This window comes from Cricetulus griseus, chromosome 8, assembly GCF_003668045.3.
Source record: "Cricetulus griseus strain 17A/GY chromosome 8, alternate assembly CriGri-PICRH-1.0, whole genome shotgun sequence".
Lineage (NCBI taxonomy): Eukaryota > Metazoa > Chordata > Mammalia > Rodentia > Cricetidae > Cricetulus > Cricetulus griseus.
In genome coordinates this window covers 81,761,436-81,833,524 of record NC_048601.1, presented here as the reverse complement: position 1 = coordinate 81,833,524, position 72,089 = coordinate 81,761,436, and the positions used below count along the sequence as shown (strand labels likewise).

Sequence of the window (72,089 nt, the reverse complement as noted above, 5' to 3'; positions counted from 1 at the left end):
AGACTGTTGAAAATAATAGGCACTAAGGATAATGGAGTTTTTGCTGGAATCCCATGCTAGGAAAAAGAAAAGGCGTCAGCTAGAGAGGAAACCTGTCTTTCTGAAATACAGAATTTGAAACAATTTTAGTAACTTGTCAGACTACCTTACAGGATGTGAGACACTAGACCCCAGATACTGATGAGTCACTGATGGTCATGACTGTATCTTGACCAGAACCGATTCGATGCGCATGACTACCTCTACTGAACCGTTGTCTTACTTCAGGACCCTGTGGGTGGACTCAAGGGCATTGCAGGATTTGTGCCCCCACTTTTTAGCAGTGGACACTCAGTTCTTTTTAATTTATTTTTTGGTTGTGTGATAAAACTTATTTTTTTGGCATGCCCAGTTAAAATGCACGTGCAGAATCAAATTTGAATATTATGATCATATATTAAGACCTGATGAATAAATAAGATACTATTTTATAAAATAGAGCACTCTAAACATTTTATCAAAAGATATCTTTTGTGATATTAAATAAAACTTCATCAATATATAAATAGATTTTGACAGGATTTTCCTCTAAAGCAGGTTCTAAATATCTACCTCTATAAATTTTTATCTCATTTATGTATAATTGGTAACATAAAACTCAAGGTTCCCTCAAAATATTTTTGATAACAATGAGATATGCAATATTTTTATTAAAGTTGAACATATATATATATATATATATAGAGAGAGAGAGAGAGAGGTGGGGGAAGAGAAAGAGGTTTACTGAAAATCTTTATGCTGTTTCCTTTTCTTAACAAACAATAATATTCAAAATCTTGGTTTACTTTATGTGTAATTATATATATATAAACTATATGTCTCCATGAGGGTATATTTTAATTTTGCATAATGTACATTTGTACAATTTGGCAAAATAGACTTATAAATAAGGGCTCATGTAAACTAAACTTACTGACTTGGTTTGGTTTCATTTTATCTCAAAGTAAACTAATTTTTTTTTTGGAAACCTCCATTCTGTGGAGTGACTGGCTAGTGATCTTGAGTTGTGTAAGAAAGCAGCCTGTGAAGTCTATGGAGAGCAAGCCAATAAGCAGCATTCCTCTAAGACCTCTACTTTAGGACTTGCTTCCAGGTTAATGCTGTGAGTTCCTTCCCTGGCTTCCCTTAGTGATGGACTGTGGTGGGGACATGTAAAGGAAATAAATCCTTTCCACCACAAGTTACTTTTTCTCACAACTACAGAAAGCAAGCTAGGATATCCCTAAACTGTACAAAAGAACACCAGGGAAGTTTAACACAGTGCAGTGTGTAGGACCATAATAGTGATAGTTATATCATTGATGTACACACACTAAACTCAGCAAAATGTCTGCATTTAATGTATGTGATTTTTAGATTTTTTTTATTTTTTAAATTTTTTATTAGAAACAAGCTTATTTTACATGTCAATCCCAGTTCCATCTCCTTTCCCTCCTCCCCTCATCCCCCCTCTCTCACCCCCTTATCCCAACCCCTTTCTGCTCCCCAGGGAGGGCAAGGCCTTCCATGGGGGAATCTTCAAAGTCTGTCAAAAATGACAAAAGACAAAAGTATATTTAATCAGTATGAACATATTAGTTAAATAAAAATGACTAACGGTCCTAAATCTTCCTTTGGAACAAATAACATGTGTTTTTTAGCTAAAAGAAAATTAAATCTGCTTTTAAGGACAATCCTACAATTCTGATTATTATTTTTCCTTGATCCTTATCACAACTGTGGCTCTATAACCACATATATTTTTCTTATTAGAAAAATTCCTTCCTTGAGATAAAAAAGGATAACTTATATCTATGTTTCTTGATTTTACATATAAATATTATAAATATATAATTATGTAGGTATACAAATATATTCGCATATATATGAACATTTTAAGTATATTTTGACCACTGCTGCTTCTTTAAAACAAACAAATCAAATCAAGGTTCATATTTTAGCAAGTCCTAAGTAAGAGAAAACCCTAAGTTTTTTTTCTTTTTCCATTTTTTATTTTCTGATTTCATTTTACATTCCAACCACAGTTCTCCCCCCATCCCTCCTCCCACCACACTTGCCTCCTCCAACCCTCCCTCACCTCCCCCCTAGCCTACCCCCAGTCTACTCCTCCTCAAAGGTAAGGGCTCCCATGAGGAGTCAACATAGTCTGGCACAATAGGTTGGGGCAGGGCCAGGTTCGGGTTCAGGCTTTGGGTGTCAGTTAGGAGGCCTGGGAAGTCCATGGGACCTCTGGCTGTGGAACCATTATTTATCCCTAGTGCCAAAATGGACTCTGGGAGCCCATTCCCAATGGAGGGATACTATTTCAGCCTAGATACACAGGGGAAGGCCTAGGTCCTGCCCCAAATGATGCATCAGATTTTGATGGTCCCTTATGGGAGGTATAACCCACCCTGGGGAGTGGATGGGGAGTGGAATGGGGGGGGTGGGGGACATGGGAGGACAGAAGGGAGAGGGAAGTGGGATTGGTATGTAAAATAAGATTGTTTTTAATTTAAATAAAAATTTATTTTTTAAAAAAATTCTTCCTCAAAGAATAAATACCAAATAATTTCATCAACTGAAAAACAAAGAAAGAAAGAAAGAAAGAAAGAAAGAAAGAAAGAAAGAAAGAAAGAAAGAAAGAAAAGAAATCATATCAAAGACTATCGTGATTGAAAGATCAGGACAATAGCCAGGTACTTCTAATTCACTCCTAGGAGACAAGAAGCTTTCTCACATCCTCTGAGACCACATTAATGTGGACTTCAAAGGCACTGGATGTACTCATCTTCACTGCCACTGACAATTGAGTGCCTTCAGTAACTAAACATTTCTCAACTTTTATCTTTCTTAAATAGTTTTTGGGGTTATATTATAAATTCTACCTAGTATATTTCCAAATGATAAAAAAAATTACTAGCCTTGGTTTTAATGATGTTACAGATGAAACTAAGTCCTTTCATTGACCATACTTTTTAATTATGGCTGTTTACTTTCAAACTATTATTTGATAGGTTGAAGATATTTTTTCATTGTCTTCATGAATACATGCAAATGTTCTCATTATTCGGTATAATTTGGATAAAACAAAAAGTCCAATTTTTAAATTGAACTAACTCCACTTACTTTGGGTAGAGATACCCAAGGATATACTAGTTAATTCTTCTTATCCGAATTACATGAAAGTCATCAATGTCTACTTACAACCTCCATCATGTCTTATACTTTAAGCACTGATATTTGTTGATTTAATCAGTATTTTTAAATATTCTGTAGTACAATTATCTAGGATTAAAATCAATTAAAATATTTTAGTAATAAAAAAGAGAGATGATACTATAGTAACTCTGTTGATAGTTCTATTTCTAACCATCTAAAAATAAGCAAAATATTTCATCAAATACAAATAACTATAAATACAAGGTGAACTATTCATTCTCAAAAACATATATTTTAGACAGTTGTTTTATCTGTAGTCTTCACTCCCTTAGGTCAAACTATGTTCTTGATTACTTATTTTTTTCATAATCTATGTCACTTGTAAATGTTATATCAGATACATAGGGTGTAAAAACTAATTCAGATTTGGATCGTAATGTCTGTTAGTTTGAAATGATGTAGGAGTTTCTGTCTTAAAGGTCTTCACTGTTCCTCCTAAAGACTGCTATCCTGCTCTCTACTCAACCTCATCTACATCAGATCCTAGGAATACATTGCTGTGTCCACTAGAGAGGCAGGTACAAGTTAATAGCAGATCTGAGGCTTGCAGCTATGAAAACCTAACAATTTACATAGGTTTAGAAAGTATTTTTATCTTCATTTAGTTTTAGCTTTCCTTTTCCCAATCTGTAGCTAAACTAACATCTTATGATAATAAATAAATCTATTAACTTCTCAGAGTAGCTCACACAAATCCAAGAGCTACAAATGTTATCAGAGAGCATCTTAAGCCTACATAATTGTTCCTCCTAGATCATTGTTACAGCCTCTCTGGTGGACCCACCAATGTATTTTAAACATGCCTTCGTTTATGGCTTCCCTTATTTTATAAAACTATGAAAACCCTGTGAAACTGCTTGCACGTTATAACATGGAGTTTGGGGTAACATAAATCTGTGTTCCTGGGTCATGGTCACTCAGAATGGCTCCAGAAGAAACTATGTTTTATTCCATCTAAGATGAGAGCTGTGAGTTGTACATGGACATCCTCCCTCTGCTATCTAGGTGCCCCCATAGACTCTCATTTATGAATCTATTAGAATAAACTCTCTAAAATGGACCCTTTATAGTCCATTAATTTTATACTTCTAATTTGTGAGTAAAGAACCCAATAGCTACTGGTTTGGAGAGCCTTTGGCAGCCATCAAGTTTTCTAGAACTCTATTCTATAACGATAACTCTGCCAGCTGCCTGGGTTCTGTTGCCGCTTTAGGGCCCCCAAATAACACACAGGGTCTTGTGTTAGTTACAATGCTGCTGGCCAATGACTAGTATTTCTTATTTGCTATCTCAATCTTAATTATCAATCATAACTACTAACCTATATATTTTTATAAGGACTTATCTTACCGAGGATGCCAGCCTTATGCCTCCTGTCTTCCCAGAATCACATGGTGACTCCTCCTTTCCTACATTTCCCAGAATCCTCCTTCTCTGCTAGTCCCACCTATCTTGCTTCCCTATTGGGCAACAGTGTTTTATTCATTAACCAATAAGAGAGACATACCCACAGAAGGACTTCCCCATCACTATGCCACCAAGCCAAACTCACCAAGAGTTGGCAAAAGTTTCATTGGTCTCAAAGACACTCAGAATTAGAGTGTTGGTTCTTTAGTGTGAGAAATGCAGGCAGGATGCTGTGGTTCAAATCATTTAATAAAAGCAGACTACTAATGAGGTACTTTACGTCTCTCTAAAGAAATGTGCCCCTATTTACAGTAGAGGCTAATTAATACAGAGACTCTCAACTGGTTCAGAGCATATAAAATGCTCAGCCCTAAATGGGACATTTATATCACACAGTCTCCGGTCAGGGTTGGGGATCTTTGTGGAAGAGGAGGTAAACAGACTGTAAAAGCTAGAGGCAAGGCATGAGTTTTCTGACAAGAACATTGTTTCCTGAACACAATAGGGCAGTTTAAAACATGAATTCACAGTAGTTCTGGAAGAATTCATAAGACCTGCACAAGCTCAAGGCAGACAAAATCCTAGCATTGAGAAGGAAAGTGGACAAAGTAAAACCCTGAGGTAATGTGGTAATTGAAAGCTGGTGGGAAGGGAAGGGTCAGTTTTCCCTAAGCATGTCGCTTCTGGTAGGCTGACCACACTACAGTGTAAGGCCACACATCTGTAAGTGTATGGTCAGTACAGATTGGATTTGATAGATAGGGAATAAAAGGTGACACAAAGTTGGGTGGACAATAAAGGCAGAGCTGGATCTGGGAGAAGTTAACGACAGGGATGAATATGACCAAAACATATCCAACAAACTTCTTAAAGAACTAATACAAAGATTAATATTAAAATGCTTCATAAATAATTAAATGCTTCATAAGTTTTAAAAAATATTCTAATTCTCCCCTAAACAGACCACATGTTTTCTGTGTTTTTGTCTTTCAAGTTCAGAATGTTAAAGGGTTTGCTGAAATTTAGAAGTGAGAAATCTTTCCCACATGAATCCCTAAAGTTTCCATCATGTTTCTCACAGTGTTATGCAAAAGGGGCATGCTCAGGAAACCACTAAAATGGCAGCTCCACAATTAGAGAGGAGGTCTTTATTGCAGATAAGAAGGAGAGAACAACCAGATACATCTGGAAGTGTCCACAGCATAGAGAAAAAAAAAAAGACACATAGGACATGGCCAGGGCTATCTGTGAGAGAAGAGAAAATAACAGGGAACAGTGGATGGAGATAGTGGGGATGAAGGTAGAGCAAGGGAGCCCAGAGCAGGATTTGGAATGGCCTTGGGGCTATTGTGAGGAGGGTGAGAAGGACAGTGGCTAGTGTGGGTTTGATCCATACAAGAATGTGTGAATGGGATCTGAAGGGGCCTGCAGTCTAGCATGGACTTTGATATTCTGATAGGCACCACAGGTGCATGCCCATCGGGAAACAAAGTGCTTTCATCAGAGGAAAGGGAAATGACTCCTGGCAGATGTGAAAGTTCTTGAGGAATGCCAGCTTGTGTCTAGCCACCGGAAATGCAGTTACAGTCAGTCTCCCTAGACTCAGTTTTGGACCAAGTCGGTGGGTCTGCCCTTTTGGAAGGAAATGGGGTAGCATTTGGACCTGACACACAGATAGTTGAATGGTCTAGCATCTAGAATCTTTCAACTGTGAACAGCTTGGATGCTTGTTTTCAGCAATGAACAATGGGCTCAGTGGGACAGTTTCAACTCTCAGAGGAAATCAGTGTGCAAGAGAACAAACACATGTAGAGAAGTCAGACTGGAAACCAGGAGTGCTTGAGCTCTCAAACAAATAACGATTCACAGAATGGTCACCTGTCCTGTGAAAGGCCTGAAAGACCAGGCTTTTAGTACTGAAAGATAAAGTACAACCCACCCCTCTCAACAGTTGCTGATCAGATTAGTCAAAAAAGCACTGGAAAAGATTGGACTGAAATCCAAAGCAACTGTGTGGGTTGGAGAGATGGACCAATGCTGGAGAGTACTGGCTTCATCTCTAGAGTACCTGGATTCAATTCCCAGTATCTACCAAAACCATCTGTAACTTCAGTTCCTAGAGATCTGACACATAAATATACATGCAGGCAAAACACCTATACGCATAAAAAACAATCATCATAATAAACACTTTAAAAAATAACTGCCAAGTAATATAGCTGACAGAGCCCACTAACATATCTCAGGATTGAACAACTAGCTTCCATCTGTTTAAACATGATTATAAGAAACTATAGGTGCTTCAGGAAGAGGACTTCAATGAGGCTCCAGGAATGGAACTCAGGGCCTGAATAACAGTGTAAAATCCAGAGCTAGAGTCCTGGCTTCCTCTACTCTAGTTGCTTGCTCCCAACTGAGTGAAATCAATAAAATAAGTCTCACTAATTGCAATTCTTGCTCAAATATCATAAAGAAATCATACTATCAGTATTTGAGGGGAATCTGCCAAGTCTTGCATTATTTTAAATATGCATAGCAGAGGCAGCCAAGGCTTCAGTGTGGTAGGGACTCAGCCACATTGAAAGGACTCAGTTTGCCAGGTCAGTGCCCTCAGGCTTCCTAATGCATAAATCTTGCTAGGCACTCTCTGAAACAATAAGGGCAGTGCCTGAAAAGGCAGTTTCCCGCCCCTGAAATCCCCCCTCCTGTGAGTGAATGCTTGCAGACAGTATATAGAGAAACCCACAGAGGTGTCTACTTGTTAGCATCTAAGCTACATCCATGGACAAAAACACAAGGGTAAGAACTGCCAATGATTTGTTTTTAAAATTAGCATTCTGCCTAGGGTTTTAAAAAAAATGTACTTCTTAATGGGACTACCAGTCTATCTTGAGTATTAACAATTTGCCATCTAAGGCATACATGCAATGACTTTTAAAAGCATGAATTTTCCTTAGAAGTGTGTGCTCTCTATAATCAGGGAGACTATGTCCATCACTGATTTTCTGACAAAGCTCAGGGAGGCAGAAAGAAGGCTTGAAGAGGCCTATAGAAACTTGTAGACATATCTGTGGAATATTTCTGTGATTATTTGGGATTGGTTTGGAGCATGGGGTGCTCTGTAGATGTTGTCCTTCCCCTGAATTGAAATTTTAGGTTTTGCAAATGTTTAGTGTGCACTTTCCTGGTGTTTCATGCTCCGCATGACTCAGCAAGAAATTCTTTCCTCACACAGAGATAATGAAGCCACCCTCACATTTGATCCTAGAAGCTCGTGGTTTTCATTTTAATATTTAAGTCTATAAAAATCATCTTGGAGTTTGGAACACACTACACATGCAACACATTTCACATGCAAACTGGTTTTGAAAACACATATTTATTTGTCACAGAGCTATTCAGCCATGGAACATCGCACTTTTGAGCAGTCTTGGTGTCTCCTGTTTCTGGACCTTGGGTTTAGTTTAGTTCTGATTTTATGCTAATATTGCTTTGGTTACTCTAGATAAGGACTTAACGGGGGATTATATGAACTACTTAGTTGTTTCTTGTAGACATTATTTCCCAGTTTTAAGTTCTCTCTGGACCTTCAGTATTTGATGTCAGGTGGTGCTTTGGCATCACACAGAAAGCTCTGCAGAGGACAGACTCAGCAGCAGTGCTCATTGCCAGTTTTTAACACGATGCTGTTCTCCACTTGTTCCAGTGTTCTCTTTGCTGATGTCTTTATTCATGATGAGTTTTTACATCATTTGTCTTAGCTCTACTTTTAGCTTTTGATGCTTCTTGGGCACTCAAAAACACTGATATTTCCATTGCTTAGTGTTCAGAACAATAATAAGTTTATACAGACTTATTTTGCATGCATATTTGAGAGGGATAGTGTCCATAAGAATGATATATACCAGCATACTATATTTTCTTGTCCCACCATTCTGCTAATTTTCTTGTGTTTGTCATTGCATTGACTAAAACTTCTGTGTGGAACAGAACTGTCCTTCCTATCATGGGGGACAGCCTTACATCACCATGAGCGACACCAACTTATGCTATAAGTGCCTTTCTATTGACACAGACTTCAGTGTGAATGACTCTCTGACTGTTGACAAATGCTTTTATCTGTCTGGAGATATACACCTATATATTCCTCATTCTTTTTCTTTCCTTTCATTGTTGTTTTTATGTGGTAAATTCTATATTGCGAGATTGAAGTCGAGCTGTAGTCCATGAGGTTAACACACCTTTATTCAGATAAACACCAGTCAAATGCAAGCCAGAGTGTGCCCAGAGGCAGCAGGCTAGGGAGGTCAGAGAGAGAGCCTCCCATGTGTCTGCCGCCCCCTTAAGAACTCCCCAGGCATCAACCTGAACCTCCCCTGACCACGCCCTGGCAGGCATAGTCAAGCACACCTGTACCTAGCTCCTAGGAGGCGGAGCTACAGTGTCTCCCTACAATTCTAAGGCAAGCTGAGCTTGAATTCGGAAGCCAGCCCCCTGGGAATCAGAGCATTAACTTTTTGCATATACTGTCATTAAGTCACTATTTTTGCCTTTATGCTAAGGAAAAAAATATGCTAGTTACTTCTCTGTTTCTATGATAAAACAGCATGACAAAAGCAACTTAAGGAAGAATTATTTTGGCTTATATAATGGTTCCAGAGGGCTATAAGTCTACACTAGTGGGAAAGACATGACAGTAAGAGACAGAAACTGAGAGACTGCATCTCAACTGAACATAGGGAGAAAAGAGAACAAACAGGGAGTGGAATGACATTATAAATTTTCAAAGCTCATCCAGTAATGTATTTCCTTCAGCAAGGCTCCATATCCTAAAGGTTTCATAAGTTTCCCAACAGCACCACCAGCTGGGGACCAAGTATGAAAATATATGAACCTATGCAGACACTTTTCATTCAAACCAACACAGGATGTAACTGAAAATTCCATTTCTTTGCAAGTACTCTGTTTGTAAGTATTCCAGGATCTATGGCCTCTTAAATTCCTATCAGAAGTATTTCTTGAATTTTTAAAAAGAGTTTTGTAATGCATATATTATTATCTCAATATTTGAGAAAATTTATGCTAGTAAATTTGTGCCTGGAGTTTTTGTTTTGTTTTTAGGCATATTTTCACTATGAATAAGGCCTTTTAGGGTATTTTTAAAATTCTTTTTCTATCAATTTTAGCAAGTTCTCAAAAATGAGTATGTCTACTTCACATAAAGTTTCAAACATACTATCTTAAAATTATTCCTAATATCTTCTTAACATTCATTCCATCCATAATCTCTGTTATTTTCCCACATTAATAGTTAACATTAATAACCTCTGTCTTTTACTTGTTATAGTTTGACCAATTAATTATGAATTACATATTACATATCATTACACCATATTGAATTTCTATTATCATTTACAATTGTACAGTTTTATAGTATATTGTATAATATATTAATATACAATGTATTAACCTTGACACAATATCAACTGTGAAATTGTTTTATTAGTTCCTAATATTCTTATGACTTTCTTCATTTAATTTAAAATGTTTTAAATTCCTTGCATTTTCACCTCTGAGCTAGACTTAAAGTGTGTTCTTTAGTTTTAAAATACTTTGTCACTCAACATGCTGTACTTATGCTTTTTATTCCTTAAAATGTACTGAGAAATTATTTCTAAGGCAACATGCATCCTAGCTTAGTATTTTCTGCGTGTCCATTCTGAAAGCACACATCCTTCCATTTGGGGTGTTCTATACACATCAATTAGAGGAGTTGTTTGTTGATTTTATACAAACACTCTATCAATGGTGGTCATCTGTATACTTCTAAGTGAGGACTACTAAGCTCTCTGTCACCATGGACTTGTCTCTTTCCTCCTTCAGTTCTGTCCAGTTTTGCTTCATTTATTTTGAAGATCTGCCAGACACGTATAATTCAACATTGTTCCTTATTTGTAGTGAGCTATGTATTTGAAATTCCAGCCACTTGTCACTGAAAAGACTCTCTCTTGATGTCTTAAGTTGAACTAATTTTTAATTGGTGTAACACCCCCCCCCCCGCTTTGCTTCAGATGTTTTTCTGTAACATTTATAAAATTCACTTGTTTAAGACAAGAAATGCTCACATCTTGCCTTTTCCGTTGTGGTTTTCTAGCTCTGAGCAGCACTACCTTTTAACTGGAATGGCCATTCAGTTTGTATCGAAGGTTTGTTTTCTGTGACTTGCATTGGCTCAGTCTCCTGGAGGTATTCATCCTAGTCTTCTAAAGTTTTAATTCTCTCCTTTCTCTTCTCTTGTCCCTTTTTAATGAATTGAGTACCTTTTAAATATTCCGAGCTGGGATTATTCCATTGGCATTCTTATATTGTTGAGCAATAGAGAGCAGAATTTTAACTAACCCCAGTGTACTTTCAAGCATTACTTTCCTCTTCACATATACCAAGTACTCCACAAATACACAACTGAGTTTGTGCTTCCACAGAGTGCAGCCATCACCCTGCACATCACTTACAAGTGCTATGGCTAGCACCACCCAGGCTGTGAAGTCCATTGCAATACTCAAGAGTGCGGAAGCATTATAGTTGCATATGTGCATAAGATAGCATCCGTGTTTTTGCACACTTATGTGTGTCACTTTCATAATGGTCATCACTCCAGCCAGCCAGCCCAACTGCTTCTGGGGCAATTGCTCTTTGTAGCATGATGAGTCTCTTTAGTGTGTCGAACAGGAGGCATTTTTTAAGGCTTTGCTTGCAGATATCTTCATTTTATCTACACTCCGGAAAAATAATTTTTTCACATGTATTTTTTAACTTTTTTATTCTTTTTTAATTTGAAGAAAAATAATTTTTAAAGATGCATATTTTAAATTTATAGGTTAGTCTTCCCCTTTAAGCCATTAAAGGATGACATTTCATTATTCTTTCCTTCCATTTGCTTTAATGAAAAATCAGTTTTGATTCGTGGTGTGTGTGTGTGTGTGTGTGTGTGTGTGTGTGTGTGTGTGTGTGTGTGTGACCTTTCCGTAACTGCATCCAATATTTTGTTTCTCTTATTTTCAGACTGTTCCCCACAATTTGCCTAAGAAATACTTTGGAGGCAGTGCTGAAGTTCTGAGTCTCCTCAATTTGGAAGCATTCCTGCAAGGATTTGGTCTTTTGTCTTCTTCTTTGATCATTTCTGGCAACCACAGATAAGATGTGTGCGTCAACTATGAAATTGTTGTATGTTGCTTTGTATGTTGCTATGTATTTGAATAATGGCTTTTGAGCTATCTTCAGGTTAGTGGCCGTTCTTACTGTGCCACTTCTCCTCTGACTCAGTTGTTTATCTTCACGTGCCCCGAAATCTGCCTATTTTCTCACTTGCACATGCGTGTTCCCCACTTTCTCCCTGACATTCCAGCATAGTATTTTAAATTTCTCTATATTTCTCATATGAGGACTTTGTATGACTTTATTTCTTGTGACTGGATCACGTTTTCTCCTTTCTCCATCTGCCTCATAATTTCTGACTGTGTAAAAGGCAAAGTATGAGGGAAAAGGCCAACAAAAACGTGCTTTCAAATCAGCATGAAAGAACAGCAGACAGCGTGCTGTTAGTGCCGACTTCACAGCAGCACCTGGCCTGGCCTGGCCAGTATCTCCATGGCAGATGAGTCACCCCAATTTGTAATCTACATCTATTCTGAACCAAAATGACTACAGACAGCGTTAGTAACTTTGAGCTCATCATGAGCTTAAAATATTTTGAGGTTATAGTGGGGATTTTCCTTTCAACTGAAGGCAAGGCTTTGGAGAGCTATTTATCCATTACTACATAAACAAACAAACAAACAAACAAACAGAAAAGCCTCTGAACTGGTATGGAACAAATGCTAAATTTAACAATTGTGCATGCTTCTTTGACATCTAAAACTGAAAGGCCTAGGACACCCTGACCACGAGATCCTTTTTTCGTTTCTGCTCCTGATGATAAGGTCCCATGAACGCGTATACCCTTTTATCAAGAAGTCCAGGCACAGTTCCCACTTGTCACTAAGGAGTGACTTGCAGCAGGCTGTAAGAGTGCAAAGTTATTGAAACAGGCTCAGCTCTCCCACTTTCAAGACTGGGTACACCCCTCTTGATAAGAGCTGATCTTGCCTACATTTGAAGCCAGGGACACCATCCTTCATGTGACAAAACCTGCTTCTGCAGCCTGTGAGTGTGCTGTGGGCAGTGAAGTCTTGCACAGTGCCACCAGAGCCTGTAAGAAGCACCATCACTTTTATCCATCCACTGCTGGCTGTATTTAGCAATCCCTAGAGCCTGAGAATGTGATGTCTCTCCTACTAACAGGCTGAAACCAGGTTGTTAGAACTTTGGATGAGGGCTGGGGAGATGTCCCAGTGGTTAAGAACACATATTGCTCTTTCAGAGGACCTGACTTCAGTACCGAGCGCACACATCAAGGCTCACAACCATCTGTTCTCCAGTTCCAGGAAATCTGATGCCTTCCTCTGCCCTCTGCAGGCATCAGATATTCACATAGTGTGCATACATACATGCAGGCAAGGCATTCACACACATAAAATAAAAAGCATCTAAAACATGTAAAGGGTCCTCCTTGTGGAGGACCCTAAGAGAGACATACATGGTTCCCTGGAGAAGGAGAAAGGGACAAGATCTCCTGAGCAAATGAGGAGCATGGGGGGAGGGGAGAGGGAGCTAGGAGAATGAGAAAGGGAGAAAAGGAGGGATGAGGAAGACATGATGGGGCAGGGAGGTTGAGTTGGGGGAAGAACGGAAGAGAGCAAGATAAGAGATAATATAATAGAGGGAGACATAAATTCAAAGAGAAATCAGGCACTAGGGAAATGTCTGGAGAGCTACAAAGATGACACCAACTAACAATCTAAGCAACAGAGGAGAGGCTACCATAAATGCCCTCTCTTGATAATGAGATTGATGACTAATTCATATGCCATCATATAGCCTTCATCTAGCAGCTGGTAGAAGTAGAAGCAGACACCCACAGCTAAACCTTGAACTTTACTGAAATCCAGATGCAGAGGAGGACTGATGAGAAAAGGTGTCCATACCAGGCTGGTGAAGCCCACAGAAACAGCTGACCTGAACAAGGGAGAGCTCTTGGTCCCCAGACTGATAGCTGGGAAATCAGTATGGGACTAATCCAGACCCCCTGAATGTGGGTGTCAGTGAGAAGATTTTGGAAATCTATGGGGCCTCTTCTAGTGGATCAGTACTTATTGCTACCATAGGAATGGACTTTAGGAGCCCATCCCACATGGAGGGATAGTCCATGAGCCTAGATGCAAGGTGGTTGGCCTAGGCCCTATCCCAAAGAATATGACAGACTTTGAAGACCCCCTATGAAAGGCATCACCCTCCCTGGGGAGCAGAAAGGGTATGGATGGGTAGGGCATTAGTTGAGGGGGCAGGGGAGGAGGGGAGGGTGAGGGACCTGGGATTGACATGTAAAATAATTTTCTTTCTAATAAAAAAGGGGAAAAAACTAAAAATGTAAAGTAAATAAATAATACTTTAGGCAGGAAATTCTATTTCTCAGGAAGAAATCAGTCTATTAAGTTCTCTAATCTTAACAATTAGCCTCCCGTTTGGTTTTCTGTATCCCAAAACATGTTATTGCCTTGTATGATGGTTCTCGCTGTCAATCTATAATCACTTAGAAAGAGAGTTCAAATGAGGGACTGTCTACACATTGGCCTATGGACATGTCAGTGATGACTGCCTTAATTAAGTTGATAGGGGGAATTCCCAACCCACTGTGGATGGAAACATCCCCTAGACTGAGGGTCCTGAGCTGTAAGAGTGGAGAAGTCCAGCCAAGCACAATCAAGAAAGCAGTGCATACATTTCCGGTCCCTGCTCCCACTGGCATGTCTTCCCCTCGGTGATGGACCTGGCAGTGTAAGGCATCAACCCTTCTCTCCTTAGTTGCTTCCTGTCAAGGTATTTAATTGCAGCAGTAGAATGACATGAAGACCTCGTCTCTAGCCTTTAGGAGACCATTCATCCAAAGTGTGGTCCTGTGGGCTTGGTGTGGCTCACAGGTAACATCAGTTCCAGTCCCCTCTCCTTTGCTTTCCTTTCTTTTTTTCCCTTCATTCCCTCCATTTTCCCTTCCACCTTTACCTTAAGCTGTCCTTGAACTCTCAGGCCTTCTGCATGCATTGGTTCACCTGGCTAACAGTGTCCTCTTGAAAGTGACATGTCTGGTTCAGCTCTTGCCTTCTCTGATACTACAACTCAGGAGAACAACGGTTGTAATGTGACATGTCACTTCCCTGTCAGCCTTTGCTAACATGAGTGTGTTTCTGTCTCTGTTGTTTGGTATGAGTATAGTTATCTGGGTTTTTGTGTTTTTTTGGTTTCTCTTTGGATTTATCTCATAGTTTCCCAAGCTGTTTTTCTTTTTAAAGGTTTTTGTTTCTCAATGATTCTAGTTCTCTACCTGCAGCAATCATGTACATGTGTGTGATAGGTATATAGAGTATATGTGATTATGCATTTGCTGTGTGTATGTATATGCACATGTGTGTGATATGTGTGTATGTATGTGATGTGTATATGTGGTGGTATATGAGTGTATGTAAGGGGTTTGTAGTGGGTATATGTGTGGGGAGCATATATGTGATATGTGTGTTTGTGGTGTGTGTGTGATATGTGTGGTATGTATGTGTGGTGTATGTATGTGAACAAGTGTGTATGTATGTGATGTATATATGTCTCTTTGTATGTGATATAGGTGTGAAGTATTTGTGTTTCTTTGTATGTGATGTATGTACATGTTGTTTTTATGTGTACATACATAGTATGTGATGTGGGAAGTGTGGAAGAGAAGGGGTTCCATCTGTGTGAATGGAGTGGTATGTGTATGTTATTTCATGCAAATGGAGATCAGAGGATAATCTTGGCGTGATTCCTTAGCTGTCACCTGCTTGAAGCAGGGTCTTTACTTTGTTGTCCCCACTGCACCAGGCTAGATGGTCCACAGGCTTCCTGAATGCTCTCAACTCACCATGGAGCACTGAGGCTACAGACATGTACTGTAGGTCCCAGAGACACAAACTCAGGTCCTCACACTGGCCTACAGCAGTCATTCTCAGCAGAGTTAGTGCTTATAAACATTTATGTTTCCAGTATGAAAATTCTCCCATGTCCCGCCAGGGATCTGTGAAGCAGAAAGACCAGAGGACTCCATGATGTGCTGCCACAGGCACAGCTGTCACTCTGTTTTCCTGTCCCATTTCAATCTCATTATGTTTGTTTTATAGATAATGTCTGGGATTTTGACATGTAATTGGAAGAAGGAACATCTCAATTTCACGTTATAGGAGAATTCACTGATGATATCATTTTGTCACAGATATAAATTTACATTAAGAAACAAAACCACTTATTTCTGAGATGATCAAAACCAATAAATCTTAAAAAGTTTGAAATTAACTCTTTCAGTCTGCTGTTCTACTTACATGACAATGTGCAATCATTTTAGAAACTATCAATGAAGATGTTTCCCTAACAGCTATATTTAATCATAATTGTCTAGCTTCCTGGATTCTCCAAGTATTCAAACATACAAATCCAGATATGTAGGTGCCGCTTATGAATTGGTCAGGATGGTCCCAGGTACCTTCAAACAGCACAGGTTCTTATTTAATTTATTTATTTTACTATATGCGGGTATTTTGTCTACATGTAAGTTTGTGCACCAAAAGCATACAGTACCTACAGAAATCAGAAAAGGGATCAGGTTTTTCCCTAGGACTGAAGTTAAAGATGGTTGTGAGCCTCTGAATGGGTGTTTGGAATTGAACCCTGGTTCTCTGAAAGAGCAGTCAGTGCTCTTAATTACTGAGAACCCTCTCCCAGCCTGCAATGCAGGTACTTCATTGCCCCCTAGTACTTGATAAGAGCCTATTGATAAAAACATGGCACACTTCAGTTGCATGACAAAAAGAAATCAAGCAGGAACTAAACTAAAATCTTCTTCCTTGTTATCTAGCTTTCATGCTTCTCAAAGGTGCTATGCAGGCTACGGAGGAAGAAAAGTAATTAACAGCTTTATGTAGGTGTGATCCATGTGAACTCCAAAACCAACCAAGATGTACCTACTGGTACAACAGTGGCATGGCTGTTATAGGGGTGACCACTTGTTTCCTAATGGAATTTTAGACCCATTCCACAGATCTAAATCATACCTGGTATTTTAAACCTGATCAAAGTCCATGCTAAGAAGGTCGGGTTTCCAGAGAATAACTTAATACTGTTGTTTTGTTAAATGGGCATGGTGTCTGTCTTAGTTAAGGTTACTATTGCTGTGATAAAACACCAAGACCAACTTTGATACAACAGGTACTCTGCAAGTGTACTGCAGCTTAACACAAGTTAGAGTCATCAGAGGAAGGAGTCTCAGTTGAGGAAATATGTCGATGAGATTCTGCTGTACAGCATTTTCTCATTTAGTGATCAATGGAGGAAGGCCCAGCCCATGGTGGACAGTGCCAATCCCTGGGATGATGATGCTGGGTTCCATAAGAAGGTGGGCTGAGCAATCTATGGAAAGCAAGCCACTAAGCAACTCCCCTTCATGGCCTCTGTACCAGCCCTATTTGAGTTCCTATCCTGACTTCCTTCAGTGATGAACAGAAATGCTTAAGTGTAAGCCAAACAAACCCTTTCCTCCCCAACTTGCTTTTTGGTCATGATGTTTTGTTGCAGCAACACAAACCCTAAGACAGTAAGCTACCAAAAGAGAAACATAAGCACCTTTCCTCTCTCTTTCTTCCTTCTTCCCTCTCTCCCTTCTTTCTTCTTCCTCTCTCTCTCTCTCTCTCTCTCTCTCTCTCTCTCTCTCTCTCTCTCTCTCTCTCTCTCATTGAGATCCCTATCTTTATGGTATCCTAAATAAATAATATACTAAATTTTCTTCAGCCCAGGGGATTTTCCCCTTAACTTTGTAATGTTTATTAATCAGTCCCAGAGAGCAGAATGTGAGGTCTAGCCTTTGATACTTTCTGTAGTATAAGCATTTTATGAGTGAGTGCTGATCCATATAACAGCAAGTAAGCTAGGCATTTTCAGGGCAGTTACAGCACAGCAGGGCTTAGCAGATCAATAACGACATACTGAACCTTTAGCCTATTGATCAAAAGGTTACTTGTAAGCTTTCAGGAGGATCAAGCACAGGTATTATACTGGTCAATACCTCACAAGAGGTGAAATGCGGTCCTCATTACCATTCAATCTTATTACCATTTGCTAGCTAGTTGGTATCAGGTATAGATCCAGGAAATTAATCCTTTACCATCAACGTTCACTTACTGTGGCTAGGATCAGGTGGTCTTTTAAACCACAGAAGCAAATAAAGAAAATGAAAGGAAGCAGCATGTCACTGTTCTGTTTTGCAAACGTTTGGACATAACTGAACTATTTCTATTTCTGCAGGTGTTAGCACTATGGACATGAAATTATGCTTTAAATAGAAATGCACTCCTAGAGGTTTTCCTCCTATAAACTAAGTCTATTTGTTCCTGTCTCTTCTAAGCAAGGATTCTAAGAATTGAGAGCTATGTTCATGGGGTAAATTTCTGTAGTTTGGGTCCCTTTTGCTTCTGGGGTTCCCACTTCATTCTCTGCTCTTTTTTTGAGACAGGGTTTTTCTGTGTCACTTTGGGGCCTGTCCTGAACTAGCTCTTGTAGACCAGGCTGGTCTTGAACTCACAGAGATCCACCTGCCTCTGCCTTCCCAGTGCTGGGACTAATGGAGTGCACCACCACCATCTGCACATTCTCTGCTCTTAGGGATGCAGTTTCTATATCATTCAGTTTCAAAGTCCATGTCAGAGTTAGAGGTACTGGTTTCTGGGTCTCAGTTTAAGTCACACTGCATCCTATAGTCTCTAGTGGGTCAAAAATGTCATCATATAAATCAAAAGCAAAATTGGAGGCTGGAAAATGTACTCAGACAGGTATTTGGTAAATCAAAGGAAATTTTTAAGGTTTGGTTTGAACCCTGGTGTCCTGTGTCCATAATTGGGAACAAAAACATGTATCTGTAATGATTTATAACAAGGAGGCAGAAGATCCAGTTTCCCAATTGGTGGGGAGGAGTTGACAGGGTTCCACTGTGTGGCTTTGTAGACCAGGCTGTCCTCCAACTCACAGAGATCCACCTGCCTCTGCCTTCCCAGTGCTGGGACTAATGGAGTGCACCACCACCATCTGCACATTCTCTGCTCTTAGGGATGCAGTTTCTATATCATTCAGTTTCAAAGTCCATGTCAGAGTTAGAGGTACTGGTTTCTGGGTCTCAGTTTAAGTCACACTGCATCCTATAGTCTCTAGTGGGTCAAAAATGTCATCATATAAATCAAAAGCAAAATTGGAGGCTGGAAAATGTACTCAGACAGGTATTTGGTAAATCAAAGGAAATTTTTAAGGTTTGGTTTGAACCCTGGTGTCCTGTGTCCATAACTGGGAACAAAAACATGTATCTGTAATGATTTATAACAAGGAGGCAGAAGATCCAGTTTCCCAATTGGTGGGGAGGAGTTGACAGGGTTCCACTGTGTGGCTTTGTAGACCAGGCTGTCCTCCAACTCACAGAGATCTGCCTGCCTCTGCTTCCTGAGTGCTGGGGTTAAAGGCAGGTGCCACCACCACCCAGCCAGTTTCCCAATTCTTACAAAAATTAATTCTGTGGTTAACAGAATAACAGTCCATACATAAAGAGACCCTGGGTAACACTTGATTTGACATTCTTTTAAAATTCTAGTACGTAAGAGGGAAGTTCCTCCCATGGCTTGGAGCTTCAGGAGACTTGATGAACGAATGTGTGGGTGACACAGTCTGTGATGATGTTAATTTGTCTAGTGTCTGTTAAGGAATGTTGCAGAAGACAGAGCCTAGTTGAAGCCTAAGTAGAGACAGGCTGGCAAAATGAACTCATATTCTTTACAGTAAACCTACCTTAGAAAATCTTTTTTTTTTCCGAGACAGGGTTTCTCTGTGTAGCTTTAGAACCTATCCTGGCACTCGCTCTGGAGACCAGGCTGGCCTTGAACTCACAGAGATCTGCCTGCCTCTGCCTCCCAAGTGCTGGGATTAAAGGCACTCTTTTTTTTTTCAACTAGATTTTCAGTTACCTAAAACTCATCTGTTTCTAGTTTGTAGCAATAATGTAGCATACCTATAATTATAATTTAATGCATCTTATATGACTTCATTGTTTCTTCATCCATTTCTCAATGGCAAAATACTAATTATACATCTTCAGATTTGAGCTGAAAAGTACAGATACTAACTCCTGAATATTCATTCTGCTATTGGTGTCACTGGTAAAAAATTTTAAGATCAAAATTTAAAATGGGTGAATTCATACAGTGTTTGTCTTTCTCACTCAAGATGATTATTTTCTAGATCCACCTATTTACCTGCGAATTTCATGATGTCATTGTTTTTTTTTGCTGATGTGTAGATGTACCACATGTTCTTTATCCATTCTTTGATTGATAGGCATCTAGGTTGTTTCCAGGTTTTGGCTATTACAAATAATGCTGCTATGAACATAGTTGAGCACATGTCCTTGTGGTATGATTGTGCATCCTTTGGGCATTTGCCCAAGAATGGTATTGCTGGGTCTTAAGATAGATTGATTCCCAATATTCTGAGAAACCGCCATACTGATTTCCCAAGTGGTTGTACAAGTTTGCACTCATAAGTGGATATTAGATGAAAGCAAAGGATAACCAGGCTAGAATTCACAACCCCAGAGAAGCTAGATTAAAAAAGGGGACCCTAAGAGGGACACAGATGGAGAGCCCCAGGAAGCGAAAGTCATTAAGATCTCCTGGGTAAACTGGGAGAGAGTGTAGAAGGGAAAGGTTTGGGGATGGGAACATGAGAGATCAAGAAGACAGAGTTGTGGAAGGGGCAGAGGAGGAGAGCAATAAAAGAGATATCTTGATGGAGGGAGCCATTATGGGGTTAGGGAGAAACCTGGTGCTAAAGGAATTCTCAGGAATCCACAAAGGTGACCCCAGCTAAGAATCCTAGCAATAGTGGGGAGGATGTCTGAACTGGCCTTCCCCTTTAATCAGATTAGTGACCCCAACTAACAATCTAAGCAACAGTGGAGAGACTACCTTAAATGCCCTTCTCAGATAATGAGATTGATAACTACCTTATTTGCCATCCTAGAACCTTCATCCAGGAGCTCATGGAAACAAAAGCAGACACCCACAGCTAAACACCCAGCTGAACTCTGGAATCCAGTTGCAGAGAGGGGGGAGTGATGAGCAAAGGGGTCAAGACCAGGCTGGAGAAAACCACAGAAACAGTTGATCTGAACAAGCGGGAGCTCATGGACCCCAGACTGATAGCTGGGAAACTAGCATAGGACTGATCCAGACCCCCTAAATGTGGGTGTCAATGAGGAGGCCTCGGCAATCTATGGGGCCTCTGGTAGAAGATCAGTATTTATCCCTAGCAAAAGAATGGATTTTGGGAGCCCATTCCACATAGAGGGATACTCTCTCAGCCTAAACACATGAGGGAGGGTCTAGGCCCTGCTCCAAATGATAAGACAGACATTCAAGATCCCCCATGGAAGGCCTCACCCTCCCTTCAGGGCAGAAACAGGATGGGATGGGGGGTCGGTGGGGGGCAGGGGACGAAGGGAGGGAGAGGGAACTGTGATTGACATGTAAAAAAAGGATTGTTTCTAATTTAAATAAAAAAGAAATGAAAAAATATTTTTTAAATTAAAATCTTTTAAATGGATTTCTTGAATGCCTTTATATTTTTATTCTTTAGGCTTTTGTTATTACTTATAATTATTGAATTTGACTTCTGTGAATGATCAACCGAGGCATATTTATAAAATCTATCCTTCCCACAGAACAGGAAAAGACACAGCAATGCCAGCTGTTTGTGTTGGTGTGTGTCCCTGTGAGTGTGTATTGAACAGTGTGGCTCTCTGGGTATGGCACAGTGGGAACAAACTCTTGACATGTTTCCTTGATTCCCTGATACTGTAGAAGAGAATATTAAACTCTTTCATGGAGCCTAAGAAATTCCACTCTCCACTGCCAATGGAAAGTTTCTTTGCAAAGGCAGAGGGACTTGAATATACCTGGGAAAAGGAATGTGACTTCATGCTTTCCCCTGGCTTTTCCTGGTGATAATTGCCTCTGTTTTGCCCTCTCCCCTTAGCTTCTCAGAGGTCCTCCACCACATCCATTGATCCATCCTAGGAGGGTCACAGATCGCAGAACAACTCCAGAAACAGGAAAATGAGCTTCCTGAGCACACTGTAAACACAGAAACCTGTTTCCTCTGCACGCACCAGATTGTCTAAACCCAGTTTCAGCAAGTTCGGTGCAGAAGCAGCTAACGGGAAAGCTGGAAGGTCTTTGTCTCCCAATTTCACATGAAGTTTTGTGTAAATCTACTGCCATGCAGGGACTGAAGTTGCTTGTCCTGCTTTCTAGTTTATGGGGAAGGGTCTTTGGGCTTACCAACACCCAGCATTCACGGACTGGACCTGAAGATGAAACCTCCCCAATGACTCTTAACTCCACTTCAGCTCCTCTAAGTGAAGGACTGAGCCTCCAAGAGCTCTCGGCCACTCAGAATCCATCCTCTAAGGCAGCTGCAGCTCCTGAGAGACCTTTGGAAGACATGCTGCTCCAATCAACACTGCAGACCTCTGAGACAAGCACCCCACCTGAGGGGAGAAGAAATCAAACACTCACGCCCCTTGAGAAGACAGGGGCAGTGATGGGACCGTTGCCCCTTACTCTCCAGAGCAAAGGCATCATTCAGCCCAGCCCTGGAGCAGAGAGGGTGGTGCTGGCTAACGCCACATGGAAATTCCTTCAGAGTTTTTCTGGAAAGTCCAGTCAACAAGCAATCTCCCCCAAGTCGGCTGGAGACATGGGAAACAGGTCCCCAAGGGAAACGCATCTCAGCAAAAGTGACAGCAGTGGAAGTCAAAGACCCACCAGCTATCAAAAATCCAGTTTTGAGACAACTAGAGGAAAGTAAGAACCATTCTCTCTTTGCTCTGTTTCTGTCTGTGTTGTCCAGACATTTGAAAAACTGGCAGTCTGAAGTCTGTGCAGCCCACAGAATTATTCATGGTTCATAGTAACATCAGGTTGGGGTAGTGATTCCAAAATTGTAGTCACAGCCTTGGGGAAGAGATGAGAAAAGGACAAATAGCTAAAATCTCTTCACTTTTCCAATTGTTCAGAATCAGAAGCAAAGTGGCACCCCTGGGGGCAGTGAGAACCACACCCACATGCCACTGTGAAAGGCTATGATGGAAATTCCAGTTAAGAGGATTCAGATTACCTGGCTCACAGAATAGTTGCCCAACAAATCACACTTGAGTTGTCAGAATCAAAAAGCAGGCTTTTCAGCTTGATTTAATGTGTCACCAATTTGAATTGTTGAAGCAAAATAAAACTAAGTAAAAAGGGGATTTGTAAGAAAAGTCCCAAATGGGTCCAAAAAACGAAATACAAAGAAAATACATGCCTAAGCAAATAAATGTTTTATTCACATATGATTTGGCCATCTGTGTATTTAGAGGTATAACCAACCTTGTAAATAATTTTACCTGTAGTGAAATAGCTTCTAGTGTCTAAATTGAGATAGACATTATCCCAATAATACAGTAAAATGTAACTTAAAAGTAGTAGTTCACACATACTGTGTGAAAGACATTTTGAGCAAGCTGCTGATTAACATGAATAAAAGGCTGAGCATCCATAAGTCAAATATATAAAATGTCAAGGTCATACAACCTTAAAGATACACAGATAAGTATTATTTTAGCTAAAAATTCAATTAGAATTGGGGATAAACCAAGTTTACTATGAAACAAATGCTACCAGTTATGTTTAACTTGGGATGAGTGGAATTTATCTACAGCAGCTAACACACATCCTACTTACTAAGAAGTTCCCTATTAAATAATAGTGACAAATGCTATCTCCTGAGAATCCTTTCTAAATTGCTTTCATGTATCATTTCTATTTACCATGTTTTATTAGTGTCTGTAATCCAATTTTCTTTAATTGCAATAGAACTCTTGAACAGTCATAGGAAATGTCTGTGAGCTTTTCATATGTCTGCAATTACTAGAGTTTTTGTAATCCAATAGGAAGCCAAATAAAGCATATTAAAAGACAAATTAAAGTACCACTTATATAAGAAGTACATATCATTTTATCATAATTAAAATTACTATTTAACTACTTTATATGTAAATATTAGACAACATTAGAGATGGCATTAGACTTTGAATTAATGCTAGTTATTTTAGCTGTGGCCTTTGCTCTCAATACTTGGGGACATTTATTTATTTGACCATTGTTTATGAGTGTCCATCATGTGCCTGGCATTCTGTCAGGCTTTGGACACACAAATAATTTGAATTTCCTCCTACCTGTATGGAATATCTGCTTCAAAACGTAAGCATCAATATATCTATTGACTTTCCCAACATTCAACACATGTTTTAAGAAAACCACACGTGAAATGTAACTAGTTAAACAGCTCTTTACCCTATGGATTCCCCAAATGAGGATAGTCTTCAATTGTTTGTACAGTAAAGTATTTGACTTAGAAAATCTATTGTTTTCGCTCCTGGAGAAACTGTGTCTCCCTTTAGTAATCTTTTCTACTGAGTATAATATACCCTACTCATTAGGCCATCCAAGTAATAGTGGTATAAGAAAAAAGCCAGGTCACTCTATCCCTCTCATGACACAAAGATCCAAAGAAGACGAGTTGAAAGAAGCTTTTCCTGTTTTTATTTAACAATAGTAACAGCCAACACTTATATGTCATCTGTGTGTGTTTGACCCATTGGACCATTACAATAACAATAACTCCATAACAAAGGGAAAATTTTGTCATGGTGTCTTTCTGGAGAGGTTAAATAATTGACTTAGAGTCATGTATTTAGTGCATCTCAGGGCAAAGAGATAGACAGACTTTTAGAGGTACAGCAGCCAGCTCCTTTGGTAACATCCCTCAGCAGAAGAGAGGGCATCACCTCAAGTGGGAAAACAGAGCAAGCATCTCACTTCCCTGCTTGTGAAATCTAAACAGCTCTTTGCTGCTTCTAGAATGTCTTTCTGATTCTTTGTCTGTTCAGTTACTCTTGCAACCTTGCACATTGCCCCCAGCCTTACTTCTATCACATCCTGCCTGTCCACATTTTAGTTCTTTGGTTCACAATATGTTGTACCTTCATTTCCTCATTCTCTGTTCAGACAACAGCATGGCTTTTCCATTATTGGTTCTTTTGACAGCTAATGGCAGCCTTCTTGAGCTGTTAGGCAGCCCCTGTACTGCCTACTGTGGTTCTCAGTCTTCAGAGAATTCTTTTGACAGGGTCTCTCTGTGTATCCCTGGCTGTCTGGGAACTCATTATGTAGACCAGGCTGGCCTGGAACCCACAGTGATCTGCCTGCCTCTGTCTCTGAATGTTGGGATTAAAAGCATGCCCGGATCAGAGAAGGATTCTTAGGAAGAACTCATGAACTCTTGGCACATAGGGATGGATCTACTTTCAGTGTTATTTAAATCTCTGTAACGTTAGGTGCATGATAAATAATCATACTGTGCTCTGGCCTAGATGAGAGGGTGTATGTAGGAAAGTAGAAAAGAAAATGTGAAATATGAGGGTTCACATGTAAGTAGAGCTATTCCCAAGAAGTACTTCTCAGTGATAATAAACACTGCTTGGTCTGGAATAAACACATCATACCTTTATCACTCTGTCATGTTTGGAATTTAATAACAATTCCTAGTAAAGAGGAATATTTGTATCGGCAATAGGTTCTTTCCTGCAAGATTCATCTGGATTATTTTTCTCTGACTTGGTTCCCTTTTAGCACTCTGATGGCTGTCAGCAGAGAGGTCTGTGGTTTCCTGTCTGGCAGAAGGGGTGTTTCTAAATGACTGAGCACGTTAACATGGGCATAAAAAGATGAAATTAGAATGATGACATTTATATGTAGGACAGACATTTGTTCAACACCGAATGTGTCCTCAACATTGTGGTCATGGCAAAACTCAGTGATCAAAAATTCTCTCATGCTGCACCCTCATAAGACCCAGGGCACAGGGTGACAGGTGTGGAGAGGAAGTGTAGCCAGCAGTGACAGTGTCAAATGACATGAGTGACTGAAAGGAGGGTGAATTGGGGTAAATGGGCTGGCTATCCATTCTGAAAGGGTCAGTAAGCCTTGCCTGAGAATAAGAGAAGAAATGAGGTAAGGTGCAATCCAGCTGCCTGCTTACCTTACCCCACACTCCCACCTGCTACACACAGGCATCCCAATTGATGTAATCTTGGTGAATTAAGCTGTTTCTGTAAATGGAGGCCTCAGTGATCTTTTCCATGTTCCTCTCCCTACAAACATTTTCTAACCTATCAGTAAGTCACTTCTCCCTCTAGTATGTTCTAAGTTACTCTGCATCTCTCCATTTTGTGCAAACCCTGCCCTTGTAAGTCACCCCTCTACACTCCCGCCTCCCATCAGTACTCCACTCCTGCACCCCAAGAACCACATGGTGAGAGTTCATTTAAACAATAAAGTCAGGTTAATACTCTTCACCAAACATAATGATTCCCTTTCTGATGCCTAAAATGAACATTTCAAGTATTGATGTGAAGGGGGGATTGTGTCATACTCTCTAAGATTTGTTTATCGCCTCACACTCTTGTAACCTAAAATGAGAATGAAATGAAACTGGCTTCAATAGGGAGTTAGTTAGGGAAATAGTTAGTGACTGGTCCATTGTGCATTTCGAAATACATTCTGAATTCTCAGAGGAGTGTTTCTCAAAATCAGGGGGATTTGGAGTCTCACCCTCTCCCTTCGTGCACACGACACCCGCTTTGATGCCTCCAGGCACTGATGCCTGTGGACTGCAAAAGTTAGTATCCATCTTTCCAGATTCCACAGGTTTGAGGGATTTTGTTTGTTTTTCTGGAGTATTCCTTCTTCAGTGTTTAGAATGAGGGGCTCCTTTTCCTCTTTTAACTTTAGTTTTGATGTCACCTCTTCAAAGAGACCCTGACATCACCCCTCTAGTGTGCTAGAGACAGCCTGACATCACCCCTCTAGTGTGCTGCCCTTCCTTATCTCACCTGGTTTTCCTTTAGGACACTCCCCAGTGATAGCAGACAGCTGTGCACTCTTTTTCATGAAAGCAGGGGCTTTACCTGTCTTACTGGTCATTCTGTTCACTGCTTGGAACAGAGACAGGAACAAAGAAAGTGCTCAAGGAAGCTGGGGAGTGACAGATTGCTACATGGTTTGGTACTCAGATGGGAAATCAAAACTTGCGAGAAATTGGGAAAACATTCATGAAGAGAAATTTTTCAAGTCATGGATGTGGATGGTACTGCAAAGAGAGCTTAGAATTAAAAATTTAGAAAAGTGTTGGGGATTAGAGAGAGCACAGGCTGGCCTTCAAATTGCTGTACTGCCTAGGCTGGCTTTGCACTCTCGATTCTCAGCTCCCATGGGCAAAGTGCTGAGCTGGCAGGGATGTGTCACCATACCCAAGGTGCATTTGATGGCCTAATCATGGCAGACACCTGAAGCAGAGGCTTTAATTGAAAGGCCATGGGAATTAGAAGAGAAATGACTGGTCTATATATGGCAAGAGACAAAAAAGGATTCGGGAATACTGTTGAAAAGGAGTAAAGCTAAGAAGTAAAAATACCATGATTTTAGTGACATGATATATAGTTTAAGTAAGCTCCTTGCTCCAGCCTGAGTGACATGGCCTGTGAGGGACAGTGAGAAAACAGATGATACTACTGGAGAGGTGGATTAGAAATTAAAGATTGTTCAGACAGGTCTCTATGGCTCCTGACATCCTACATCTACACAGTATTTGAAAAGTTATCGTTAAAGGATTTCTGACTGAAAGATTTTACTCAGGTTACAATTGTATGCACTATTCTTCTCACACACTTGTTAATAGCAAGCGCTGATGTTCAAATTCAACAAAGACTAGAAGACTGTAGTAACTACACCCCATTTATGTTTATTTATAGGATTCTCTCTTTAAAAAAAAACTCTACATACCATTTTAATATGAAAAGTCTATCACACTTGAAAATTTATGTAACAGAAATTCCATATGGCTCAGAAACATTAAAAGGTTAACATTCTTCTGTAAATATCTGATTAGGCACTACAGCTCCTGAGGTTCACCTGTTCCTCTTTGTGGAAGAGAGGTGCTACTAACTGTTTTAAGTCTTAATAACCACCAAAAGGATGCCCTATGAACATGCAATGCTTAGTAGAGAGTTAAAGAAATCATGATGATGTTGTTTCCTCCTGGAAATTAGTTCAGGCTCCTGTTTATTTGAACGCAAATAAAACTGTTTTAGTATGCAATGTTTGTATCTCATGAGTCTTTTTAGGAAATTTCTGTTTCTTTAGAAAACTGAACTAATTTGTATAAGGTACTTTATTAAAGAGTTGCCTTGCAGTCAGGGAAAAGAAAAGAAAAGTTATAGTTAAGCTTGAGGATATCTTGACACCCAAAGGAGATTATTGCACATTGCAAAATTCCAGAAACATCATTCCAAGGTAGAAAGTTTTCATCTTGTCGACAAACAGATACTTCCATTATGTCAGTGTCAGTGCAAACGAATTCTGAAGTGTTTTCTGCATTTTAATTTCTCCCATTAAACACGGACTTCCATTAATTTTCTATTTCATGTCATGGATACTATAAACATATACATCTCAAGTGCCAGAATTTGACAAGTGCTTGTTCAGATGAAGTAATTAAGTGAACAACTTCTGTATTCCCACACCTTTTGCTTTGCTTTTCTAGTTATTAAACTAGAAACATGTTGAAAGAGTCTGTTGGCAGGAAGGACCACTGAGTTAAGTAGAAAAGCAGACATCATCTAACCTGCTTTGTTTGCTGCCTGGGAAAGTCTGACCCCTGCTGGACAAGAAGCCATCTGCAATACTCTGCTGAGGTCACAGTCTGAGGGGAACCAGAATTAAAGAAAATCAAAGTTTGGTAAACTCTTGAAAAAGATCACATCACAGTTTGACCACAAGAATGTGTGTGTGTGTGTGTGTGTGTGTGTGTGTGTGTGTGTGTGTGTGTGTGTGTGTGTGTGTGTGTGTGTCACTTGTCTGTAATTTTCTGTACCACATGTTTTTCCCATTTTTTAATTTAAATTAGAAACAAGATTGTTTTACACGCCAATCCCAGTTCCCTCTCCTTCCCCTCCTTCCCTGCTCCTTACTAACGCCCTACCTATCCCATACCCTTTCTGCTCCCCAGGGAGTGTGAGGCCTTCCATAGGGGGGACTTCAGAGTCTGTCATAGTCTTTGGAATCAGGCCTAGCCCTCCCCTGTGTGTATAGGCTCAGGGAGTACCTCGCTATATGGAAGTGTGGCACATTTTAATAGTACTTTATTGATTTCAAAATTAGAAAGTAAGTTTCACCCAAAGAGCAAACTCCATGTATATCGTGGGATGGGGACAATCTAGCTCGCTTCTCACATCATCTCAGAAATGCTGTACATAGCAAATACACTAAGAAAAGATACATGGCAACTGTGTCACATGAAGAATATCCCACACAGAAACTGTGACACTGGCCTATGCACCATCATCATCTGCCACTGAAAAGATGATTGCAGTCACCATTCTACCATTCAGTCCCGCTCCAGAGAGGTGCTGACCATGCTATAAATGTGGGCGTGAAAGAGGTGTTCCTTTTGCTTGTTTGTTTTTCAAGACAGGGTTTCTCTGTGTAGCCCTGGCTGTCCTGTAACTAACTCACTCTGTAAACCAGGGTGGACTTGAACTCACAAAGATCCACCTGCCTCTGCCTCATGTGTGCTGGGATTAAAGGCTGGGATTAAAGCCTGAATTAACTGCAAAATTAAAAATTCACTATAAGTTTAATAACCATGAAATTTTCTAAAACATTAAACTGAACTTATGGGAACTATATGGAAGACAAAGAAGCATGAAGAGAAATTATTATTTGTGCCTTGCAGTAAAGCATTTGTTTACAGAAGAAGATAGGCATTGAGGTGTGATGGTGGTTTGGACTATAAACACAGATGAATATAACAAGTTTAAACTCCTAAGTGTGATTAGCCTATCATGATCATTTTAAGTATAAAGCCACACTTTCCATTTTGCCATTTCTTTTGTTCATACTATGCAAATTTCCTTGAACTTTCTCATTAGTGAGTAGCAAACAACCTGACATTTCACTATTTCAAGTTTAGATTTGATAAGGGCTTCTTTCCCTCAAGCTTATCAAACAAAATCCTCATAAAATTTTGTATAACATGTTAAGAATACTTGTGTTCCCACCATGTGGTGGTGGCACACATCGTTTTTTTCTTTTCCATTTTTTATTTGAATTAGAAACAAGATTGTTTTACATGTCAATCCCAGTTTCTTCTCCCTCTTCTCCTCCCCTGCCACCCACCCAACTAAAAACCTACCTATTCCTTTCTGCTCCCCAGAGAGGGTGAGGCCTTCCTTGGGGGGACTTCAGAGTCTGTCATATCCTTTGGGATAGGGCCTGGGCCCATCCTTGTTTGTCTTGGCTCAGGGAGTATCCCTCTATGTGAAATGGGCTCCCAAAGTCCATACCTATGCTAGGGATAAGTACTGATCTACTACAAGAGTCCTCATAGATTGCCGAGTTCTCCTCACTGACAGCCACATTCATGAGGTCTGGATCAGTCTCATGCTGGTTTCCCAGCTATCAGTCTGGTGACCATGTGCTCCCCTTTGCAGGTCAGCTGTTTCTGTGGGTTTCACCAGCCTGCTCTTTACCACTTTGCTCATCATTCCTCCTTCTCTGCAACTGGATTCCAGAGTTCATTTCAGTGTTTAGCTGTGGGTGTCTGTTTCTACTTCCACCAGCTGCTAGATGAAGGCTATAGGATGGCATATAAGTCAGACATCAATCTCATTATCAGGGGAGGGCATTTAAGGTAGCCTCTCCTCTGTTGCTTAGATTGTTAGTTGGTGTCATCTTTGTAGATATCCAGACATTTCCCTAGTGCCTGATTTCTCTGTAAACCTATAATGTCTCCCTCTATTATGGTATCTCTTAAATTGCTCTCCTCTATTCTTCCCCCTATTCAAGGTTCCTGCTCCCTCATGTCCCTCCTCACCCCTCATCTTCTCCCCTTCTCATTCTCCTAGCTCCCTCTCCCCTCCCCCTATGCTCCCAATTTGTCCCTTTTCCCTTCTCCAGGGGACCATGTATGTCTCTCTTAGAGTCTTCCTTGTTTCCTAGCTTCTCTAGCAGTGTGGATTGTAGGCTGATAATCCTTTGCTCTTTGTCTAAAATCCATATATGAGTGAGTACATACCATGTTTGTCTTTTTGTGACTGGGTTACCTCACTCAGAATGGTTTCTTCTAGTTCCATCCATTTGGGTGGCACACATCTTTAATTCCTGCACTTGGGAGGCAGGGTCAGGTGGATCTCTATGAGTCGAAGCCAGCCTGGTCTACAGACCAAGTTCCAGGGCAACCAAGGCTGTTACACAGAAAAACCTTGTCTCATCCCCCACCCGCCAAAAATGAATACTTGTAATCATGATTTCTCAGGACTATAAAGACATTTTGAATGTTATAGCTATCCTGAGAGCTGTCCTCTGTCATTTGAATCAAGCATCAATGATGATGACAGCCTTCTGTATTTGTTTACTGGTATTATTGGTTTGGAACACAGAAGCAATTATACTTAAAAGAGATTTATCAATTCATTAGAAAAGAGCCATACCCATTTGCATATAATACATGTAGTGTTCATATATGTATACCCTCAAAATCATTTCCTTACAATCATTAGCAAGATTCACTGCATATGTTAGCTCATTTAGTTTCATAATCTGAGAAACAGGTCACTGTTGAGCTTTCTGTGTAGAAAACAAAGCTACATCAAACAGATACAATAATGTACAACAGGCTTCAGAATTAAGCTTTGTGAAATTTCTTTTTTATTTGTTAAGACTTATTTCATGGAATAAAATGTGATATATTTGTGGAATAAAATGTGATATATTTCAGAATGAGCTTCATAGGCTCTGGGAAAATGTGCTGTAGGTGCCACTAACATCCATTTGGTCTATTGTACAGTTCTACTTTGAATTTTCTTTCTTTTAAATTTATTTTGTTTTCAATTAACACATTTGTAATTATAAGTCTTTACGCCAAGTCGCCCAAGCCCCTCCAACATGTGGGCAGCCAAAATAACACTCAGGGACTTATATTAGGTACAACGCTGCTGACCAATGACTAGGATTTCTCAATTGCTAGCTCTGTCTTAAGTATCAACCATAATCATTAATCTATATATTTTATAAACTTACCTTATTGAGGAGGCCGGGTAGCAAGCATCCTGTCTTCCGGGCTCACACGGCAACTTCTATCTCTACTACATTTCCCAGAATCCTCCTCGACACCTAGTCCCACCTATCTTGCCTTCTTATTGGCCAACAGTACTTTATTTATCAACCAATAAGACAAGCATATACACAGAAGGACCTCCCCCATCATACATGATTATTTCCCCTCCTTTTCTTTCCTCCAGTGTCTCTCACACTAAAACCTACAATTTGTGCTGGGCAGTGGTGGTGCACACCTTTAATCCCAGCACTTGGGAGGCAAAGGCAAGAGGATCTCTGTGAGTTCAAGACCAGCCTGGTCTACCAAGCAAGTTCCAGGACAACCTCCAAAGCCACAGAGAAACCCTGTCTCAAAAAAACAAAAAAATAAAAAAAAAAAACAGCAAAAAACCCTCTCAAATTACTCGTCTCTTTTCCTTTAAATATTATTGTTACAAATATATTTAGAAAAGCACACACATACACACACACACACACACACACACACACACACACACACACACACACACAAAACCAACCAAGTCTATTTAATGCTGCTTATAATGTGTAATTTTTTATGGCTGACAACTTGGTATTTGAAAAACCAGTAAAAGGTTTATCCACGGGGAACCCTATTCTTCCTCTCTCAGTAGTTGTTAATTCCCTTTAGCTCTTCATCCCCTTGGGATTTTCCCCATTCATGTTGGCATGTCAACTGGTCTGTCTTTGGCCTTCTTTAGACAGCCATGTTGCTGAGATTTCATGGATGTGGCTTTCCTGTCACAGCTAAAAGGCACATAGACTTCTAAATTCACCTCAAAATTGAATGTCAGGAAAGAAAGGTTATTAAATCAATGAATTTCCTCCACCATGAGTTCTAGCTTTGAGGAGAACACTGGTTTGGTTTAGTGTAGGGGTTCTCTGGTTCACAGGGCTACAAGTGGTCATCTTCAGTACTTTCCTGCTATGCTGTCAATTCAAGTCACCTGACTGAACATGGAAGCCTAAGCTCCAACAAACTGCATGACCACAAGGTTGTTCACCTGAATTCTGAGGGCTTGCATACCTGAACAGTTACTCTGAAGACTGTTGTCCTTATTTCTAATATAGAGGTGTTTCATTTCTATTCAGTCATAGTCAGGGGCACCCTCATTGACCTTCCACTCTGGCTCATAAGATGATAGGATATGATCGGGACGTGATTTTGTCACTTACTAGATGTTTTTCTCAATTTCGTCTTTTTACTAGTTATTTGAAAGACTGAGTTTTCAAAATGTAAAACAGAAAGTATGGTAAACTGTTGAGACTGATTTTAGTATGCACAAGAGAGTTAATTTTTAAATTACAATAGAATGCTCATCATTCCATTTTACTGGATTCAGCAGGCAAAGCTTTTGCTCATGACCAAAGAGGTCTGCTTTTCCTTAAAAGAAACCTTTTACTTACTCACTTAGAAAATTCAAGGATTCAACACTAGGCCTTCTTAGAACCCATTGCTGGCCAGCATCAGTCACTGTCCTTAGAGAGAATTCCAAATGCTGTACTTGAGTGAAGGTTGAAAGCTTCAAAGTCAACACTCTCCTGTGGTCAACTGTGGTCAATGTGGGAAGGTATAAAGGACTTCCAGTTTGTCTAATGTCACCAATTTGCCATATTTACTTTTATATCTTAAGCCTCTAATTTGGTTTAAAATTGCATTTTCATTTTCAACATCCTTTAATTCAATTATTTGTACAGTAGCATAAACCTGATTGACTCACAGGAAGAGTTCTCTTACTATGAAGGACAAACTGTAGGTCGAAGGTTTTGTGGCTGGGTTGGTGTCCTTCCACTTGAAGCCTTGTCTGATTACAGAAGATGGCCAGTTCAGGCTCCTTGCGCCCCGTTACTAGGAGTCTTTACTAGGGTTACTCTCATAGATTCCATGGAGTTTCCATTGCACTAGGTTTCTACCTCACCGCTGAAATGCCCCCCAATTTCAATTGTTTCTCCCAGTATTTTCTCCCTCCCTCCCCAGCTGATACCCCCTATTCCAGACCCCATGAGCCCCCAGTCCACCGACAAAATCTCTTTATTTCTCGGGGAGGTTCATACATCCCTTCCTTAAGCCCTCCTTGTTACTTAGCCTCTCTGGCTCTGTGCACCATAACATGATATTTTCACTTTACAGCTAATATCTAAGCATAAGTGAGTGCCTACCATGTTTTTCTTTCTGGGTTTGGTTACCTGACTTGTTGTGGAATATTACTTCAACTGGGCAAAGATGTGTTACATTTGTTTATGCTTCAAAATACTACTTCAACTGTATAAAGGTGTGTTATATTTGTTTTGCTGCCTTTGTTAACAATGTTAAGATGTACTTTTGTTTCTGCTGCATTTACTAATTATGCAAAGATGTGTTGCATTTGTTTCACTTTGCCTGCCTAAAGCACTTGATTGGTCTAATAAAGAGCTAAACAGCCAATAACTATGCAGAGAAAGGATACATGGGGCTGACAGGCAGATAGAAATAGGAAGAGAAATCTAGGTTCAATAAAGAAGGAGAGAACAAGGGAGAAAGAGGGACACACACAGTCAGCCAGGGAGCCACCAGACAGCTAGATGGAATAGGACATACAGAAGAAAAGAAAGGTAAGAATCCCCCAGGCAAAATATAGATAAAGTTATAAAAGCTAGCAAGAAACAAGTATAAGATAAGACTGAGCACTCATAACAAGTAGTAAGTCTCCATGTCAAGATTTGAGAACTTATTGGTGGCCCAAAAGAAAGTCTTGTACACTCACTCAGGACAATTTCCTTTTCAAGTTCCATCCATTTGCCTGCATATTTCATGATGTCATTGTTTTTAACAACTGAGTAATGTTCAGTTGAGTAAATGTACATATTCTTTATCCATTCTTCAGTTGAGGGACATCTAGGTTGTTTCTAGTTTCTGGATATTATGAATAAAGCTATATAAACATAGATGAGCAAGTGTCCTTGTGACAGAATGGAGCATCCTTTGAGTATAATCCCAGGGTTACAGCTGGGTCTTGACACAGATCTAGTTCTCAATTTTCTAAGAAACCACCATATTGGTTTCCAAAGCGGCTGTGCAAGTTTAAGCTCCCATCAGCAGTGGAGAATTGTTCCCCTAGCTCCACATCCTTGACAGCACTTGTATTTTTTGTAATCATTTTGATTTTCATTTCTGTGATGGCTAAGGATGTTGAACAGTTCTTTTTTTCCTAAGAAATTGTTTTTTAGTAGTTCAAATTAGAAGCAAGCCTGCTTCACATGTCAATCTCTTCTCCCTCTCCCTCCCCTCCTCCCTTACCTCATCTCCCCTCTGCACCCCAGGGAGGGTAAGGCCCTCCATGGAGGAATCCCTAAAGTCTGTCATATCATCATCAGCAGGGCTTAGGCCCTCCCCCATGTATCCAGGCTGAGAGAGCATTCCTCCAAGTGGAATGGGCTCTCAAAGTCCTTTCTTAGGCCAGGGATAATTACTGATCTACTCCCAGAGGCACCATGGAGTACCGAGAGGCCTCCTCATTGACATCCACAGTTGAACAGTTCTTTAAGTGCTTCTCTGCCATTTGAATTTCCCCTGTTGAGAATTCTGTTTAGATATGTATCCCATTTTTTATTTGGATTATTAAGTTTGTTGATGTCTAGTTTCTTGAGTTCTTCATGTGTTTTAAATATTAGCCCTCTGTCAGATATGGAGTTGGTGAAGGTGTTTTCACATTCTGTGGGCTGCCTTTCTGTCATATTGATGATGTTCTTTGCCTTATAGAAGATTTTCAGTTTCATGAAGTCCCATTTATTAATTCTTGATCTTAGTGCCTATGCTAATGGTGTTCTGTTCAGGAAATTACCTCCTGTACCAATGCATTCAAGGCTATCCGACACTTTCTCTGCCATCAAATTCATTGTATCTATATTTATGTTGAGGTCTTTGATGGACTTGGATTTGAGTTTTGTTGCAGGGTAATAGATAGGGATGTATTTGCATTCATCTACATGCCTATAACCAGTTAGACAAGCAGCAGTTGTTGAAGATCCTTTCTTTTTTCCATTGTATATTTCTAGCTTCTTTATCAAAAATAAAGTGTTCAGAGGTCTGTAGATTTACATCTGTGTCTTTGATTTGATTCCATTAGTCAACGTGTGAGTTCTTATGCCAATACTATGCAGTTCAATTTTCTTAGCTTATATCTTATTACATATCACCAAAGAAATGGGCATAGGTTTGAGTCTTTGAACTCAATACAAACACTTAAATTAAATATAAGAACAGTGCTGGATTTTCTCCAAAAAAAAAAAATGTAGGCTATGATGATTTTCAACATATATTGTCTCTTTAAATCCCCTTAGATAATAACAATCAAGCCATGTTCATTTTCTAATCTGTAACACTATAAAAATTAGTAAATAAGCATCTTTCAGAGTATCTTATTGATATATCAGAGTGAGTAAGTAAAGGTCTGTGAAAATGATTTTGATAAAAATATTTCTCTCTAACAATGAGTTTTTCCTACCAATAATGATTGTTCCCTCAGGAATTGGTGTGCTTATGTACATACCAAGTTATCTCCAACTGTAATACTGGACACTCACAGCTCTTATATGCCAAATGGAAGAAGATCCTGTGGCTGGTCCAGCGGACTCTGTTCCCAAAGGTATGCAATGTTTTCTGAAAATAGACATTTTCTGTATAGACTGGAAATACATAAAATAGCCATCCCAAGCACTGTATGGCTAATCAGACCCCTTATATTAGATTGTATACATGACTTTTAATAAATTAAGATATGGTTACTAATAATACTTGGGTTGCATATTTGCTTTCAGAATCTTGTGAGCCAATGCATTCATGCATTCAGCCTACTGCCGAGCACCCTGTGAGTGCTTAGGGAGTGTTAATCTTCTTGTTCCATAGTTACTATTATATTAGTGACCTAATGAAAAAAGCCTGGGTTTATATGCTTATAAAAAGGCATAGATAACTTCAAAGATTTATTAACAATTTTTTTTGTTTTATGTAAAAGCCCATATATAACTTGGCTTGTATTCTAAATATAGAAAGCCATTACCTGTGATTGTTCATGGGAAAGCAGCTCTTCTTAAAATGTCTTAGTGACCATACTGTCCAATACACATATGTATATATTATATTATGTATACATTATGTTACTGACACTGATTTTCATTAAATATATGATTATATTATGTATATATTAGTGACCATGTTGCTCATTACACATAAAAGTGTATTATATATACATTATATGTATGTACATACACACATATAACATTCTCATAAAATAATGTAAGGCTGAGTTCTTGACAAAGTCTCTGAGTCCACATAGTAACTGTAAGTTAACTAGAGATGTTCATAAAGAGCCTGCAAAAAAAAAAAAAAAAACTAGCTTTGCTATTCAAGCTCTGAGACTAATGCTACACAAATTATCATACAAATAACCTAGGAAATGAATCTGATGCATCAGCAATCTGGAACAATGCACAATAAGGACACATAAAATCCAGGTGTTTCTGTGTCCCTTGAGGACTTGGATTCATGGTCCAGAGAACTGAGTACATTTTAGGGATCTGAGAGAGCTAATCTCTGACCCTGCTTTCAGCTGTTATTCCCTTTGTAACAATTTTCTTGTCAAGGAAGGCACAAGGAACACATTGTTAATTCTTCAGTAATGAAAATATTACCACAGTAAACCGTTATAATATCGTTCTTCTGGGTCCAAGGTGAGTTTCTCCCCTGATCTTTACTCTTTCCTCAAACCCAGCTACTTTATCCTTATTCCTATCGCTTGTCTTTGTTTCCATTTGAATGGGTCTTTACATTCATTCACAATTTCAGTATTTATACAATAGATGCCTGTATTTCCTTTATTGTATCAACATTTCATGCAGCAGACACTCGGTTTGCCAAAGCAGAAACACTGACCCTCTAGCATGGTTCAACAAAGTTTTAAGTTCTAGATTCAATCCCACAAACTAAATAAATTCTGTCTTCGTTCCTTACTTAGCTTTAGCAGTTGGGCTAGAGATGATATTCCCTCCAACAGAATAATTTAATGAATATGACATTGAAGTAGACAAAGATGAATGACTTAGCATGCTTTTGGGACTGGAAAAAATCTTATAGCTCATTCTGCTATTGCAGAATAACCTCTGATATAATGACCTATATGTCAGGTTACAACAGAAGCAGAAACCTGACTAATTCAGTTCCTCCGCACACAACCCTTGAGCAGGTCACTAGGTCTGACTGTGACAAATTCCCATAGCATAAGCCTATCTCATACAATCCAGGTTAAAATTCCAATTCCATTAGTTTTAGATATGGTCATTTGAACAAGTTAACTTGTCTCTCTATTATTTGTGCTCCTCAGCTTTAAAGCATAATATTAGAATTAAAATAACTTCTAACACTGATCTAGCCAGAAAACATTATGCAAAGAAAAACTATCTTATCATTAGAAAATACAATGATGGATATTAATTTAAAAATACCAGTAGTAAAATGACTCAAGCTTTTTGTTGCATATTCAAAGAAATCCTGTTGGCTAGTTTGAATATAATACTGATGATATGTTTATGATTTTGTAATAGTACCAAGAGTAAGCAGTTATCACATTTCAGGATTTATTCTAGGTATTTTATATTTATAACTCCTGATTCTATCTTAACATGAAACAAATAATTTTGCATCAATTGTCTTCCTCTACAGATCTCAGAAGACATCCAATGCTGTCTATAAGATGCAGCATAAGATTGTCACCTCATTAGAATGGAGATGCTGTCCTGGATACATAGGGCCAAACTGTCAGCTCAAAGGTATATGCCAATAATAACATCATAATAACGAATTCTGAGAAATACACAATTGAATGGACCAATTGTGCACCTAGGAAACTTGCTAAGAAGCCAGATGTTAGGCCTGCTGCTACTTTAAAATTTCCTAAGTCACCACAGTCTCATAATCTGTCCCTTCACTGTCCCTCTCATCCTTGTGTTGGTTTTAGGAAATGAGGAAGAATTCACTGTATTACTCATTATTAACTAAAACTACAATGACATGCCTTCCTGAGATATTATTGTAAATTCTCATTTTATACTATAAATAAATATGATGAGAAATAACCCACATAAAATAATTATACGACACACTGGTTTTGTCCCAGTTCAAATACTTGATATAATGTGGGGCAGTGAATGACAGTCCATGTTAAAGAATATACCGTGTAACCTATAAAAAATTAGTTTTTTTTTCATCTTAAAGGAACCATTATTTTTTAAGCTGAGATTTTAAAGATTTTCTGGTGGAAGGCTGACCAAACACATGGTTACCTCCTGTGGCCTAATAGCCATGCAACTATTCCTTTGCTTTCAGCTTTAAACAGATTTTCTTTGAAAAATAAGATGTGACATCTGCATTCATATTTTAGGTGAATGAATATTACAAGAAAGGCCATTAGCAGTGGTGGAGAATTCAATCAACAGTGTAGGAGATGGTGATTAAAAATTAATGTAACTGTGGCGAAACCATTATGAGTCACATTAAGAAACAGAAAATCATATACAGGAGCTCTAAGAATCATGCAGTTTAGTCGGGGATATTATTCATGGCTAGCCAGCCCATGCAGTGAGGATCTGTGGGTAAATCTTCCACACTGCTGTTTTCTCTGGGCCTGGTTTAGGTTTCTCAGATAACATAAAATCCATCACATTTTCAGATGGTACCAGGAATGTTTTACCTTGTAATTTGGTAAAATAAAACTTTTACAGAAAACATTACCCACACTGAAAATATTTGGAAATGAGGTGGTACAAAATATTTGAAAAATAACAAATATGTTACTGCTTTCAAATAATTCATTTTCATAAGGTGTGCAAATGTATTCATGCTGCTATAGGGCATTTATTCCTTACCCACATTTTTATGTTATCTAAGACTCTTGACAATATTTGGAATTATGCTTAAAGTCTTTACTTTTCTTCCTTTTGAAAGGTATTTAGAGAATATTAATCTGATGCTTATTTTTTTAAAGAATAAAGTGTTGGTTTGCAAAGTGTCTTCTCAGAATGCAGGCTGTCATTACACACCCCATTGCACAGAATGGCTGACGGCAGGTGGCAGGGAACAAAGCAATATGTCAAAGCATGTCCTAGGCCCAACTGCTGAGAGCTCTGCCTGCCCCACGTCCAGCTCCCGTACTTGCTAATAGAGTCTTAATCATTGTGGCAGACTCATGCATGTAGATGGGAGAGAAGCTACCAAACTCCAGGATGAGTTCCAGAAGAAACAAAGCAAATTCATAATTTCAATATCTATTTATACTGGCATTGGCTTCTTTTGGATTACCAAGTGTTTAAATGTAAGTGGTTTATATTCTGTAGTTAATGGCACCTCAAATTCTTCCTAAAAGTCACCTATGGGTATCTTTAATATTAGATTTGCAGTTTTCTATTTCAATACATGTTAGCAAAAAAAAGTCTCAAAAAAGCTTCAATATGACCTCCTGTCATAGTCACCTAATCAAAGCTACACAAAAGGCCTGTGTGTGTTGATTATTCTGTTATGGGGAGGCATCTTTCCAATAGAAACCTATGGGGAATAAGGTGAGGGTGGCAGGTTTGCCCTATTATTTCAAATTGTCCTACAGTGAATTCTAATACAGCTTTGATTCAAAAAATGTCATATTGCTCAGACAGAATCCTGGCTATTCGTCTCTTACTTTCATTGCAGTCCACTGAGCACTTGCATTTTTTATGAGTACAATTGATACTGGTAGCATCAAGAGCCACTGCCTCATGCTTCCCCTGAGCCATTGTTAACTAGCTCTCTCCTGGTTTATTTTTTCCTTCACATTTTCCCATTCTGACACCTACCTAATAACATCCCAAGCTGTCCCCTCACCCATTACACTTAATAAATATGGCACCAGCCTTTCATTTTTATATGGTGGATCAAGTCCCCAAAAGAATAGAAAGTTTGACACCATTGCCTGTGTTGTACCATGTGGCCGCCTGCCTCAAACAAGGCAAGAATGATCAATCTGGCTGATCCATTCTTTAAACCTCTGCTGATGCCTCTACAGTTTGGTTATGTAGACACTTGATTATGTAGGTACAATCGCAATTACCTCAGGGCTTATCCCTCGAAGTGACACTGGATTATTTATTCAAAACATGTGTAAAGTACCACATACAGTTCATAAATCTCTGCTTCCCAAATTAGGTTCATCTCCAGAAACAAAATTAATTTCATAATGTAAATGTGATAATTTCCTTTTAATTTGATTGCAGTAGAGAAATGGTTTAAACATAAGATTAATATCAGTAAGTCTGTTGGCAGCTGGACTGTCCTCCTTATGCTTCCCCCAGAGTACCCACCTCTTCCCAGCCCTTCCTCTTCTTCCTTCTGAAAATCATTCTCTGGGTGTCAGCAAGAGATGCTGAGCACCAAACCCATTGGGCATTTCTTCCCAGCTGTTATTCCAACATGCTCATCTGTTCTGGATTTTAGTGGTAGCTTCAAAAGGAGTCTTTTTTTAAAAAAATTACATGACTGGAACTTTAGGGGTGGGGAACAAATATTAGGCCCAGCATCAAACAATAGTTTCCATATGATTATGCTTTCTGAACTTGCTCACAAATATTTTCTTGTTTCTCTGTAGGAAGAAACTTACTTTATTTTACAGTATAATATTAGAGACTTTTTAAATGTCTGTAGTGTAGTAACATGCCACTTATACCTATGAGATAAAATTTGCAATTCCGTGCCTCTCCAGTAGATGTCTCTAAAATATTCTGAAGTGGAACAAGGCAATTATGATTTTCTATTACATCACAAAAGAAAGTAATTTTTCTTCAATTGATGTTGGTTTAGATAGGATCCTTTTGCAAATCTGTTAAACATTAGAGTTCACACAGACTTTCTAAAACAAAATCTATAAAATTACATTTTAAAATATCTGTCACAGATATTATGAATACTGAAAAGATATGTGCAGATATGGAGTAAACTGATCCCTTATGGTACATTGTAAACATATGACAAATATTTTATTTTGCAAATGTGAGAAAGTTCAACCCGTTATAAAACTGCTTGAACTAGCATTTTAAATATGTGGTTTCTGTGGTAAAATATTTTAAAATACATTCTAAATTCATGGTGTTGAATGTTATACTATTTGAATGAAAAACTTGTGTTTTCCTCAGCATACTTCATTGTTTTCTGTCTTAGGAAGCATGGTATATTCTGTGAGTTACTTGCTGTGTAACATTATGCAGGATTTGGCTAAAGGACATTGACTCTCAGAAACTTAGTACTCCAAGCCGCCCATTTCAGCTTACCTAGGGCATCTTCATGAGCACATTGAGCATCCACCTGCCAGTTTACCTGATGCTGCAGGGTCAGCTAGAAGTGTCTTGTCAAGCCACGCAGGAAGGCTTTCTGGCAGCAAGCAGGAAAGAGAGCATCCTCCTTATGACTTGACATTAATGACTTCCTCCATATGGCTCAAATGGCTCAAGAAAAAAAAATCTAAAAGAAAAAATAACAGCTTGCAAATAAAATCTGTCTAATTAAAGAGAAAAAATAAAAACACCTAATAAGAAAGCTGTTGCTCTTGACATCTGCTGACCTTATTTCCGAGTCCTTTATCACCAGTGGCAGAGTTTGTATTGTAGAAAGAAACATAAGGCCAAAGGAGCACAAATAAAATCTGAGGTTGATTTTCAAAACTAAGTACGCAAAGGTCTTCACAGTTGTCTGCTGGCTTCAGTTAGCAACTCTGTAGCTGCTTCTGTAATGTAAAGAGGACAAGGGGAAGAGACCTAGAAATCTGTACTCCATGGAACCAATTAGTCTGTGTTGGTGTAAAAGGGAAGACAGATTGCTGGGGAAACTTCACAGTCCTTGTTGAAGAGCATACATCTGGGGAGACAGAAAGATGGCTAAATGAAAAAAATTAAAGAGCATTGATCAACCAGGCTCATCAACACAGAGGAGTAGCAGACTGTCAGAGATCCTATCAGCTCTCTGCAGCTGCCGGTCAAAATCCTAGGATATAAATTGGGATGAATGGAAGTATTGAACTCTGGTTGACAAACACAGCCAGAAAAAGATAGCACAAATGATTGAATTTGTAAAACAGGCATTGTGAGGTTTTAAACAGCCTTGGCAGGGAGCTCAGCAAATGAATTCCAGAGCAGAGAGATGCATGTGACCACTAGATCCCAATGATCATTGAGTGTAGTTTACCCCCTGCAATTCAGAGGACAATTTTCTCATCTAGTTCATGTGGGTGTACACATGTATAAGGACATTTGAAATTTATCACTCAATTGGATTTTTCTTCCTATCAGTCTTTTTAAAACTTCACCAAAATGTTTTTTTTTTTAAAAAAAAAAAAAGAGATTTAATACTATACCATAGAGGTCTTCTTCCAAGAGTAAAATTGGTTAAGAAACTAAAGACTTTTGCTTGATAGCTTTATGTATTGTCCTTTGTTCTGGGGATAAAGGTAAGGTGACTGTGTGGTCAGGCTTGTGGCAAGTGCCTGTAGGAGAAACCTCTTCACTGGCCCTGACAGCTTCCTTTCCTCTTCCACTTGTCCCTAACTGAAAAAGGTTTGTCCTTGTGCCCCTTAGTTTCTGTTTCAACACTTCTGGTTCCTCTAGTCCATCACTGTCTATTTCTCTGTTTAGAACACAAAACCCTACTTTCAGGCCTCATGAATAAGATTTTATGATTGTTTTTAACCTAAGGTCAATAGAAAATTGGACTCCAGTGTTCAGTGTTATCTTCCTTTCTGTTCCCCAGTTTACCCCATAGCTGGGATTCTTACTTCCTGAATATGTAGGGTTGGTCTGATCTGGGTAGTACAGAGACAACTTTGGTGCTAGAAAAAGTCTTTCTACTCAAATCTCAAACAAACCCCCTCCACCATATAGAGTGGATATAGTGGTTTGAATAAGAGTGGCCCACATAGACTCACATATTTGAATGCTTAGTCATCAGGAAGTGGAAGGATTAGAAGGATTATGAGGTGTGGCTTGTTGAATGAAGTCTGTCAGTGAGAGTGGGCTTTTAGGTTAGGTTTCAAAAGCCCAGGCCAGACCCCAGTCTCTCTCCTCTCTCTCTCTCTCTCTCTCTCTCTCTCTCTCTCTCTCTCTCTCTCTCTCTCTCTCTCTCTCATCTCTCTGCCTAGGGATCTGGATGTAATGCTCTCATATACTTCTCCAGAGCCATATGTACCACCATGCTCCCCACCATTATGATAATAAACTAACCTGTGAAATTGTGAGCAAGCCCCGAATTAAATGCTCTCTTTTGTGAGTTGCTTTGGTCATGGTATACCTTCACAGCCACAGAGTAGTGACCATGACAGTGTGTGTGTGTGTATCACTTACATGTATCTGTATCAGAGACGAGACGCCCAACTTCCCAGTCCTAGCAAGATGCTAAGTGAAAGATAATTTTATAATCTCATTAAGTATACAGCATGCCATACATTATAAGCAATAAAATGAACAGGTTTAATTTTATTAGAATGCAGTAACAGTATTTGAAACAAAGCTTGACTGTCTAAACAAAACCTTTAGCAAAATATATTGAAACTGTGGACATAAGAGCTATGGAAAGGGACAACAGTAATGTTCAACCATTTTCCCACTATTTCAGTAATACTTATATGTAGACTATTGTAACACAAAAAATTCACCACCCAGAGACTGCTATTGGTGTTCAAACTTCAAGCTGAAGCTCAGGGAAACAAAGAAGGTGGCCACTAGCTCTCACCTCTAGCTCAGCTGAAAGGGCTAGTCCAGGCACAAGCTCTTCACCAAGTCTCAAACTTCTGCCTCTCCTCAGTGTGGCTGGAGAATTAATTCTCTCTAAGATCTTGCTTCTATGTTATATAATGTTGGGACTAAAAGTGTGAGCTATAATTATCTTTTAGACTGATTCACTCTTGTGCAGATCTGTCTGTCTCTTAATCCTGAGTCCTAGGATTAAAAGTGTGTACTACCACCTCCTAGCTTCTGGCTGCTGGGATTAAAGGTGTATATCACCACTCCCTGATCTCTATAGCTTGAGGGTGACTTTGCTTTTCTGAATCTTCAGGCAAGCTTTATTAAATCATAAATAATATATCATATAGCCTATAGTAAGAATACATTACATGTTTTCCTAAATTAACACACTTATTACCCATAATAAATATAGACCCAGGCCAAGTCACAGACATCATAAACATAAGCCACTCATACTGTGGTAATCCCTGATAAACTTACTGGTGTCTCCTGGGTACTGACATGCTTTTTCTTTAGACATAAATGATACTAAGAAAATGTCCCTTTCAGAAAAATGCTGCTCTGACTTTCTCTGAAGAATTCCCATGGAGTTCCAGAGTCATTGTGTGACTCTGTGTCTCTGTAAATGTGTAATGTCTATCAGTGTTGATACTCTGGATGTCCTGCTTTTCTGGGTTGTACTGAAAGAAAATTGGTGACATCTGTGTTTTGCAACATATAAAATCTGTGTGCTTTTAAAAGCTGCCCATCTTCCTTGACAGTTAAATCATGAAAATTCCCAGAGGAATCCCAAATGTAGTTACTTGTTACAGCTGTGTAAGCACCATTTAGTCATAGTTGTGGCAACACAAATGAAGGAACATTTATTAATGTTATAGCTGTGTTGCTTGCATTTAATTTATTAGACAAGGCTTCATTTTCTCAAGCAACTGGTCACATTATATTTGGTTTCAAATAATAGATGTGTGAATATTTCAGAAATGTGTTTCAGATAGCATCTGTTTCAAATATAGATGTTTTCCTATCATATATATGTATATATATATATGTAGATAGATAGATAGATAGATAGATAGATAGATAGATAGATAGATAGATATGAAATTACTTACAAGGAGAGTAATTTACAAAATGCCTTCTTAACCTTGGTCCCAAAGATTACCAATGAAGCCCAAGCATCCTTGCAGTGTTTCATGTTGGAATCTGTAGCATAAGCTCTCTCTGACTTTTTGTCCCTTTTCTGTATTTAGACTGTCATGTGTTTGCTACATTATAGGAAATGTGGTGCACATATTTCAACCCAGTACAGCTATGCTCAAATGCTTGCTGCCATCATATTTATCTTGTCTCAGACTAAGATGTCTGAATATGGTGATTGACAGTTGCAGGATTCACTCTGAAGCTGTGTCTGGGTCTCTAGGCTGATTTTGTCATCTGGTTCTATTGCTCTATTTGTCTGGAGAATTTAGTATATTCTCTTTTTCTTTGTTTCATGCCAGTGCTGTTTTATTTGTTTGTTATAGACAGAGTTTCTCTTTAGCTCAGGAAGGCCTGGAACTCTTGGCAATCTTCCTGCCTTATCCTATCAAGCATTTGGATTAATTACAGCTGTACACCACCTGGCTTGGCCACATTTTCACAATCACAATTCATAGAATATTTTTTCTTCAGTGTTCCTATGTATGACTATATTATTAGTAATATTAAATGTTTTTCCTTCTAGTTTCCTGAGATAAAACTATTAACTATAGTCAAATTTATGACTTTTTCATTTTATTTAACTTCTAAAAGTATTTACATATGAAAGATATTTATTTCATTAATAATATTTCAATTTTTATTTAATTGACCTTTGGTTTCCTAAACATTTTTTTCATTTCATCAGGTATTTATTCCACAAAGTAGTAGCATAAAATTGAAATGCCATGATATCCCTGTTTTAGAATTATTATATTATGTGACATATGAAATAGTTTTCAGATAGTGCTGAGCTGGAATTGCATTCATCATTTATCCTGAAGATTATCTTTTGTCACATGTACACAATTAACTTGAAATAATTTAATATCATAATTTTAAGATTAATTATGCTAGTTGTTGTATGGTATTATTATGTACTTGCTGAAAGACATGGCTCAATATTTTGACAATTGACAAGCCACATTGATTCATCCTGACTGGAATCTGGAATGGAGAAGATGCATACAGGTGGGTAGGAATGAAGATAGATGGACAGCGTAGCTTTAGAATGGGAAGGAGTTTCCTTCTGAGGAATTTTGAGCAAATCAGCAGACTTTTAGATGTGACTGCTGGGGAGACAGCAAAAGCAACTTTCATGTTCCACAACCCATGTGTTCAGCCCTATTGTCTGAACCAGAGAGAGAATGATAATGTATACATGAGGGAGCTGAGAGATTGTGAGCAGATCCTGCCAATGGCACTTTTTTTTTAATGGCCAACTTCTTTATGGAATGATGGACACATGATTTTCACTTGTTAGATTGGTAATACATCATGCTTCTAAAACATGTTCTGGTCACAAGTGAGATCCTATTTAAGAATCCATGAATAAGAACTTTTGTATTTCAATTTTACCATAAAAACGAGAAAAAAATTCTGCCTTGCATCAATAAATTGTACTAGATGTGGAAACCCTTTCAATTGTTTTCTAAATTAGTGAAACTAACCAGAGTCATGAATCAAAATCACCTAAAGACTTAAAAATTTAAAATACACATGTGCCCAATTGCCCAGCATATGTCCAATGAATTGTGGTCCTAGGGGAAGAATTGGAAAGGCAGGAATATTTTACTGTTTCCATATCAAGAGAGACATCTAGTTTCCATCTATAATAAAATTAAAGAAACAAAAAGCCAACAGTATTCTAAAACAGCACAAAGCAACAATAAAGATATGTGGTATGAATAAAAAGCTGATAAAATGACAAAGTTTCCATTGTCATTATCCCGTGTCACACTGCCATGGCACCGGCCATTCTGACTATGCTTTGCCTCCAATATACCACCCAACTCACTTTTAAACGCACTAGTGCTTTTTCTTCCTATGGTCTAACTCCAGAAAATAAGCAGTAAGGAAATGGAAAGGTCACTGCAACCCTGTGACTCCCCTTTGAGTTAACAGTACTTCAGTTTATGGTCTAGATACTTCTCACTGCTCAGAGAAGCAGGGAACCTGATGAGGTGGGCTGGAAGAGGAAGATTGATTTGCTGCTTTACTCCAATGGTTCACCAGCTTTAGTATGCATCAGAATCATGTGATCAATTTGGTAAAAAGAGATTGCTGCTCTATGAAGAAATTTCTTCAATCAGAGTAGGGTTCTGAAGCCATAGGTTCAAATTTTCCCAAGGAATGTGTTCATGATCACCACAAAGACTACAATTTGTGAACCATTGCTTTACTCTTTACTTACACACTTGAGTGGCCAGAGATGTAAGTTGTCAGAAACACACTTTATTATCCAACCTACAGAAGAGCCATGGAAGGAAAGTTGCACTGTCATTTCAGAGATACCTTTGCATGAATCATTTGAATTCAGACCATATGAACCTTACTGCTCGGGCATAACAGATTAAATCTTTTCCCACCCTACCTTAACCTCAAGTCACTGTATTCTCCAAGGCCTGCATCAATTTCTTCCACTAAATAACTCATCAGTTACGGTTGGAGAGGTCATCAAAACAAATTCTAAACGAATTAAAATTCATTGATTTAGCCCAAGTCCTTGAAGAACAGCACTGCAAAATTCAACATAATAATTGAGACAAACCCAAATTAATGGCAAGCCTGTGGCATGTTTTAGGGACTGAGAAAGCTTAAATATTGTCAACATGACCACATATACATCATGGGGGTTATTAATATGCACCACAATGGCAGTTTTATAGGCACAGAATTTCATAGGGAAAGAAATCCAGCTAGATATCAAATGTGCATTCGCACATGTCTGTGTGCAGGCACCAGTGAATAAACTTGTTTAGTCAAAGTCTATAATTTAAACATGTATTATTGAAGTGCTTAATATTTTAAATGAGCATTTCAAAATTTTTTCCCAGAGAAATATTATATAAACATTTAAATTATTGAATTTGTAAGAAATAGTGTTCCTTAAATATAGGTATAAAGATTTCTATTTTTGTGGAATGTCACTAACTTTATGGGTTGATTGCCTTGGAGACATGCCTGTGATTGTTTAAGTTTTACCATTAGTTTATCAGAAACCATTTTTTAGTCTTGGAACAACTCATTTAAATGGCACTATTAGTTAAATAGCTGATTTGGTATCTACCTGGAACAAATACACAGCTTTCACTCCTTCCAGCAGTCACTCGTTGGAAATGCATTATTGGAAAATCAGTCCACTTACAAGGCTGCTGTCACTTTTACCATAATGGATTATAATGTACACTCAGCTGCATAGTCTGCATCTGCAAAGGCTTCCATCCATTTTTCACCCACATGAATTTTGAGTCATTTTTTTCTAAAGCAAAATTTTTTTCCAAGTGCATGTGGCATTACACTGTCCTATGAATGGGGCAGAACAGTTTGCTCTGCAGTCAGATTCATCACCATGCATCAGTACACAGGAAAATGAATGTCAGCCTCATTATCACTCAGGACTGGAAACCTGGAGGCCCTTACAATGCTAATACTTTATACTCTCTCTGCTTCTATCTAGTTGAAGAACAGCAACAACTGGCACACAGTAACCAGGCTGAAAGTCACACCGCTGTTGATCAAGGAACAGCCCAGCAACCCCAGCAAGAACAGAAGCAAGACTATGGAGACCCAGGTCTTACACTATAACTACTATCACATTTAACCCAATAATTATCAACACCATTTCAGTGTTCAACACACTTCTCAACACTCTTGTGTGGTTATTAATTGTTTAGAGAAACTGCATTAGGTTTCAGGTTTCCAGGTGGGAAAGATTTATATAAAGTAGTGGGGAAAAAAATCCATGAACAAGCCCAGGAGACTAAATGCTGCAATCACACATCCAGGGGGTAACAGAACAGTTGTCTAAAATTAAACTCAGCTTTTGTTTGATATAGAAAGAGCACCTTGACCAAGTTAAAAGAGCTGGGAAGGCTGCTTTGGCTGATAAGACACCACCAAGGCATGCTGATAACTTAGGAAAATGGTTATGTACCTAAGACCTTGTACTGATCAAAAGTCAGCCTGAGATGTGTTTTTTGTCTTAATACAGTATTTCACCATCTCAGGCTTAACTTTAGCCCAAAAACGAAGGTGGATAGTGTCAATAGCATCTCTCCAACAGAATGCTTGGTATAGATTTTGGTAAACAAAGCAAGGAATTCAGTTGAGAAATGATGTTTAAGGGGATCTCTTTTTAAAAACTCAAGAGATCATCATGCTAAGAGAAATAATCCAGGCTTAGAAAGACAAACATCGTGTTTTCTCTCATGTGGGAAACATAGGTTTATATATATTCACATATAGGATTAATGTGTAAATACATATAATATATATATATATATCATACATTTATAAGATGGATAAAAGGAGAATGTTGACAAGAATGACGACAGTAATGAAAGTTGAATATGAATGAAGTACAATGATAAATATATAGGAAATGCCATAGTAAAACCTGTTTTTTAGGGGTGATAATTCAAAGAATTAATTTTAAAATGTGAATTTGGGCAATGTATATAGAAATTGTCCTTTAACTTATATTATGACTTGGTATCTGTAAAATACTGGCAAGTCTATGAATCAGTACAATGTGTATGTAAAGGAGTAGTGAGTATTGTTACTGTACAGATTGACTCCCTCTAAATTGGGATCTGCCCCTCATCAAGGACTACTTCAGTGAGCAATGAAACACTTGGACAGTTCCAACGCCATGCATATGTAAAATGGCATACATTTAGTTCTGGGACACAATTTAAGAGCAGAAATGAGCCATTAGCTGGGTGGCAGAGAGTCCATTACTTTGGCTTTCCAATCTCGATATTTTTATTTATTCAGAATGTGATGATAGGTCTAAGATTTTTTAAAGACAAATTATGAGAAAACATTAAAATGTACAAATTAAAGATATTATAATACTTTGGAAATGTATCCCCTAAAGTCACTTCATCATTCATGTTGCCACTGAAATGTAGCCTGTATTTTCAAATCTATAAGCACAAATATGATGGTACTTGTATTTCCTTTATACATCATAAATTTTGACAGGTGTTAAGTCTACTATTTTAATGCTCCCAAATCTCTCTCTTCTACATGCAGCTGTGATTCAAAAACTGGCAGAGCAAATGAGCCAGCAGTCAAGGAAGCTGACACTTCTGCAAAAGAAGGTTGACAATGTCTCTCTGGCTGCAGATGACATGAGGAATGCATACCTCTCCCTAGAAGGGAAAATCGGTGAAGACAAAGGCAAGCAACTCCAATCTCTTCTAAAAGGTAAAAGTAAAACAAAAGGAAAAATTCATTCAGTTAAGACACAAAACCCATTACTCACTGACATTTTCTCCTGTCACTTTAGATCTTTGCCACAGATGAGATAGTAAAGAAATGGGTATTTTTAAAGGGGCAACTTAAAATATGTAACTTCAAAACAATTGGAACTTGTTTATCAAAGTATATTTTGTAATACTCACTTGTTTGTCACTTCATACTTAGTTATAGCATAAATTGTATTTAGTTAGAATGAGCCCACAAGTCCATCACAATTGTTAGAAAAAAAGTGACCTTAGTGTTGCAAAAAGGAGCACATAAAAGGGGGGAATGTTATAACAGTATCATAATGTAAAGCCTTTAAAGGACTAAATGTCAATAACACCAAAAGAATGGCATTTAAGTTACATAAGATAAAGTCAAGCACAGTTTGGAGAGCTACCCTTCCTACACAGGTACTAACATGAAGCCTGGTGACATACTTTTGTAAACTCAGAAACTTAAATGAATGTTTCTTTATCAGTGAGTTGTAGAAATGCATATGGAAAAAAAAAAAAACCCCGGTCATGAACATGATTTTGAGCTGATTTTCTGCTTGGTGTCTTTTCAAATAGTGCTACAATTTGGAGATTTCCTCTATCATTTTTCCCAAGGATATCTTAAAGAATGAAAGCTAGGGAGCCAAATACATTTTAATTTGTCCTAATGTCCTTCAGCAGGATCCATACTGATCTTATCTATGCATAGTATTTCCAGCTTGTCAGTCATACTCTGACCTTCTGATCATGTCAAAAAATTTTGTCAGATTGAATTAAACATCTTTCAGCAATTTTTAGCAGCTAGCTAACTCAATAAGGCTTAAATTTTATTTTTCCTTATCAGTGTTCAAAATACTGTGGGTGACTAATATGAAGTTATAAATTCAAAGAACTAACCCTCACAGGTATAGAAATTTTATTGTATATAATAAAATTTTGGAAGCTGTGAGAATTGGACATAATTTCAACTAACCAGAAATGGCTAAATTAGTCTCTAGAAAGTACAGACATATTTGTACTATGAAGTAGTGCCTTACAACTGCCTCACATTTTAAGCTGCCGAATTTTACTATCTGTATAGGATATAGATACACATTTACAACATAGTTGTTAAATAGATGGGTAACTGACAAAATGCTAGCCAATGCTTCTGGCTTGTTAATGAATAAAAAGAAAGGGCTATTTTTGTATAAATTCTCTCAATTGTAGCTATTTAAACATTTCTAATTTACCTTTTTTTCAAAGTTTTCTGCCAAGTATTAGTGAAAGATTGTAGGGAGACACTGTAGCCCCGCCTCCTAGGAGCCACTATAGGTGTGCCTGGCTATGCGCATGAGGGAGTGGTCAGGGGAGGTTCAGGATAATGCGTGGGGAATTCTTTTTTTTTTTTTTTTTAGATTTATTTATTATGTATATAGTATTTGCTTGCATATATCTCTGCAGGCCAGAGGAGGGCACCAGATCTCATTATAGATGGCTATGAGACACCATGTGGTTTCTGGGAATTGAACTCAGAACCTTTGGAAGAGCAAGCAGTGCTCTTAACCTCTGAGCCATCTGTCCAGCAGGGGAATTCTTAAAGGGTGGCAGACACATGGGGAGCCCCTTCTCTCTGGCCTCCTTAGCTTGCTGCCTCTGGGCACTCTCTGACTTGTGCTTGAGCAGTATTACTTGAATAAAGATATCTTAACCTGTAACTTCATGTTATAAATGATAGTTCATAGTTTTTAGATTTTGATTCTTCTGTGCCTTTCTGTATTTAGCAACCTTAAACTTTAGACAATATATTTCCAGTAATATAGCTTAAAGGGTTTTTTAATACCAAAATAATTAATATCAAGATGTTCAAGGAAGACATATTCTTCTAAATGTTCTCCTTTTCAATAATTTTTATGAGAGTCTTCATGTGTGCTAAATGCTTTGTAAAAATGCAAGACCATGGAGCCCAGCTTGGTGAAGTGACTACATGAGTGATGTATCTGCTGGGGTGATGATGGTTCACTGTGCGCAACTTTCATTTTTAAAATTCCTTTTTTACTTAAATCTCATATGATAATCAATGTGCTTTTTGTACATTTTAATGAACATCTCTTCTATTTGCAATTATTTGTAGCTAGACTTTATAAGTGTCTTTTATTTTTCCGGTTGTTTCTGTAGAGAGTGTTTTTGTTTGGTTGGTTGGTTTTTAGTTTTGTCTTATTTTAGATTTTTCAAAAATTTGCTTTCTACTTAAGTCATTTGAAATAATCCAGGCCTTTCCCTCCCACTTAGTTTCTTTTTCTACCTCTCCCCACCCCATCCCATCCCATTTCTTTCCACAGTCCTCCCTCCCTCCCTCTCTCTCTCTCTCTCTCTCTCTCTCTCTCTCTCTCTCTCTCTCTCTCTCCCTCTCCCTCTCTTATTCTCTCTCTCTGTTTCACACAGCCTCAGTATGTTTTCAAAATGTTTTGAATGCTGGAAACCCTAAGTGTTCACTATTGGCGAGTTTCCACTTTTTATACCAAAGGTTAATGTCATGTTATAAACATATCTTAAATTCCTGTTTTATTGTGAGTTTCACTAATTTCACTATTTGGTATTAGAAGCCATTGTTACGTTTTATAGATATGCATATTTCCCTTCAACTTATTGAATTTTTCTTTGTGATTTGTTAGCATTCGTGAGTTCATAATGTAAGTGCTGTACCTAATTACTAGACACTTGGCAAATTGGTCATATACTAACAACAGGTATTTTACTCAAACAGAAAGCCCAGTATGATTTATTTTCATTCACAACTAGACCTAGGATTGCTGTAGAGTGGTCTGTGTCACTGAAATTAATAGCAGTTCCCTTTTGTCTTTTGCCTATGGAACTATTGGTTTGTGGTGTTAGTGTGTTCTACATGGTAATACATTTTTCATGTCAGATTTAGTGGTCAAGAGAGTGATTATCTCTTAAGAATTCTAGTAAATTTTCAAATGTCATAAATATATGTAGAGGAGAATTATTTTCACTAGTACCTGTAGTTAGTGCTTTGTCTTAGAATTTTAGCCTCTTTACAGTTATGTCTTTTTAACTCAAAAATATGTATGTTTACTATTTATTATCTTGTTCTTTGTAGCTCTAAAATCAAAAACCATTGATGATCTACTAAGGAATATAGTAAAAGAACAGTTTAAGGCCTTCCAAGATGGCATGCAGGAAACCATTGCCCAGCTCTTCAAGACTGTGTCAAGTCTATCAGAGGACCTGGAAAGTACCAGACAGGCAGTTTTACAAGTGAATGAGTCCTTGGTTTCAGTAACAGCCCAGCAAAAGTTTGTTTTAATGCAAGAAATTCAACCCACATGGAAGGACATCACAGATTTAAAGAGTAGCATCACAAATGTCAGGCAGGAAATGGCCTTGGTCTGTGAGAAGCCTGTCAAGGAACTAGAAGCAAAGCAGGCTCAAATGGAAGGAGCTTTAGGAGAGGAGCACTCACAACTTGTTCTGTACCACCAATCCCTCAATGAAACTCTCTCCAAAATGCAGGAAGCATACTCACAGCTGTTCTCAGCTCAACAAGTATCAGGAACAGAGAATGTTGCCATTGAGGAATCAGACAGCAGTAATGCCACGAAGTATATCTCTATGCTACAAGAGACAGCAAGCAAGCAAGGTCTGATGTTGCTGCAGATGTTGGGAGATTTGCATGCCCAAGAGAGCAAGATCAGCAACCTCACTATTCGTTTGGAGATGGAGAAAAAATCAGTCAGGGGAGAATGTGAAGAAATGCTATCTAAATGCAGGCATGACTTTAAATTTCAACTTAAGGACACAGAGGAGAATCTACATGTGTTAAACCAAACATTGTCTGAGGTTATCTTTCCCATGGACATCAAGGTGGATAAAATGAATGAGAAGCTCAATGATTTGACCTATGACATGGAGATCCTGCAGCCTTTGCTGGAGCAAAGGTCGTCAGTTCGACAGCAGGTTATACGTGAACCAAAGGAAACCACAGTTACACGCAGAGAACTACAAAACGTGATTGGTGCTATCAACCGCCTGAATGTTCTTACTAAAGAACTTACAAAAAGGCACAACTTACTCAGAAATGAAGTGCAGAGCCAAAGCGAAGCCTTTGAAAGAAGCATCAGTGACCATGTCTTGGAAATGGAAGATGGCCTAAATAAGACAATGACTGTCATAAACAATGCCATAGATTTCATTCAGGATAACTTTGTGTTGAAGGAGGATTTGAGCACTTTGACAGATAATCTCAAGCTTCATGAGGGTAACCAAAATATAGAATCCATTTTGGCATTTATTTCTGAGTTCCAGCGTCTGAATGATTCTATTCAGACTTTGGTCAATGACAATCAGAAGTATAATTCTGTTTTGCAAATTGCTAAAGCCCTTTCAACTACTTCCAAAGATAAGAAATTAAGTCAATTAAACTTTCAAAATATTTATCAAATGTTCAATGAAACCACTTCCAAGGTGAACAAATGTCAGAAAGACATTGGTTATTTAGAAGAAAATGTACTCTCAGCAACAAAGATTGCCAAAGAGTTTGAAACTCGTTTACAAGGCATTGAATCTAAAGTGACCAAGACACTCATACCTTACTATATTTCATTTAAAAAAGGTGGCATGGTATCAAATGAGAGAGATGCTGATCTTCAACTGAAGGTGTTAAATTCCAGATTTAAGGCACTGGAAGCAAAATCCATCCATCTTTCAGTGAGTTTCTCTTTGCTTAACAAAACTGTTCATGAGCTTTCTACATGCTGTAATGCTTCCTCAAGTACAGTTGGGCAGGATGATCCCTTACCCATGTGGACCAAAGGCCACCTGCCAGACAGTCTCACAGAACTTGTAGACTCAATAGTTAAGATAAAAACTCAAGCTGCTCTATCTAATTTAACTTCACATGCTGATCGATTGTTGTCTGACAGTCTGGCAAATATGGTCAAACCTCAGAAGCAGGTAAAATTGCAGAAGAAACCCAACGCACTTAAGAAATCAGTGAACATGACTACCATCCTGATAGGCCGAACACAAAGAAACACAGACAGCATCATAAATCCTGGTAAGCTGGAACTGAATGACAACTTTGAACCTTTTTCATGCTATAGGTTACATGCTGTGGTGCAGATCCTACTCTTATAGCCAGGCCAGAGGCAGAGTAGGGTAATGCAAGGTGATGGATGCACTCTATTGCATCGGATTGAATGTGAGTTAGGTATCAATATGCAGGGAAACTCTAATAGACACCCTGTCTACATGATTCAACTCTTTCTAACAGACCACTATAAAACAATTAAACACTTTTCCTGTAAAACATCTCAACAGATGGCTAGTTAAGAAATTTATTATGCACCAAGTTTCTTAAAAAAAGACCATAAATTAATTTGTGCCTTACTAGGTACAGTATGAAATAAGTACTCAATGGATCTCTATCAAATGACTTAAGGGAATATTCAGGAATTGGATTTGAGTTGGCCACAGAAAATCATGAATGTGAAGAAAAAAACCTACACTTAGATACAATTTTGTAGTGAGATATCTTTGAAAGTTCAGAGCAATGGTTTGGCTGTTGTGAAGTTACAATGCAGACATATGAAGTTGATGCAATGCCAAGCATTGTCTGTCGTACACACTAACACTAGGACACAAGTTAGGCCCTTACTAAGTAAATGTGGGCCCACACAGTGAGCGTAAGAAGTAAGGAGAGATGGTTGACAGGGGACTTCAAAACTGTTGTGAGGTTGTGGTCAATAGAAAATAGGAGCAGTGGAAAGAGTGAGGACATGAGAGTCAAGTCTTGATTCTGGTCCTCACTGTAGCACTAAGTTTCGCCTTTAGTTAAAACCTTTAAGAAAGAAAAGCAAAATGACTCACCCTTCTGCATTTACTTCTGCTGGCAGGATTAGATTGCAATAGGTGATTTACTGGGGTCATTGGGAGAAATGTACTGCAGTATATCCCTGTGAGAAACACACTGCTCACAGCCTGATGGAAGGAACTCGCAGAGGAGAGAAACACATTCTGCAGTTTTGAAACAGGGTAATGAGAGAATAGCAGGACCATCAACAGATGTTGCTGACTGCTCTCAGTTGAGTGATTGACTTAATATTTGATTGAGGAGCTGATAGGAAATAACACAGCTCTGACTTTTGTTTTTGTTTTAGTGGGGCCTTGATAAAATTCCTTCCTATGTATTTATTTATTTATATATTTATCAATCAAATTTTGTAGTCTTCTCTCTCTTTTTTTGTTTTTGTTGTTGTTGTTGTTATTGTTGTTGTTGTTTTTTGAGACAGGGTTTCTCTGTGTAGCTTTGGAGCCTATCCTGGCATTCGCTCTGGAGACCAGGATGGCCTCGAACTCACAGAAGTCCGCCTGTCTCTGCTTCCCAAGTGCTGGGATTAAAGGCATTCACCACCAACACCAGGCATGTAGTCTTCTCTCTCAAGGTTAAGAATTCAAACTTCTTTATTGTATCTCAGTTAAGACAACAATAATACTGCCAAGGCAATAGAGGCATTGGCTCAATTCCAAGTGCAATGTGGCAATCACTTTTGATGAATTCACTTTCTAAGGAAAGGGGTCCTTTCAACCAAATGTGCATTTGCTCACCTGTCAACTTGGCCCTCCAGCTGTGGGCTATAAACTGGTGGCATTCTTTGGACAACTGAACAAGCAAGGACTTTATAAGATGACAAAACCAGGGGTGCTAGCTAAAGCACCTGAGGGGCTAGAGAGATGGCTCCTAAGGTAAGGTGCCAGCTATGAAAGCCTGTGACCCTGAGTAAAGATCCCCAGAACCCATGGGAAAAGCCAGGCATGGCTGTAAACATCTGTAACACCAGCAGAGTGGACCACAGACAGGTCTCTGGAACTCTCACTCACCACACACTTTAGCAAAAGTTGCAGGTTCGGTGGAGAGACCTGGAATCCCCAAAGAGTAAGATGGCGAGCCATTGATGAAGCTATCCTGATGCCAATCTCTGGCTCATTCAGAGGCACAAGCTTTGTTACTCACAAGTGTAAACACAAGCACCTGTATACACACACACACACACACACACACACACACACACACACACACACACACACACATTTAACACAGAGAAAGACACAGAGACACAACACACATCAAAATAAATAAATAAAGTCATTATAAAGTAAAAATACATCATTTGATACACCTTTTGCCAATTGTGGTATGTAATAGCCAGGACTTTGGCTAAATTTGTGTCTGTCCTTTACACTTGATCTTAACCAAAAGAGCAAGAAGTAATCAATTTGGCTATGTCCTTTGACTTTTTAAAATGGTTTTTCAAAACAAGATTTCTCTGTGTGGCCCTGGCTGTCCTGGAACTCTCTCTGCAGACTAGGCTGGCCTTGAATTCATAAAGATCTGCCTGTCTCTGCATCACAAGTGCTAGGGTTAAAGGCATGCACCACCCCTGCCCAATGCCATTTTTGGTTTTAGTTTTTTACTCGTTGCTCGTTGGGGGCCCAACACCCAGATTCCAAATACATACATGAGGATTTATTCTTACTTTTGAATGCTCAGCCTTAGCATGGCTTGTTTTTCTAGACAACTTTTCTTAAATTATCCCATCTACCTTTTGCCTTTATGGTTTTACCTTTCTCTCTTTCTGTGAATCTGTTCTTTCCTTCTTATTATATGTCTGGCTATGTGACTGGGTGGCTAGCCCCTGGCATCCTCTTCTCCTCCTTTTCTTGATCTCCTCTTTCTCTCTGTGTAGTTTTGGGGCCTATCCTGGCACTCGCTCTGGAGACCAGGCTGGCTTCGAACTCACAGAGATCTGCCTGCCTCTGCCTCCCGAGTGCTGTCGATCTCCTCTTTCTATTCCTCTTCTCCTCCTATTTATTTTCTCTGCATGCCAGTCCTGCCTATCCTTTCTCCTGCCTTGCTATTGACTGTTCAGCTCTTTATTAGATCAATCATGTATTTTAGGCAGACAAAGCAATACAGCTTCTCTGAGTTAAAAAAATGCAACACACTTTTGCATCATTAAACAAATATTCCATAGCATAAACAAATGTAATACATCTTTAACTAATAGCCTACAAGGGTGCCGTTTGACTTTTGATATTGTAGGGTAGAACACAGAGCTACATTTCTTCCACATAACTAAAACCAGAGGATAACACCATCGTTTTTGGAACCTCTTTATCATATTATTCATTGTTCATATTTTATAAATATTTATAAAAATGTGATGGGGGAAAATCTGTGTATCAGTTTTAATTTTCATAAATCATGACTAACTTTGAGGCCTGACACTAACACTACAAAATTTTATACATTATTTATTAACATTCTCTCACTGCAGGATTTGTAGATGTACTAGTTATGTTGCTTTATTTAACAATACATACAAGACAGGTATTACCATTTTATTTTGAAGAACCAGGAACAGTCAGAGATTAACCAAAGTATCCTCCAGTTACCAGGTGCCCTAATCTACCGCCTCAGCCTCCATCCTCAGCTCTCACCTGCAGAAATGGGAGAATGTATTCCTGTGCCTTCTCCCTTCTGCCTCTCTTCCCTGTTTTCCATGCTCTTTAGAATATGGCTGTAGCTGAGTGTTCCATGTGGCCAAAGCTGATAATCCTGGGAGTTTCCTTTATCAAGGATTCAAATGCTGATAACTGAGACCTCTGTTGATGCTACTGAAATCTTGCTAATGATTTCAGTTTGACTTTCTCATGACCTGGCCTGAAAGTCTCATGAGTTATTCATGAAATCTGCCTTTACCTGATGGTAGTGAAAGGGAAACGCCACATTCAGTTATGCTAAATAAGGTATCTACCAGGCCATTGCTGAGAAGCTATTCTGGCTTAGCTGCTAAACACTTGATTTGTTTTTATACAAAACTCAGATAGATATCAAAGAGTTATGCATTTTAATTTCATGTTTGAAGGTTTGTTTGTACAGCAATTGCCTGACTTATCCCTGGAGAGAGATTGGCTGCTTGCCCTCCCAAGGGCAACAGAATCCTCAATATCACTGTGGAGTGGGCAGACTTCCTGTTCAACACTCCACAGTGTTTCAGTGTAGTCATGTAACAAACCTCTTTTATCCATAATTACTCCTGTACTCCAAAGGAAGACTTCAGTGTACAGAATATTTGGCACTGTACCAACGTAGTTTTCAAAACTCATCAGTGTTCTGAATACAAGCAAGTTAGAAGAGAAAGCTTAGTGAATACTTAACTGTTTTCACCACTCTAAACCATTTCTAGTATTTGTGACTTCATAGAGACAGTTGTGATGACTACTGGACATTGAATTTATAACCAAACCTCAAATCTTTCTTTTTATGCCATTTATGTTTTAAACTAAATCATCTATAAAATAACTTGGCCACCTTACAAGTTTATTTTCAAGAACATGAAATAATCTACTTATGGCACAGTATCTAGTAATTATTATATGATGCAATTTTTAGCTGTGATAAATTTTTATTATTTCACCCAATATTTGATCTGTATCTACTTACATTTACCACTAGAAATTGTGGATTTAATTTTTAATCTCATTGTTTTCTTTTTCTATCAGTTTCTGTCTTTTAGAAGTCATTGTTTTAAACTCAGTACATGCACAGGTGTGTGTGTGTGTGTGTGTGTGTGTGTGTGTGTGTGTGTGTGTTTGATGTGTGTGTGTGTAATGTACCTTGTGAAATAACGGTGAAAAAATAGACTACAAAGCATAATGACTTAACTGTGCAAAACCCTGTGCATTGATAAGCAATGGAAAAGTATCTGCACATGCTTCTTGTTCTCTTGTGGTGCTGAGGATTGAACTCAGAACCTATGAAAAGAAAGTGTTCTACCAGTGAGCAACATTCTCAACCCTCTACAAAGTCTTTGAAGAATTCTTTCCTTCCTTCAAGAGAATTTTCTATTGCCATGATTTTCTGTATTACTTAAAATAAGATTTTTAAGTGCACCTTAAAGTATATTTGACAAAGATGACCTCTGTATAAAATGACTAACTGTAAGATACTTCAGTTATAAAGGCTGATTGAATTTAGTACTCATTTATTTTAGAAAGTCTGAGAACCACACACATTTGGTTATGCCCTGGAATCCCTACAGTCTTAGAATTAGTGTGTCCTCAGCTAAAATGTATTATAATTTAAAAAAGAGTAGGATCAGGTATAGCAAAAAATTCAGGAACACTCAGAAAATCCATGAATACACTTCTTTGTGCTTTCTCCATGAAGGGGCCAATGTCTTTGTGCTCTTTAATAAAATACGGGAAGATGTCACACTATATGCACAATATTTCTTCCAAGACAAGCCCCTTGGATCCATCATGGAGACATGTGCTTCTTAACAAGCATAGAAATCCATCCTCTGAAAAGATGGTTGCTCAGCAGGAACAATCCTTGGCAGACAGGGTTGCTCAATAGGAACAACCCTGCATTTCAAAGGCCAATTCTAAGCACAAAGCAACTTTTAAAAATGGTACAACTCCTCAGTTTCATTCAGGTATGTCTTTACCCTCTCTTTTCCTTCACATATATATTGTTTATACAGACTAACAGCTTCCATCATGACTTTTTAATACATATTTATAATGTGTTTTACTCATTTCGCCTCTCCCTAATCCCCTTCTATTTTTCAGTTAGCCCACTTCTTTTTTCATTATCAATTAATTTTTTATGTGCATGGAAGTCTTAAAGACAATTTTTGTGTTAGAATTGGTTATGGGCCTGATTATAGTCCTATCTACTAGGAATGGCTTCTCCTGTTCCTATAGATAAAACATCAGAGTTGAAGACAGCAAGTTTAACAAGAGTTAAATGAACAAGTTTCTGTTCATGACTTCTTGGGAATGAAAAGAGTCCCTCACCTTCTGTATCATCTCCCTTCCCGTGGAGACTAATGACAGATGAAGCAGGAAGGCTGGCAGATTTGACAACTCTCTCATACCAGGATGTCTGTGACTAGTCAGAATCCCATGTGTTCAATGGTTCTGAAATAAAGTTTGCAACATTTGTTCTGATGGTGTGGGGGGGGGGGCAGAGACAGAGAGACAGAGAGACAGAGAGACAGACAGAGACAGAGAGAGAGAGACAGAGACAGAGACAGAGACAGAGACAGAGAGAGAACATTTGGCTGCATCTGTCTACTCACCAACTAGGTTTGCATGTTTGCCCCCAAAAGAATCAGGAACTCTCACAACAGTGCACTTCTGCTGACACCAAGACTTGAAAGAAAATTGATTACTAAGTCTTCTGTACACCAAATACAATAAGTACATTTTCTTGTAGATCATTAGTTGCACTTTTTTATCTGAAGCATGGTAAAATAGCATTATATTTTGTGTATTGATGATCAAATCATTTTTTAACGTTAGACAACATCACCAAGAAAATTGTTTTCTACCCTGCATGGTTTTAAGTATTGATTCACACTTCTCAAGCTGCAGAGATGGCTCAGTGGGTAAAAGTACTTGTTCTGTAAACATAAAGACCTAAGTTTGAATCCCCAGCACCCACACAAAACAGTGAGGCATGAATGCATAAGCCAATGACCCCTGCATTGCAGTACAGATAAATGATCCCAAATGCTTTCTTTTCTTTCTTTTTTTTTAGTGTTTAATTCATATTTTATTAGAACTTGTGGTTGGAGTAATGTCTTTTTCTGATTATTTTTTATTATTTTTTTAAATTAGTAAGAAGCTTGCTTCACATGTCAATCCCAGCTCCCTCTCCCTCCCCTCCTCCCCCACCTCTACCAACCCTCCCAAGCTCCCCATCCCCCCTCTGCTTCCCAGAGAAGGTAAGGACTTCCATGGGGGATCTCCAAAGTCTGTCATATCATCCCAGACAGGGCCTAGGCCCTCCCCCATGTGTCCAGACTGAGAGAGCATCCCTTCCTTTAGAATGGGCTCCCAAAGTCCATTTGTGTGCCAGGGATAAATACTGGTCTACTACCCCCCCAAAAGCTTTCTTGCCAACCTAGATTGCAAATAGAACTGAATGTTCTTCAAAACAACATTTGAAGGGTTAAAAAATGGGTGCAAGAAAACATTATCAAGAACAACAGATGGGATGTGAAAGAAAAATAATTATAAAAATTAACGTTTCAAAGGAAAAGCAGTAAAGGCAGAAGAGTATTTCAATACATTTATATGTTAGTGAGCACAATATGAGTAATTGAGTAAATTCAAATACTAAATATGAAGGTGCATCTTGACACTTCCCAGACTCGTAGGAAGGGAATGTGAAATATTTCTAGAGTAATGGAAGTTTAAGTATTATATAATAAACGGGGAAGCAGAATGGAACTGAAATACCCCCATATGTATGAGAGTGGAAGGGTTTTATCGATCACTGGAATCAGGATGAAAAATAAAAAAGTCAAAAAGGTGGGAGCAGTCACCTAGCAACAAAAAATGCACAGTGAATGGCAGGCTGCTTTCACCTGTGTGCTGGGAAACTGGCCAGAGGCAGCAGGGCAGGTCCCCCACTAATCCTTTTGAAACTCTATTGCACCATGAGCAGGGATCACAGTCAGTAGCCCTTTGCAATATTATTGTTTCAATCAGTGGTTCTCAACCTTCCTAATGTTGTGATCCTTTAGTACAGTTCCTCATGTTATGGTGACCCCAACCAAAAATTTTTTTGTTGCTACTTCTGAACTGTAATTTTGCTACTGTTATTAATTGTAAATATCTGATATGCAGGATATTTGATATGTAACCCCTTGTGAAAGGGTCATCGGACTCCCAAATGGGTCATGACCCACAGGTTGAGAACTGCTAGTATAAATGAAAAGAAGAACAAGTGAGATGCTGATGCTAAAACAAAATTAAACAGTAAGGTCATAAAGTAAACTAATAGTAATAATGTGTGTATAACCATGTTTTAATAAATTACACAATCTATTGCATATGTAATAAGTAAGAATAATGCAAAAGGACACGGTGTGCTAGTTCAGTCATGAAATTCCTATTGAATAAGCTCTGATTGAGTGCTGGGAAAGAGTAAGTGGATGGAGTCTAATTTCAAGTCCGTGCCCATCTTGAGGCAGTTCACACATGGAGCAGGCAGTTACAGGCATGAACTGCAAGCATTCATAAAGCCCAGGTGCTCTGAAATGAAAGAGATCTCTATTGTATTCAAATTACCACCGACCTTTATGAAATGTTACAACAGGATGAAAAAAAGACTGCAACTGGAGTGCATATTAGAGTTCAATATGCAGAGCCCCAGAGGTTCCTGAATTATCCCAAGACAACAGAGAATTAATTTTCATCATGCTCTGTGTAGTGAAATTAGCACTAGAAGATTAACCATGCTCCTTGCACAAGACAGTAGAACACCGAGTTGGGAAAACTGCTCAGCTAATTGTACTTATCTCCATTGCACCCTATGTGATCTTGTGAAACTGTGAAGACAGAATTTGGATAAAGAACTAACCACCAATTTAAACTTTCATTAACTTGTTCATTCATCCTTTAAAGCTTTGCCATTTTGTATATGTCACACACTGTGTGAATTCATGGTGATGTGTCTAAGGAGTAAACTGTGAGCCCTGATGTCATAAAGTGTGAAAGTAAAGACACATGAGCAGTTATGGTCAAGTGTGATAAGTTCAATAAGAGAGCATGTACAGTATCAGGTAATAATTGAGAGAGTAAAGGTAGGAGCAAGGAGGACAGAAGGTGGTGAAATTGTTTTTATTAGAGTTCCTTTTTTATGTTAATTCCAGAACAAATTGTTTATTGAACACCTAACCATTTTAAAAGTATATAGAAATAAAGGACAATGTGAGTCGTGAGATGTATTAAGTAGAGTTGCAGAAAGCTACAAGTAATTCCTACTGCCATCCTATTATCAGCCATGCTTGCCTGTATGTGAGGCCAAATACCTGATAGGGTGCCATCACATGTTTCAGCACTGATTAGCTAATTAACATAAATGTGAAAAATGCTCTCAAAGCTGGGATGTATCACTGACACATTCACACAAAATAAAACAAGCCAAGGTTTCCACAGACAGATATGGCAAGTCAAGGATAATGTCCTTGATTACTGTCAGTACTAATCATAAACACATATTCAAATTAGCTGATGTAGACTTTTAGAGCCCTTCAATAATGTCAGAGTACAAACGACCTGCTGTAACAAAATTTGAGACAGGTGCAGAGCTATATAAGACCAGTGACTCATTTTGCATTTGGAAGACATGTGAAATCTCTTCAGAAAGAGAAACTAGCAATTGCCATTGTAGTCTCTACCACCAAGATTCAATTGGCATAATGTGTCCAGTACTGGGTGTCATGGATATTATATCTTAAAATGTGAGTTACTGTGTCCTTAACTTGAAGTCCAGAAATACCTTAAGTAGGAAGTGAGTCAAAGAATGCAACGTAAAAGAGAAACTGTGCAGACGGAAGTTTCTGTCTTGCCCCATCCTGCAGCCATTCAGTCCCAAATAAACACCAGAGGCTTATATTAATTATAAACTGTTTGGCCAATAGCTCAGGTTTCTTATTGGCTAGCTCTCTCTTAATTATTAACCCATTTCTATTAATCTGTGTATCGCCATGTGGTCTTGGCTTACTGGTGATGCCCTGGCCTCTTGCTTCCTTGGCAACTACATGACATCTCCCTGAATCTGCCTACTACCTTCCCCTATCCCTGTTTGGATTTCCCATTTGGCTAAATCCTGCCTGTTCATTAGCCAAAACAGCTTTATTCATCAACCAATAATAGAAACATATATCCATAGCATACAGAAGGGCATCCCTCATCATTAGCTATTCACAAAAGCCAATATATAGAATCTGCTTACCTGCTCATCACTAGATTAATAGATAAAGAAAGTATGTTGTCTGCCAGGGATGTGGCTCAGTAAATAAAGTGCCTGCCATACAAGCACAAGGACCTGAGTTCAAATCCCCAGGATCCTTGTAAATAGCCAGGCATATCAGTTTGTTCTTGTAATCCCAAAATTGGGGAAGTAGAGGCTGGAAGATTGTGGGATTCATTGTCCAGCCAACATATCTAAATCAATGAGATACAGGTTTAATGAAAGGCCATGTCAAAAAAATCAAGTGGGGATTGATGAAAGGAAGACAGCCCACAGCAACCTCTGACCTCCACATATACACACATGCACTCAGTAACACACCTGAACACACACACATGCTAGAAAGGTGTTTTATGCACACACAGTGGAGGCTTATTCAATTGTAAAAAAAAATTAAAATATGTTACATGTAGAAAACTAAATGGAGCTGGATGTCACCATGGTGAGAAAAATAAGCCAGACTCACACAAATGTAATTTCCTTCACATTTGGAGTCCAGCCATTATATATGAAGACACAGCAGGGATATGTTTAGGAGACAGGGGAGGGAGATTCCAAAATTTAAGTGATCAACAGTCATAAAATTTGAAATGAGTGAATTTTAAATTTAGATTACTGCCACAAGGTGGTGCCATAACAGAAACTGTGGCAAGTAAAGAGGGATTCTTGCAGCATTTTCTCTAAATTTACATAATTTTGCATTACGCTTAGACCTGTTATTGTAAATTGAAGTTCTAGCAAAATTAAGTTATTTTGTTGCACTGTATAAACTGTAACCTCCGGAACAGTAAACTAAGTGTGTTAAGGTTCTACCACATTCTTTAGTTGCTTTTATTTCTTTCTTTGTAGCAATATACTGTGATTTATTTGACAAGCTGAATCACTGGCTATTAAAATGCACTTTAATTTTTTGAGATAAAATTAAACTAAATTGAAATAGTATCACAAAAGCCACTTGAGCAGTGATCTTTGTGGACACAGACCAGAAAGTATGGACCTATGTAAATGAGTCCCTTAGTGCTGGTGAGTATGGCCAAATTGTCCAGTCAAAGTGTCTGGCAATTTAACTGTCAACCAATACTTGATCTTTTTATCAGATACCTGTATCAGAATATTTGTCTTTTTAAAATGTTTCTACCTGACATAAACTTGGTTTAATTATGGCTAAATTTATTATTACTTAGTCATAGTAAGTCATATACAGTGTAGTAAGCCATCCACAGCAATGTTGAAGATGTTTAAAAACCTACAGAGAGTTATCATGGTTTGGGTCAATGAATTGTCAGCTCATATCATTAGCCATTTTCCATTTTTTAAGTGGAAATGTTCTTGTGTGTGACCATCAGATACTTTCATGTACTACAATACAAGTCACTAAATTTGTATGTTAAGATTTTTCTCTTAATTTGTCACTCATCAAAACTTTAACTTTCAAAATAAGATTTTATTTTCAGGTGATCAAATATGAAAGTTTTTTCCCCTTTTAATGTTAAAAAGGTAAAGCTGGAAAGATAGTTCAGAGGCTAAGAGCATTTACTAGGCCACCAGGAACACTGGTTCTGTTCCCAGCACCTATGCTTGGCAGCTCAAAACTGTGTACAGCTCCAGTTCCAGGGAATCCAAATTCCTCTGCTGGCATGAACAAGAATCTGTACACATATGGCACACATAAATTCACTCATGTATGCATATGAACACATAAATGTTTTAAACAATAATACATCATCAAAATAAAAAAAAGGTGTCTTTCTTTTCTCGTGATTTGAAACCTTACCCTTGTTGTTTTCTAGTTCAAATATGCATAGTCCTGTGTTTGGATAGTTATGTTCTGTTCCAAAGTTGACCAAAAGTATAATATACTCAAATGCACTTGCTCACAAATTATCCTGACGACATACAAGGATGTCAGGTAGGAGGGTTTTGCATGAAGTCCCATCCCCAGCCTGATGAGTGCCAGAGATAAGAGATCTGCTTGAAGTCCCATGCGCACACTGGTGAGTGGCTTCAGTCTAAAGACACATTTTCTTTGTCTCAAATTCAGCATTTCAACTATCCTGCTGCACAGCTCTTGTTTGAGATGAAAATACAGTTTTTTTTTCTGTGATTCCCTTTCAGTAGCACAGGAACATTCCAGCTGCAGCAGCTTCCCATGCCAGAATGGCGGCACGTGCATCAGTGGGATAGCTGGCTTCATCTGCGCTTGCCGGCACCCTTTCACGGGTCACACCTGCACTGTGAAGATCGCGGGAGAAAATGCCCTAGCACCAGGTACAGGCCTCACCTTCTCATGCTTCCCAGTGCCACACACAAACGCATGAAGGAAATAGTTGTGAAAGACCATTTGTGCCTTCTTGGCCTGCTTTTCCTGTTTTCTTCACTTCTGTAGATTGGTGTTAGTTGTACATTTACTCTGAGAGTGCGGCACTCCTGGCCCCGAGGCTGCTCAACCAGACAGAGTACAGGCAGGCAGCTGACACCCACAGGCAGTTCAGATCCCACAGGGAAAGGGAAGAATTAACTCCTGAAAGCCACCCCATGACCTAGACACACACACACACACACACACACACACACACACACACACACACACTAAATTTTAATGTAGCACTCCTGACTTTTATACAAGGAAACGCGTGCAGCGTTTAAAATACATGATCTTTAGTGGCCACAATATTTCAAATCAGGCTTTACCTATTTCTTGTGTTCAAGAGTACATTTTAGTCCAATTTTAATATTTCCTAAGTGTATGTGGCATTAATTATACAAATACTTGCTTTTGCCCGCTTCTCATTGATGAGAAAGACTTTGTTTCATGTCAGTCTCAGCTTCTAGAAATTATACAGAAACTTGTCTCTCCACCTGGAGGCTTCAATTCCTGTGGGGAATTCCGGCTTGGGATAATGATAGCGTTTAAATCCTTCTCCTGGGAATGTAAAACAGTATGTAGGTGACCTTGGAGGTATTTCTACAAGAGAGTTGAGGGATGTCACAATCTAAATGAAGAAACTGAGGCTCCAGGAGACTGAGTGTTTCCACGTACTTTAGCCCACAGTGGAGGCAGGCATCCGGACACATGGGCATTTTTCAGTTTGAGAGAAACCTTGGTGCTTCTGCTAAAGACCGTGTGACCAAGATAAAATGAGAACTATAGGAAGAAAATCAAGATAAAAACCTGAAAAATAACTCTGCCATGTTTTTCCTTGAACAGATTTTTCCAAAGGATCTTACAGATATGCTCCAATGGTGGCGTTTTTCGTATCTCACACTCATGGAATGACAAGACCTGGACCTATCCTGTTCAATGATCTAAGCGTCAATTATGGGGCTTCATATAACCCAAGCACTGGCAAGTTCAGAATCCCATACCTTGGAGTGTACATATTCAAATATACTATTGAGTCATTCAGTCCTCATATCTCAGGGTTTTTAGTGGTAGATGGAGTAGACAAACTTAGATTTGAGTCTGAAAATACTGACAATGAAATGCCCTGTGATAGAGTGTTGACTGGGGATGCCTTATTTGAATTAAATTATGGGCAAGAAGTGTGGCTGCGTCTTGTAAAAGGAACAATTCCAATCAAATACCCACCTGTAACAACATTTAGTGGTTTCTTGTTATACCGAACCTAAGATTGTCTTCGAGGTGACTGTCTTCTTTTTATGTATCCTTGGATACACATCTGCTCTGTTGTGGTATTTCTACACTAAACAAGAAATGTCTTTTAAGAGTTGAGATGGGTATTTCATAAAATGGTTTGGATAGCCTTATAGAAAGGGATTCTTTCTCCTATGGAAATGCAAAGGCACAGAAACCCAATGTGTACGCTACTATAAGCATGCCTACCTATGCTCCTTCATAAGGACTCTCTCCAGTGTAGAATAAAATGTCAGCCACACACTATTGTCAGTCACTGCAGACTTGCCAAGGAAACTTAAATTTTGTTATATTCTCTGTATATATCCTTAGGATGAGAATTTCCTAGAAAAACTAACTCAAACAATTCAAAGGCAAAAAAGTTCATTTTTCAACTTTTACATTTGCTTTATATTAAGTTGATCAGTTTTATATACTAACATTTATATTTGTACTCAAAACTAAGAAAAGTGAAGTAGAAATATGAAATATGTTTAAATATTCTCTTCTCAAAATTGGAAAATGGAGAAATGACCAATGCCTATTTGGACATTTCCACTTAATTGTGCAGATATCAATGTGTATTACTTCTCTGCCTCCATTACATAACATCTATGTGAAGACAAGCACAATGCTTTTTGACTCGCATTCTTTTATTATAATATTGTGGGGGAAACTGGGCTTTCCTTTCGTGGACTCTTAGTCTTAAAAATAAAGGATTTTAAAGATGGATGCTGTTGGAAGTGCAAGTGCCATTTCTTTAATGTCTGAGCAAAAAGTAACAGCTTTATATTTATGCAGCTGGCGGGAGCAGAGAGACAGAGAAGAAAAGGAAAAATCATGAACATTTCTTCCTTTGTCCACTTTTCATCTATATAGTAAGGGGCGTAGTTCGAACATATATACGTAAATGCTTTTGCACTTGTGTAAGCACACATGTGGAGGCCCCTGGCTGATGTTGGGAATTACCCTTGATCACTTTTCCACCTTATTCATTGATACTGAGTCTTGCAGTCTAACTCAGAGTTCTAGGATATGGCCAGTCTATTCAACTTGCTCTGTGGTTCCTCTATTATCAGGATTAAAAACAAGTATAGACACTCAACTATCTGATGCATTCTGAAAATGCTCACTCTTGCCATTGAACTCTTAACTACTGGGCCATATCCCTAGGCTTTCATGCCCTTTTGAATTAGGGTTAAAGAAAGCTGTGTGTTCAGCAATGGAGGCCCAGAAGCAGATACCTGGTGGAAAAGTAGAGGTTGTCAGAGAAAGAGTGAAAAAGCCCAGATCGATGAGAAACATTCCCAGGCTCTTGACAAATATTCAAGAAAGAGAAGCTCAGCATTTGAGGTCAAGTAAAAGAGGCACAGTTCCTCCATGTCACCATCAGCAGCAAAAGAACTTCCCAGAGAGGTTTAGGGACTAAAGTGAGGCCAAAGTAATATTCTCAGTTCCAACAAAACTATTGGGACTAGAGCTGGCAGAGTTGAAAACTTACTAAAGACCTTTTAGTTTAATGAAGAGGGTTAGGAGGAGAAAAGCTTCAGCAGGAAGTAAGGTCCACTGGAAAACATGGGTATGCGCTTCTCTGAAAGGACTAACGCTCATGATTTCCACAATAAGCATCTGTGAATTGTGGGTGGAGTTTGAAGGTATTATCTCAGAAACGGATGGTCCTTTTCAGCTCTGGCAGGATTACAATCGCTAAGGTAAAATTCTACCCCACGAGGATAAGAAGGTAGGGTGAAATTACTGTAAATATGGTCTCGTTTCTTTTGAAAGGGTCACCCAGTGTCTGGGGGAAGGAGTAAGAACTGTACTGGGGGAGGGGGTTTTACGAAATATAAGTACATTACCCCATTAAGGAGACAGGTATTTCTCCCATCTTCTTGGTGTGTCATCCCTGAATCAGACTCCTATAACAAACTGATTGGTAGACAATCTGGAATGATTCTTAAGGAGGAGACAATAAAATGCAATGTTCTAATTCTAGGGACAGATCTTGTCTCCACCTAGGGCCAAAGGTAGAACTCAGATTTCATTCTTTTACCATTAATAGGCTTCAACAAACCCCTGATACCCACACCCTTCCATATGACATGTTAAATACCCAGGAGGCCAGGAGGGGGAGTTGTGATGTTTTCCTTCTTAGTGTTATCAGGGAAATGGGAGATGAGAAGTATACTGGCTATGAGGGA

General features: G+C 38.7%; 1 protein-coding gene across 2 annotated transcripts; it reads left to right on the top strand.

Annotated features, from left to right (window-relative positions):
* The first annotated feature begins 22,131 nt into the window (after window positions 1–22,131).
* On the top strand, window positions 22,132–69,884 carry Mmrn1 (multimerin 1). Of its 2 annotated transcripts, none has more exons than XM_035448451.1 (8): window positions 22,132–22,718; window positions 36,653–36,772; window positions 38,845–38,951; window positions 49,633–49,746; window positions 51,213–51,386; window positions 54,522–56,477; window positions 68,373–68,522; window positions 69,463–69,884. In XM_035448451.1, exons 1-8 carry the CDS (start codon window positions 22,132–22,134, stop codon window positions 69,882–69,884), a joined length of 3,630 nt encoding a protein of 1,209 aa, XP_035304342.1. The 2 variants fall into 2 exon arrangements, with proteins under 2 accessions (XP_035304342.1, XP_035304341.1); XM_035448450.1 differs by having other exon boundaries at window positions 68,370–68,522.
* Window positions 69,885–72,089: the final 2,205 nt, after the last annotated feature.

What these genes read in the sequence shown, in the direction of transcription:
- Mmrn1 (XM_035448450.1), top strand. Translation starts at nt 22,132, where the DNA reads ATGCAGGGACTGAAGTTGCTTGTCCTGCTTTCTAGTTTATGGGGAAGG. An exon ending in TTTGAGACAACTAGAGGAAA is followed by an intron (nt 22,719 to 36,652) that starts GTAAGAACCATT and finishes TTGTTCCCTCAG; the next exon opens with GAATTGGTGTGCTTATGTAC. An exon ending in GCAAGACTATGGAGACCCAG is followed by an intron (nt 49,747 to 51,212) that starts GTCTTACACTAT and finishes TTCTACATGCAG; the next exon opens with CTGTGATTCAAAAACTGGCA.